Raw genomic sequence first — 55,621 nt, forward strand, 5'->3', positions numbered from 1 at the left:
CTCGTCCGATGAATACGAGCAATACCAGCCGCCCCTAGGCAGGACCTATGCGGGGTAATTGATAGGAGATACGGATAGAACCGAGGACAGAAGAAAATCCATGGGTAGGACCTTACCTGCGCTGGCGACGAGCAGTGAATCCCCCGCGCAAACATGGAAAATATTGAGAGAGAGAGGAGAGAGGCCGCTGGGAGCACCTACACGTCCTCCAATAGCCGAGTATAGGAGGAGGTGGTGGTGGTGCACGGCCGTCCGTGTGGACGTCGTCAATCGTGGAGGAGGCAGCCGGGTTCACGTGGTGATGGCGCGACACGGCGGCCCGATCTAGATGAGGCGGGTCTAGGACCTCATGCCCGGAGCTCGTGGGGGTGGCGAGTGATTGGGCCTCGTCTCTGCCGTGGTAGAGGGGGTGGAAGGACGAGCAGGGAGGGCCATGGCCTAGATCCATGGCTGCACGATGGCCTGGACCACACCATCGCCGGGGAGGAGCCGGGTAGGGGATCTCGGGGTCGAGCCAGAGGAGGAGGCCAGCATGTGGATGTGGTCATGCGGATCCGGTGAGGCCCGCGCACGGAGGAGGCGCTCGGAGGAGCTGACGGCGACGGCAACGGCGACGGCGACGACGCCTCGATCCAGAAGAATTGGGGGAACTGCGAGAGACAGCAGGGGGGATGGTGGGCTCAGCCGGCTCGGTGGATGGGGTGACGGGTGGGTGGGCTGCCGACCAGATGACACCTGAAGTGAGGACGCACGTGCGTGATTGAAATCGTGCGGTTCCCAGCCGGCCGCTCGGTTACGCAAAAAAGTGTGCGTGCACTTTTTAGATTTTAGGTATAAAATAAGGTAAAATAATGTTTTTGGAAGACCGTCATAACCAGTATTTTGCAGAGCGTTCAGGAGAGATTTTAACTCATGCATCAAACCACCTCTCCAAGTTTGCTCCTTGGAGTTTGAGTTAAACGTTTTAGCACCTGGTCCTTCACACAATCTCACTCCCCGACTCACAATTTTGCACGAGCGCTTTTCAAACACGCTTTGAAACAAAATCAAGTTCATTGGTTAGTCTCAGGACTGAGGATGAAAATCCTTGTCTTTGTAATCTTTGGATTGACACGATGACGGCGGCGTCAGGGCGTTGTATCCCTTTTCGAGCATGTTGTTGCGGAAGAAGTCAACATACTAGTGCGTGTTTAATTTGTAATTGCTCTGCTTTAGTTGTTCATTTTTTATACAGTGGCGGCGCCAGGATGGAAATCCTATGGGGTCATTAGTAAGCTGTGGCGTCATTAGCCTCTAAAATCCAAGGACCGTCAGTTGATTGCCTATTGAAGAAAGGAGGTTTTTGAAAAAGCTTTGGGGTCAGTTGACCCCACAGCTTACACGTAGGTTCGCTGCTGGTTTTTTACTCACTTTATTGATGTTTTTGGCCGCCTTCCATCAACTTTCATAAAGATGAATATGTGCATCACAATGATGCAGAGACCATATATATGTTCAACCTCTTTTTCCCAAAAAAAAATTAGTGTGCAATTGTGAGTAACATAGTTGAACTTAAATTAAAAATTCCTAGAGTAACCAAAATTAATACTAGATCAAATATATGTACCACTCTAATCCTAGTCGAAGGTGATCTCGATCGTCTCCTTTCCCTGGTCGGAACCCGACGCCTCGGCTTGTGGGTGTCCTCTGCCTTGGTGTGACCTCGGCGAGTGTGGACTCATAGCTGACTTTTTTGAGCTCAGGGAACAACTCTGTTTGTGTCCTATTCTTTTTAGCGTGCACAACTCGGGCATTGGTGTCCTCGCGGGAGGCATCGACGAACAACATGATTACCAGGTGCTACTCGACCGCGAGTTGGAGGGGGCATAAATCGCCGCGAACGCAATTTCATCGGCACGCTATGTCATGAATTGACCTTCATGGTACAGTGCTCCCCGATCTCATGCTCAACTAGCTCCCACTAATCAAATGAAATCTCCTCCCCCTACTCCTTAGAGCATGACAAGGACAGTAGTGGCAAAGTCCACTTTCCGCTGCCACAATATCATCGACAGTGGCGGCGGGCGGGCAGGCGATTTGAGGAGTGAGCATAGGGCTCAGAGGTCAATTTGGGCAGTAGAGATGGCTATGGTTTGGAGAGTTAATGGGGTGGAGGACAGCTTTATGCCCCCCCCCCCCCCCCCCCATGTTGCTTTGCTCGTTTATTTTTCTAGCTTCCCTTTCTTATTTTCCCTTCTTTTATGTTTTTTTGTTGATTTACTTCTTTTTCGGACTTGAATATCCACTAGTACGAGAACCCCTTGTTAGCAGTGTTCGATTCTGCCATCTACGTTTAACTTGTGCGCCGGCAGTGCGGCACTACTGGTACCATAATACTAGCAGCGTTTTCATCGAACGCTGCTAGTGATCGGCAAGCTAGCAGCCTGCCCACACTAGATGTTGATAGTTCTTTCTGACTTGGCGGCGCGTGGTTTCGCAAGATGTTGCAGATGGGGAGTGCCACTACCAGCGTCCGCAGATTGTACACGTGGGGAAGTCGGAGATCAGTTGGCCGCATCCTTGTCTTCCTCCAACTGCTGCTAACGTATGAAGTTGGTCGCGTGCCCTATTCCTAAACGCCCCTAGTTTTTACACAGTTTGATAGATATATCAATATGAAAAGAGTGAATTATATAACTATTATTGTGTATCAAATTTAACATGAATCATAAATGCAGCATACGCGTTTTTACAACATATTCATATGGTTCAGTTACAAGCGTGTATGTATGAGATGCCGAATCTGCAACACATTGTGTGGCCACTCCTGACTAGCTACATGATCCAAGAGCACTACTAGTCATCGAACCCCGTTTGTTCAAGCGCCAAGCTCGTTCAATTACCAAGCGGAGGATGGACCAGTCAAGGCAGTCATAGTCCTTTTGAACATCTAGCTTAAGAAAGAGGCCTTTATGGTGGTGACTCCTAACCTCCTGGACTAGCTCATGGAGGGCTAGGACCCTATCATGGATACGATGACCCTTAAGAATGCGGACTAGTAGGGGTGTGAGAGGCGCTCGGCCACTGGTGCAAAGCGTGTCACGCACATGTTCATAAGAATCCACTAGAGCACAGTTATCATTGTAATAGGCATAAAGTGTCGAATATTGGTCGCAGCAACTACTTTGGGGATCAGGGTAATGACACCAAAGCTGAGGCGTGCCATGTCAAGAGTCCCAGTATAGAATTCATGGAATATCGATATGATCACCAGGTGAAGCAGTGGCCAGAACTTGTGTAAAAAGGCCACCGACGGGCAATCAGGGCCACGCACCGAACTAGTCTTCATGGAAGTAATCGCCCTACCCACCTCCTCTGGCAATAATGGGAGAGTTAGGTCCCCATTCTCAATGGTGAAACTTTGGTCGCAACTGGCCAAAAGTCATCCGCCAAGGAAACCCCATAGTGGGGTTCCACATTGAGGAGCTCCTTATAGAAGGAGCGAAACCTAATCACTCTCGGCTGCTCAAGGAGGGCATCTTCGTCGCACAAACAAGGGATCAAGCATTTCCAACTACACCAATTAGTATTGGTTGGAAATATGAGGTATTAGTGTCCCCTTTCAGGAGCCAATTCATCCCTGCCCTTCTCTACCAGAAGAGCTCTTCACCCTTAAAAATCTTCATAAGGGACACTTTGTTTGGAAACGTAATAGAAAACAAAAAAGTTTGTCCTATGGATCGAACTCCCAGATCACTATGAAGATCCATACAAGGTTAGCTCGGATCGTTACCAATTTCGAGTTGCAACGGAAGAAGAGTTGGTGTAGATTGTTGATGAAGTCTCGCAAGCTTTTCACGAATGATCCCTCAAACGGAAGACCGAAAGCACGGCCTCTCTATGTATTACACGCGTGCAAGCTTCACGATCCGACGACGCTTCACCGTCCAGAGCTTTGCGTCGCAGGAGAACAAGAAGAGGGAGAATAGAACCTCAAGGGGCTTCTCTATTAAGAGGATTAGAAAAATAATTAGAACTACAACTAGTCTAGATCAAAACTAGAGTGAGGGGGGGGCACCTGGCATCAAGGGACTTGCATGTCTCAAAGATGAACGTCGCAATCGACCCAAGTGTCGCCCCCGTGACGACTAGAAAACCCTAACCTAAACTATCACCGGAACCAAGCCACCAGGATCCCCCTCCCTTCCACCACTAGTCGGAGCAGCCGGCAGGGGGTGAATTCACAGAGTGGCCAGTGGAGATTGGATGGGAGGAGATATTTGCCCTAGCCACCTAGGTGTGAGGAACTTTTCTTTGTTGAAGTTAAAATTAAGTAAAAGCTCTTGTCGACGAGCTGCAACCTAATAATACAACAAATGATGGAGGAACTCTAGTAGTATATTTCACAAAAAAAGGGTTATGTATTACTACTATATGTCATCATGCTATGAATTGGGAGGTGAGATGATCAACAGATATGTTTAGAAAATATTGGTGCTTTGACGTTAAGCTAGTAATTCATTTGTTTGGTTCAGCCATACTCCGTTTCACCACAAGGTTTTCTGCGATTTCTATACTTGCATTACAAATGTGTCACATCGGAATATTTTGTCCTTGTGTGAATCATAGGAAACCATTGAGGATTACACGGGTACAATAGCATAGGAGGCTCACACGCACTTGCGATCTTTCTCATGCTTCTTGGTTGATGACATTTAGAGCATCGATGCTTTCAAGATTGAGTCGCAATGGCTTGACAACAGGCACTCCCGGTGAATCTGCCCGAAAAGTCATGAGAGTCACATCCCGTTTGGTGCTTGCTAGATTCATCGTTTGTGTTCCGAATATGTCACTCTAGGTGCCCCCAACTTGAATTTCCAATACATCCCATTCCCTGTTGGATCATGCTATGTGACCGTCCATGCCATTCAACCCTCTTCACATTGTTTATCTCATTTCACACTTTTCCATTCTCCTCTAGTTCTCCTACCCACCATATGTTATCCCACTACATGGGGAATACACTACTTATTTGTAGGAGGCAAGCTAGTGACCAATGATGTGTGTGGCCAGTACATATATAATAATTGCTCCACCAAATGACACATGCCAACTTTTGTGCTCGTTTAATTCCAATTTGGGTGGTATAGTTGAAGACTTAACACTCATGGTATATTTACATGTTGCTACTAAAGTAAGTAAACCATCATAAAAGAGCCATTCCAAACTCCAGCTATTATATGTTTGTACTGCTACCACTACTTTAGATGCTACCATGCTACGAATACAGCAGGACACCTTGCTACTATCACCAAAGTCATTGGAATTCCCCCAAGAGGAAAGGTTACATATATATACTTGTGTTTGTTGTATAAACTTGGTGGATTTTTGGTTCATTCCAACGACATCGCACTAGTAGAAAAAGGGTCATCTGTCCTGGTTGGTAAGGGCCTTTTGTCCCGGTTTTTGAACCAGGACTAAAGGGTCGTTACTAATGCCCTAGCCCTTTAGTCCCGGTTCTTACACGAACCGGGACAGATGGGCCTTTGGTCCCGATTGGTGGCACCAACCGGGACCAATAGGCATCCACGTGTCAGCATTTTTGTGGCTGGGGTTTTTGTTTTTTTGAAAGGGGGGGGGGTTGGGGGTTTTGGGGGGTTAATTTAGGTGTTTCATATATTGTGTTAGCTAGCTAATTAATAGAGAGAAGTGTCCTCTCTTATGTCCGTGCTTCGTCGATGCTATATATACGTATAGAGAGCACTAGACACGCTAGCTAGTAAGCAAATGAAGGAAACAGAAGATCGTCATGAACATATGCATACAGAGAGAAGTGATATCGACCACCTCTCCTTCTCCGAGAGATTGGTCGAACAACAAGTTCTCGTATATCTATCCGACACTACCGGCTACATATATACAATAATTATCTCTTACAATATAATCTCCTAATTATATATGAACACAGAGTCCACATAGTATTCTCCGTCTTCAGCAATCACGTGGTCAAGGAAGAATGCCGCCAATTCCTCTTGAATTGCTTGCATACGATCTGGTGGTAGGAGTTCATCCCGCATCCGAAAGATCTAATTTGAACAAGGGGGTCAATGCATATATATATATATATGAATAAATGAAACTCAACACAAATTATGGTAATAAAATAAAATTGTGAATATTATTGCTTACGCACTTCATATTGTTCGTCAGAGTACCCCCGTTCACAGGTCGTGTGGCGGATGGACTCGCAAACTTAGTATCCACAGAAATCATTCCCTTGTTCCTGCCACAACCACTTTACAAGAAATAGAGGTCAATCAAACTGATAAGCAAGCATGCCAAATGGTATTGATGAAACTAGCGCTTGAATCACTAGGAGATGTGCGGAACATGTTACTATAGTACTTACTTTCGGGTGTCTAAATTGCAGCTTCTTCGGCAGTCCCGGAGCTTTTTTGGTGAATTTTCTCCAAACCCTGCCAGACAAATAAAACAATTACTTGATATCAGGAAATGAACAAAGTTGCTGATATGGTGGATAATGATCGATTTAACTTACTTCTCGAGCATTTGAGTCATGTCCGCATAGTCCTGTGGATCTTTTCATCTCGAGTCTAAGACGGTTACTAGTCCCTGCTCAAGCTTAATATCTAGGAGAATATAGTGGAAGCTGTGCACGCATGCATAACTCATCAATTACATTACTATAACCTGGACTAATAAGGGAAACCGAATATGCACAAGACAGTAACACTCACTTGAAGTTGCAAGGAAAGAGTATTATATCTTTGTTTTCATTTATTACCAACGATCATAGCAAGTTGGCCTCAGTATCTTCGGCACGATATTTAACCTCAGTTGCATCTATGAGATTTGTGTTAATGAACCCAATATCACCGATTTGTCTTTTCTTCAATTCGGCGATCTTCAATTTGCATAATATAGTGAGGATAATTATAAATACATGCAATGAAAGAGCTGAGCTATATAGAGAGACTTAATGACAGAAGTAGTGCTACTTACAGACAGTAGCAAGTGATCGTTGCTTTATCGAGGGCCTTTTGATTGAAAAACTGGAAGAACTCCTCAAATGGAACATTCAACAGTTCAATTCCAATGAGGTCATGCTCCTCTCTAACTCTCAGCGTCAAAGTATTCCTCCCCCCAGACTCTCTGTAGGTTTTCATGTACCAATCATGGAATCTTCGCATCATCATTGTTAGAGATCTTTCATCTTTGACGAGAGGCTTCCCATACTCGTATGTGTGTTCCTCCACCTCCAAGAAATCATAATGTACATCATCGGGCAGGTAATCTCCAAGATTGCTATAACCGGGCACCATCCTCGGATCATTAGTGACGATGTCGCTAGACACCTTGAGAGGGGGGCACGATTGGCTCGCTTGTTCGCCGAGCTGGGCAATTTTTTCCCAGCTCATCGTTCTTTTATCCTTTGATCACTGACAGTACTTCCCGACTGCTCCGCTTCGACAAATGTCTTTGCAATAATGCGCTCATAGTTGCCTTTCGGCAGAGACTTTGGTGGTTTTTTCAGGGCAGCCAGAGTGCGCTTCGCTTTCACCGGATCTACCTTCTCCTCCAGAGGTGGATGTTTCTTTGCTTTCACCCCTTGAAAGAAGTTCGTCACTTCGGCTCGCGCGATCTTCGCGTTCTTCTCTGGGGTCCTCTCGTATGGTAACTTCTCTGGAGTCTTCAGAGAAGGACCGAATCTGAATTGCCTCCCGCCTCTGGCTGTACTGCTAGGCGCCGGCAGAGCAGACGGAGCGGTTGCGGCTGTCTTCTTTCCTTGCTTACGAGGCGGAGGAGAAGGACTACGACGCGCCGGAGCAGCCGGAGCGGCGGCGGGTCTCTTCCGCCCTTGCTAACGAGGCGGAGAAGGAGGAGGCTGGCTGCTCGGGCGCCCCGGCGCAGGTGGAGAAGGAGGCGAGGTGCCGCCACGCGCCGGAGAAGGAGGCTGGGTGTCCTGATCACTCGTCGGAGGAGGAGGCGGAGGAGGAGGCAGAGTGCCCTTACTCGCCAGAGGAGGAGGAGGAGGAGGTGGAGGAGTCCAGTTCGGAAGGTTGATGAGCTCCTTCCGCCATAGGCATGGAGTCTTCAGAGCAGAACCCAGCCGAGTCTCCCCTTTACCGGTAGGGTGGTCAAGATGGAGGTCCTCAAATCCCTCCATTATTTCGTTCACCGTCACCCTGGCATATCCTTCTGGAATCGGACGACAGTGAAAAGTTGCGCCGGGTTCAGGAGGTCGAACAGAGCCGACAGCCGCCTTGACTTTGAAGTTCTGCCATTGCATCATAAGGTGGCAATGTTGAGACTCCGTGATAGCATCCACGGGGTAGCTAGTAGGAGCCGTCAAGACATGCTCCAGCTGAAGCAGGTCGGTGGAAGCCACGCTGCTTCTCCGCTGAGATGGCGGGGTAGCTTCGGGGGTAGTTTTGGCAGGTTGCTTGCTACAAGCTACTTCTCGTTCCTCTAGCGCTTGAACCCTTCCGTGCAGCGTCTGAATTTGGGCCTGCTCCACTTTTTTCCTCCTCTCCTGGCATTTTTAACCGCATGCGTCCGGAAAACCAGCCTTCCACGGAACGGAGCCTGGCGTGCCTCGTGTCCATCCAGGGTGCTCAGGATTCCCGAGGGCCATTGTGAGCTCGTCGTTCTCTCTGTCTGGAACGAACGTTCCTTGCTGCGCTGCATCGATATAGTGCTTAAGCCTCCTGACTGGTATTCTCATTTGCTCGTCCGTCCAAACGCACTTCCCAGATACAGAGTCCAAGGTTCCGCCAGCCCCGAAGAACCAAGTCCGGCAATGGTCTGGCCAGTTCATTGTATCTGGTTCGATCCCTTTATCAAGCAGATCATTCTCAGCCTTGGCCCACTTAGGCCGGGCTTTGAGTTAGCCACCTGACCCCGTGCGATGGTGAAGCTTCTTTTTTGCAGCATTTTTCTTGTTTGTCGCCGACATCTTCTTACTCTTTTCCGATGTCTTGTGGGCCACAAATGCGGGCCAGTGATCTCTGATCTTCTCATATTTGCCGATGAATTCTGGTGTCTCTTCTTTGTCGACAAACGTTTTCAGCTCATTCTTCCACCTCCTGAATAGGTCTGTCATCTTCTTAAGAGCATGAGACTTTATTAATTGCTCTTTAACTGGCTTCTCCGAATCCTCCTCTGGCGGTAGGGTGAAATTTGCCTTCAGCTCAATCCAAAGATCATCTTTCTGCATATCATTGACATAAGACACCTCAGGCTCGCCGTCAACATCACCAGGGTCATCTTGTCTGATCTTATACCGCAATGCACTGCATACCGGGCATGCGTTCAGATCCTTGTATGCACCGCGGTAGAGGATGCAGTCATTAGGGCATGCATGTATCTTCCGCACCTCCAATCCTAGAGGGCATACGACCTTCTTTGTTGCGTATGTACTGTCGGGCAATTTGTTATCCTTTGGAAGCTTCTTCTTCAATATTTTCAGTAGCTTCTCAAATCCTTTGTCAGGCACAACATTCTCTACCTTCCACTACAGCAATTCCAGTACGGTACCGAGCTTTGTGTTGCCATCTTCGCAATTGGGGTACAACCCTTTTTTGTGATCCTCTAACATGCGATCGAACTTCAGCTTCTCCTTTTGACTTACGCATTGCGTCCTTGCATCGACAATGACCCGGCAGAGATCATCATCATCGGGCACATCGTCTGGTTCCTCTTGATCTTCAGCAGCTTCCCCCGTTGCAGCATCATTGGGAACATCGTATGGTTCCTCTTGATCTTCGGCAGCTTCCCATGTTGCAGCATCACCGTATTCAGGGGGCACATAGTTGTCATCGTCCTCTTCTTCTTCACCGTCTTCCATCATAACCCTTATTTCTCCGTGCCCCGTCCAAACATTATAGTGTGGCATGAAACCCTTGTAAAGCCGGTGGGTGTGAAGGATTTTCCGGTCAGAGTAAGACTTTGTATTCCCACATTTAGGGCATGGACAACACATAAAACCATTCTGCTTGTTTGCCTCAGACACTTCGAGAAAATCATGCACGCCCTTAATGTACTCGGAGGTGTGTCTGTCACCGTACATCCATTGTCGGTTCATCTGCATGCATTATATATAATTAAGTGTGTCAAAAACCATTACAGAACATCATGAATAGATAATTAAGTGACCAAATTAATAGAAGTTCATCATCACATTAAAACCAAAGTACATACATAGTTCTCATCTAACAACATATAGCTCTCCAGAGCATCTAATTAATTAAACCATACATTGAAACTATGTAAAACATTTCAATGCGAAAACAAATGCGATCATAATCGCAACCAAGGTAACAATTGATCCAACGGCATAATGATACCAAGCCTCGGTATGAATGGCATATTTTCTAATCTTTCTAATCTTCAAGCGCATTGCATCCATCTTGATCTTGTGATCATCGACGACATCCGCAACATGCAACTCCAATATCATCTTCTCCTCCTCAATTTTTTTATTTTTTCCTTCAAGTAATTGTTTTCTTCTTCAACTAAATTTAACCTCTCGACAATAGGGTCGGTTGGAATTTCCGGTTCAACTACCTCCTACATAAATAAAATCTATGTCACGTTGGTCGGCATAATTGCCATAAACAATAAATGAACCAAATAGTTATAAAAAGATAATATATATACCACATCTGAATCATAGACAGGACGAGGGCCGACGGAGGCGGATACCAAAACCATCGCACTATATAATAACAAGCAATAAAATAGTAAGAAAATTAGACAAGTATCTATCTAAAGTAAGAATGTTTTTCTTTCAGAAAGAAGATAAGAACAAGAGGCTCACCATGGTGGTGCCGGCGACGAGATCGGCGTGGGCAATCGACGGCGGTGAAGACGGGAATGGGACGTGATGGGCCGCTAAACCTAGACAAATCTCAAGGAAAATGGAGCTTTGAGGTCGAGCTTCGACAGGAGAAAGCTTAACTAGTGTGGCTCGGGCATTTCATCGAACACCTCATGTGCATAGGAGGTGAGCTAGAGCACCACAAAGCCCTCCCCTCGCCGGCCAGAGAAAAACAGAGCACTGGAGTGCTCTGCTCGCGGGCGAGGGGTATATATAGGCACCTCATTGGTCCCGGTTCGTGGCATGAACCGGAACTAAAGGGCAGCCTGTGGTCCCGGTTCAAGCCACCAACTGGGACCAATAGTGGTGAGCCAGGAGCGAGGCCCATTGGTCCCGGTTCATCCCACCAACCGGGACCAAAGGGGCCAGACGAACCGGGACCAATGCCCCCACAAGGCCCGGCAGGCCCCTGGCCTCACGAACCGGGACCAATGCCCCCATGGGTCCCGGTTCTGGACTGAACCAGGACTAATGGGCTGACCCGGCCTGAACCAAAGCCCTCTTTTCTACTAGTGTCGTCATGGGGCTCATGTCTATGATTACTCATGATGGATTGTGCAAACGAAATATTGTAGCATGTAGTTGCAATTAGCACGAAAACTCCCAGAAGCATAATGGGTTATTGATATAGAAAAGAAAAAATGGAGGAGGATATTATTTGACTTCTCTAATAAGAAAATTATTCATATTTTATCCTTGTGAGATTTGTCATAATATGATCCAGACAACACAATTTTAATGGGGCATCTATTTCTTACGGTATTAATTTTCTGAACAAACCATTGCATTTTTCTTCTAGAGTACACAAAAAACATACCATATTTTTAAAGAAGAGAGAAAATAGTTACAAGAAGTCTATCAAGTTGCGAACAACCTCGTAGACAGGCACCCACTCCACACCAAAATGTAGAAGAAAACTAGACTACTCTCTAACGAAAACGTTGTAAGCCTCCTGCTCTGTTGATTGAGCGCCTTAGCTTTTAGTTCACACATGAGTATATGCTAACTTGCATAATTTGATTTGAGATGACCTTTGAAGGTTGATTGAGCACCCTAGCTTTTAGTTCACACATGAGTTGCTTTGATATTCTGATACAAACCGACCTAGTCTATTGTTGAGATGGACACCCTTGATTGTACATCTCAATAATGCGAGCCATCCACTGCGGATCACCCAATGGACTACCCATCAATATTAACGGAAAATATGAGTAGTATTGTTTGGTTTAAGGGGTACAATAGAAATACATACAAAACAAATACCAGGGCTGGACCCAGGGCTGGCCCTATATTTTGGAAGGCCCTAGGCGACCTCGGAGACATGGGATTTTCAGTTAAACATTTTAGCACATGGTCCTTCACACAATTCCAATGGTGGAAACTTTGGCAGCAATCCAGAAGAGCTCTTCACCCTTAAAAATCTCCATAAGGGACACTTTGTTGGGAACGTAATAGAAAACAAAAAAATTGTCCTATGGATCGAATTCCCAGATCACTATGAAGATCTATACAAGGTTAGATCGGATCGTTACCAACTTCGAGTTGCAGCGGAAGAAGAGTTGGTGTAGATCATTGATGATGTCTCTCAAACTTTTCACGAACAATCCCTCAAACAGAAGACCGAAACCACGACCTCTCTATGTATTGCACGCGTACGGGCTTCACGATCCGACGATGGTACCGTCCAGAGCTTTGCATCGCAGGAGAATTAGAAGAGGGGGAAGAGAACCTCAAGGGGCTTGTCTAGATCAAAACTAGAGAGAGGAGATGGGCACCTGGGATCAAGGGACTTGCATGTCTCAAAGATGAACGTCGCCATCCACCCAAGTGTCGCCCCCCGCGAAGACTAGAAAACCCCAACCTAAACTATTACCAGAACCAGGGCACCGGGATTCCCCTCCCTACCACCACTAGCCGGAGCAGCCGGCAGGGGCTGAATTCATGGAGTGGCTAGTGGAGATTGGATAGCAGGAGAACTTTGCCATAGCCACCTGAAGGATAGGGCCCTAGAGGCAATAATAAAGTTATTATTTATTTCCTTATATCATGATAAATGTTTATTATTCATGCTAGAATTGTATTAATCGGAAACATGATACATGTGTGAATACGTAGACACACAGAGTGTCACTAGTATGACTCTACTTGACTAGATCGTTGATCAAAGATGGTTATGTTTCCTAGCCATAGACAAAGAGTTGTCATTTGATTAACGGGATCACATCATTAGGAGAATGATGTGATTGACTTGACCCATTCTGTTAGCTTAGCACTTGATCGTTTAGTTTGTTGCTATTGCTTTCTTCATGACTTATACATGTTCCTATGACTATGAGATTATGCAACTCCCATTTACCAGAGGAACACTTTGTGTGCTACCAAACGTCACAACGTAATTGGGTGATTATAAAGATGCTCTACAGGTGTCTCCGAAGGTACTTGTTGGGTTGGCGTATTTCGAGATTAGGATTTGTCACTCCGATTATCGGAGAGGTATCTCTGGGCCCACTCGGTAATACACATCAGTTAATCCTTGCAAGCATTGCAACTAATGAGTTAGTTGTGGGATGGTGTGTTACGTAACGAGTAAAGAGACTTGTCAGTAACGAGATTGAACTAGGTATTGAGATACCGACGATCGAATCTCGGGCAAGTAACATACCGATGACAAAGGGAACAACGTATGTTGTTATACGGTTTGACTGATAAAGATCTTCGTAGAATATGTAGGAGCCAATATGAGCATCCAGGTTCCGCTATTGGTTATTGACTGGAGACGTGTCTCGGTCATGTCTACATAGTTCTCGAACCCATAGGGTCCGCATGCTTAAAGTTCGATGACGGTTATATTATGAGTTTATGGTTTTTGATGTACCGAGGGTAGTTCGGAGTCCCGGATGTGATCATGGACATGACGAGGAGTCTCGAAATGTTCGAGACGTAAAGATCAATATATTGGACGACTATATTTGGATACCGGAATGGTTTCGGGTGAGATCGGGATAATACCGAAGCACCGGAAGGTTATCAGAACCCCCCGGGAGGTATATGGGCCTTAATGGGATTTAGTGGAAAGGAGGGGAAAGGAGCAAGGGAGGGCCCCCCCCCCCCAAGCCTAATCCGAATTTGGCGGGGGGGGCGGCCCCCCTTTCCTTCCTCCCTCCTTCCTCTTCCTTCCATCTCCCTCTCCAAATAGGAAAGGGAAGAGTCCTACTCCTGGTAGGAGTAGGACTCCCCCCTTGGGCGCGCCTCCTCCCCTCCTTTATATATGGAGGAGAGGGGCACCCCATAGACACAACAATTGATCTCTTTGATCTTTTAGCCGTGTGCGGTGCCCCTCTCCACCATAGTGCACCTCGATAATTTCGTAGTGGTGCTTAGGCGAAGCCCTACAACGGTAGAATATCAACATCGTCACCATGCCGTTGTGCTGACGGAACACTCCCTCAAAGCTCGGCTAGATCGTAGTTCGAGGGACGTCATCGAGTTGAACGTGTGCAGAACTCGGAGGTGCCGTGCGTTCGGTACTTGATCGGTTGGATCATGAAGACGTATGACTACATCAACCGCGTTGTGCTAACGCTTCCGCTTTCGGTCTACGAGGGTACGTGGACACACTCTCCCCTCTCGTTGCTATGCATCACCATTATCTTGCGTGTGCATAGGAAATTTTTTTTGAGATTACTACGTTCCCCAACAATGGCATCCGAGCCTGGTTTTATGCGTAGATGTTATATGTACGAGTAGAACACAAGTGAGTTGTGGGAGATACAAGTCATACTGCTTACCAGCATGTCATACTTTGGTTCGGCGGTATTGTTGGATGAAGCGGCCCGGACCGACATTACGGTACGCTTACGGTAGACTGGTTCTACCGACGTGCTTTGCACACAGGTGGCTGGCGGGTGTCAGTTTCTCCAACTTTAGTTGAACCGAGTGTGGCTACGCTCGGTCCTTGAGAAGGTTAAAACAACACTAACTTGACGAACTATCGTTGTGGTTTTGATGCGTAGGTAAGAACGGTTTTTGCTCCGCCCGTAGCAGCCATGTAAAACTTGTAACAACAAAGTAGAGGACGTCTAACTTATTTTTGCAGGGCATGTTGTGATGTGATATGGTCAAGACATGATGCTATATTTATTGTATGAGATGATCATGTTTTGTAACGAAGTTATCGGAACTGGCAGGAGCCATATGGTTGTCGCTTTATTGTATGCAATGCAATCGCCCTGTAATTGCTTTACTTTATCACTAAGCAGTGGCGGTAGTCGTAGAAGCAATAGTTGGCGAGACTACAACGATGCTACGATGGAGATCAAGGTGTCGCGCCGGTGACAATGGTGATCATGACGGTGCTTCGAGATGGAGATCACAAGCACAAGATGATGATGGCCATATCATATCACTTATATTGATTGAATGTGATGTTTATCTTTTATGCATCTTATCTTGCTTTGATTGACAGTAGCATTATAAGATGATCTCTCACTAAATTTCAAGATAAAAGTGTTCTCCTAAGTATGCACCGTTGCCAAATTTCGTCGTGCCCAGACACCACGTGATGATCGGGTGTGATAAGCTCTACGTCCATCTACAACGAGTGCAAGCCAGTTTTGCACACGCAGAATACTCAGGTTAAACTTGACGAGCCTACCATATGCAGATATGGCCTCGGAACACTGGAGACCGAAAGGTCGAGCATTAATCATATAGTAGATATGATCAACATAATGATGTTCACCATTGAAAACTACTCCATCTCACATGATGATCGGACATGGCACTAGTGCAGAACCAGGAAATAGCACCGGTTCGTAAGGCCCTTTAGTGCCGGTTCGGTAACCGGCACTAAAGTGTGGGCACTAAAGCCCCCCCCCCCACTTTAGTACCGGTTCAGCACGAACCGGTGCTAAAGGGCAACCACGTGGCACGAGCCAGCTCCGTGGGCGCGTAGGACATTAGTACCGGTTGGTAACACCAACCGGTACTAAATGTTTGGGTGTGTTTTGGTTTTATTTTTTAATTTTACTTTAATTTTGTGTTTTCAATTTAATTTAGTGATTGTTTTACATTATAATGAGTTGTTAAATCATTAGGTGAATGTACCGCAGATTAGTTTGACTGGATGCATGTGGATCCTAGCTAAGTCATCAAGTATATGTCATATCCATATTATATATACTTGATCACCTAATTAAGTGATCGAGGTAATATGGATATGGCATATACTTGATCACTTAGCTAGAAATCATCATCATCATCATATTAATATAAAAACTCTTGCATCATATATATCATCACCAACAACAGTTTTCATAGCTAGCTAAAAATCATCATATAATAGTCGTCTCATTACCACTACTTAATCATCATATATTCATTACCGCTATCTAATCACCACCAACACTAGCTTAAAGAAGAAACATTCACTTGTACCAGAAGCAAAGATATCATCGAGTTCAACATGGTAATGATATTATAAGCGTTCATAACACCACAAAAGCAAATCACTCTTTGAGATTAAGTTCAGGACGAAGAACACGGACATGAGAGGACAAGTACTAAGAGCATGAACTAGCTAATTAATCACTCATGCTGCTCTCTCTCAGGTAAAATAGCATAGAACATGTATAGCTTTCCTGATTCATCATATTGGAGCATGCAGGTGAACATGTCTCCTAATCGTGGGTTGCGCTTATGATTGCTGCCCCCTAGTACTTCTCTGCGATCGTTCACAATTTTGCTCCAGTCTTTTACTATTAAGCATTCCTTGCTATTAGAAATCCTGAATGCACTAAAGTGCATTGTAGGATATCTTGGCCGTAAGCTAACAATATTCATGGTACCTTTAGTCTCGATCCAATCAGGCACAACATTCATCGGGAGTCCCTGTTGAAGAACATCGTATAGTAACATACTTAGCAATGAAGTTTAGCTTAAAAAATAATGTATGCAAAAGATGCACTGAGGAGAAATAGTAGAAATCTTACCATCTTTCCTAAATATATGTGACCGTAGTTCAGTATGAACACTATTGGTCGCACGTTTTGAGTACTAACATTTCTAAGTGCAGGAAAAAAATTTGTCTTGACAGCATCAAGATCCTCAAGCCATGAAACATAATGACTTGTCTCCTCGCAGTTTAGTTCAGCCCCGGGACAGTGGACGGTCCTGTCTACCAAGCACCGGACATGTTTGCTTGATTGGAAATAAGCTGTCAATATAAATTGAGATCTATTAATTCAACTGGTTCAAATAATCTCATATCGAAGACATAAATATGGTTGAGAAACTCACATAATGGTAGAACTGGAGGCGTCTGCACATCGATCCAGATGTCTTTATTACCTTCAATATCATCTTCCGGACGAATATCAAAGGTGATAACCATATCAGGCTCAAATGCATAAGCCTTGCATAGTGCTTGCCAAGTTTTGCATTCAAAATAGGTGTATGTGTCTGCATTGTATAATTTGACGTTGAAGGTACAACCATTCTCGGTCTTCAAGTAAACTCTTTTTACCTCCATAGTTTCGTTAGGACTGAAACCTATCTTATCCAAGACAAAAATTCTTGCATGGCAAGGGATACGCTAGTAGAATAGTGAAAAATTAAAATTAAAAGTTGAAGCAAATGAAGCATAAGTCATGCTTAATTACGAAAAAAGACTTGTCGTTGTGACTTACTGTATCCACTTCGAAATTCTCATCCAGCTTGATGCTGAAGCGTCTATCATCAACTAGAAAATTTCTGCCGCACAGGCCGTGCTGGTCTTCGCAGTATTCGCACATAATGAAATCGTGTTCGTCGTCAGACGAATGTTCATAGGTGAAATATTAAACAATTATTAGTTCTATTAATTCAACTAATTCTGTTAATTCAACTAGTTCAACTAATTAATTCAACTAATTCAACTAAGCACTTACGAAAAATATACCTAAATAAAGTAGCTCAACTAATTCAACTAACTAGTTCAACTAATTAATTCAACTAAACTAGTTATATTAATTTTTTTACTAAAAATAAGGTAGCTAGTTCTATATAATAAAATGTTAATTAGATAACCAAATCTCATATAACTAAATTAAATATATATCTAACATATAATTTATATCTAATTCATCTAACATTTGACATTAATATCTAACATATGTTCATATATAGGTGAAACATTAAACACTTGCTAGTTCTATTAATTCAACTAAGCATTTACTAAAAATAAACTAGTTCTATTAATTTCTTACTAAAATAAAGTAGGTAGTTCTATATAGTAATATTTTGATTAGATCATCAAATCTCATATGCCTAAATTTTCTTACTAAAAACAACTAGTTCTATTAATTCAACTAATTCAACTAAGAATTTACTAAAAATAAACTAGTTCTATTAATTTTCTTACTAAAATATATAAAGTAGCTATATATAGTAATATTTTAATTAGATCATCAAATCTCATATACCTAATTTTTTTTACTAAAAATAAACTAGTACTAATTCAACTAGCTAGTTCAACTAAGCATTTACTAAAAATAAAATAGTTATATTAATTCAACTAGTTCAAATAATCTCATATACCTAATTAATTAATATCTAGCTAATTTATCTAACAATTGACATTAATATTTAACTTCTCTATCTAATTCATCTAACAATTGACATTAATATTTAACTTCTCTATCTAATTCATCTAACATTAACATTCTAACATTCTTATCTAGGTAATTCATCTAACTAACAATTTGACATGCATTAATCTAAAACACAGAAAATAGAAAATAAGTACAAAAATTGTGGCGTATGTGTGCGTGCGTGTGTGTGTGTGTATGTGTGTGTGTACGTACGAGCGGGGGCGGCGGCGCGAGACGGCGACGACGGGGGCGGCGCGACGGGGGCGGCGGCGTACTGGCGGCGGCGCGAGACGGGGACAGCGCGACGGGGGCGGGGACGGCCGGGGCGCGCGCGACGACGGGGACGGGGACGGCCGGGGCGCGTGCGACGACGTGGACGGGGACGGCCGGGGCGCGACGACGGCGACGGGGATGGGGCACGATACGGGGCGGGGGCGGGGGCGGCGACGAAGACGAACAGGATCTAACTGAAAATTTTCGTAAGTGTTGTATATATAGGAGAGGCTTTTAGTACCGGTTGGAGCCACCAACTGGTACTAAAGGTGGTGCGCTGTCACCCGCGGTGCACAAAGTTTAGTCCCACCTCGCCGAGCGAAGGGCAGCCGCATTGGTTTATAAACTCAACCGCGGCTGCTCCTTCGAACTCCTCTATATAGCAGGCTTCTGGGCCTAACTATGGCGCGCTGCCCTGTGAGCCTGCCGGACCTTCTGGGCCTGAATTTGCACGCCCTAGGTCTGGCAGGCCCACTGGGCAGCGCCTCAACAATTTTTTTATAGTTTTTTCCTTTTCTGCATTATTTATTTTCTTCTATTTATTTTTGAGTAATTTTTTATATAGTTTTTTCTTTTCTGCATTATTTATTTTCTTCTATTTATTTTCTCGTCCGAAACCCTGATACTCCGACAGACATTGTCCAGTTTGTACACGAAGTGCGTCCAGTTTTTGCCGTGACCCTCTCTACTCTTACGCATATGCCATGCGGGTGAAATGATGAAACCATGCCAAAATTCAACATTTTCAGAATTCATTTTGTAGTGATTTTCAATTTCACGGTCATTTAGCTCTCTAAACAATTCGGTAAATGACTGAAAAACAGCAAATAATGTCATAACGTGTTGGAAATTGATTACGCCGCTTTGAATGATGCATATTGAATGCAAAAGAAGTCGGGAGTTCAAATAAGTATAAAAACATTGAAGTGCCGTGTAACGGATGAGTTCTCGTCCGAAACCCTGATACTCCGAAAGACATTGTACAGTTTGTACACAAAGTACGTCTAGTTTTTGCCGTGACCCTCTCTACTCTTTAGCACATGCTATGCGGGTGAAATGATGATACCATGCCAAATTTCAACATTTTCAGAGTTCATTTTCTAGTGATTTTCAATTTCACGGTCATTTAGCTCTTTAAACAATTCGGTAAATGACTGAAAAACAGCAAATGATGTCAGAACGTGTTGGAAATTGATGACGTCACTTTGAATGCTGCATACTGAACGCAAAAGAAGTCGGTAGTTCAAATAAGTATAAAAAACATTGAAGTGCCCATGTAAAAGATGAGTTCTCGTCCGAAACCCTGATACTCCGAAAGACATTGTACACGAAGTGCGTCCAGTTTTTGCCGTGACCCTCTCTACTCTTTCGCACATGCTATGCGGGTGAAATGATGATACCATGCCAAATTTTAACATTTTCACAGTTCATTTTGTAGTGATTTTCAATTTCACGGTCATTTAGCTCTCTAAACAATTCGGTAAATGACTGAAAAGAGCAAATGATGTCAGAACGTGTTGGAAATTGATGACGCCGCTTTGAAACACAAGAAGTCCGGAGTTCAAATAAGTTATTAAAAATAAAAAAGAGGTGCAATGCTAGTTAATTTGCTTCAAGCCTTTCGGAATAGTGTAGACTGCACTGCACATAGCTCAGTGCACTCTATGCTATTCCGAAAGGCTTGAAGCTAAGCAATGTGCAGGTGAGCATTGCGCCTCTTCGTCATTGTCTTTGCACTCACGGCTTATAAACCGCTCATACTGCCCCTCTCTTGGCGAGGTGGGACTAAAAATCATCTTACTAAGAAACTCTAGTACCGGTTCATGCCATGAACCGGTACTAAAGGTCTTCATGGGGCCCCGGCCTGACCACAGCCTGACACAGCCTCATTAGTACCGTTTCATGGCAGCCTAGCCATTGGAACCGACACTAATGGTCACATTAGTGCCGGCTCAAATTCAAACCGGCACTAATGTGCTTCACATTTGACCCTTTTTCTACTAGTGTGGTTTAGTTGATTTGGATCACGTGATCATTTAGATGACTAGAGGGATGTCTATCTAAGTGGGAGTTCTTAAGTAATATGATTAATTGAACTTTAATTTATCATGAACTTAGTCCTGGTAGTATTAGCATATCTATGTTGTAGATCAATTGCTCGCGTTTAGCTCCCCTGTTTTATTTTTGATATGTTCCTAGAGAAAAATAAATTGAAAGATGTTAGTAGCAAAGATGCGGACTAGCTCCGTGATCTGAGGATTATGCTCATTGCTGCACAGAAGTATTATGTCCTTGATGCACCTCTAGGTGACAGAACTATTGCAGGAGCAGATGCAGACGTTTTGAACGTTTTGACAAAAGCTCAGTATGATAACTACTTGATAGTTTAGTGCACCATGCTTTCCGGCTTAGAACCGGGACTTCAAAAATGTTTTGAACACCACAGAGCATATAAGATGTTCCAAGAGTTGAAATTGGTATTTCATGCTCATGCCCGTGTCGAGAGGTATGAGACCTCTGACATTACTTTGCCTACAAGATGGAGGAGAATAGCTCAACCAGTAAGTATGTGCTCAGATTGTCTGAGTACTACAATCACTTGAATCAAGTGGGAGTTAATCTTCCAGATAAGATAGTGATTAACAGAGTTATCTAGTCACTATCACCAAGTTGCTAGCACTTCGTGATGAACTATAATATGCAAGGGATAACGGAAGCGATTCCCAAGCTCTTCGTGATACTGAAATCGACGAAGGTAGAAATCAAGAAAAGCATCAAGTGTTGATGGTTAACAAGACCACTAGTTTCAAGAAAAGGGCAAAGGGAAGAAGGGGAACTTCAAGAAGAACGGCAAGCGAGTTGCTGCTCAAGTGAAGAAGCCCAAGTCTGGACCTAAACCTGAGACTAAGTGCTTTTACTGCAAAGGGACTAGTCACTGGAAGCGGAACTTCCCCAAGTATTTGGCGGATAAGAAGGATGGCAAAGTGAACAAAGGTATATTGGATATACATGTTATTGATGTGTACTTTACTAGTGTTTATAGCAACCCCTCAGTATTTGATACTAGTTCAGTTGCTAAGAGTAGTAACTTGAAACGGGAGTTGCAGAATGAACAGAGACTAGTTAAGGGTGAAGTAACGATGTGTGTTGGAAGTAGTTCCAAGAATGATATGATCATCATCGCACACTCCCTATACTTTCGGGATTAGTGTTGAACCTAAATAAGTGTTATTTGGTGTTTGCGTTGAGCATGAATATGATTTGATCATGTTTATTGCCATACGGTTATTCATTTAAGTTAGAGAATAATTGTTATTCTGTTTACATGAATAAAACCTTCTATGGTTATACACCCAATGAAAATGGTTTGTTGAATCTCGATCATAGTGATACACATATTCATAATATTGAAGCCAAAAGATGCAAAGTTAATAATGATAGTGCAACTTATTTGTGGCACTGCTGTTTAGGTCATATTTGTGTAAAGCGCATGAAGAAAATCCATGTTGATGGGCTTTTGGAATCACTTGATTATGAATCAGTTGATGCTTGCGAACCATGCCTCATGGGCAAACATGACTAAGACTCCATTCTCCATAACAATGGAGCGAGCAACTGACTTATTGGATATAATACATACTGATGTATGAGGTCCGATGAGTGTTGAGGCTCGCGGCGGGTATCGTTATTTTCTGACCTTCACAGATGATTTGAGCAGATATGGGTATATCTACTTGAAGAAACATAAGTCTGAAACATTTGAAAAGTTCAAAGAATTTAAGAGTCAAGTGGAAAATCATCGTAACAAGAAAATAAAGTTTCTACGATCTGATTGCAGAGGCGAATATTTGAGTTACAAGTTTGGTCTTCAATTAAAACAATGTGGAATAGTTTCGCAACTCACGCCACCTGGAACACCACAGCGTAATGGTGTGTCCGAACATCGTAATCGCACTTTACTAGATATGGTGCGATCTATGACGTCTCTTACTGATTTACCGCTATTGTTTTGGGGTTATGCATTAGAGACAGTTGCATTCGCGTTAAATAGGGCACCATCTAAATCCGTTGAGATGACACCGTATGAACTATGGTTTGGCAAGAAACAAAAGCTGTCATTTCTTAAAGTTTGGGGTTACGATGCTTATGTGAAAAAGTTTCAAACTGATAAGCTCGAACCCAAATCGGAGTAGTGCGTCTTCATAGGATACCCAAAAGAACCTGTTGGGTACACCTTCTATCACAGATCCGAAGGCAAGATATTTTGTTGGTAAAAGTGGATCGTTTCTAGAGAAGAAGTTTCTCTCGAAATAAGTGGGTGGGAGGAATGTAGAAATTGACAAGGTAATTGTACCTTCTCCCGAATTGGAAAGTAGTTCATCACAGAAATCAGTTCTAGTGATCTCTACACCAATTAGTGAGGAAGCTAATGATGGTGATCATGAAACTTCAGATCAAGTTACTACCGAACCTCGTAGGACAACCAGAGTATGGTCTGCACCAGAGTGGTACGGTAATCCTTTCTGGAAGTCATGTTACTTGACCATGACAAACCTACGAACTATGAGGAAGCGATGATGAGCCCAGATTCCGCAAAATGGCTTGAGGCCATGAAATCTGAGACGGGATCCATGTATGAGAACAAAGTGTGGACTTTGATTGACTTGCCTGATGATCAGTGAGTCATTAAGAATAAATGGATCTTCAAGAGGAAGACGGACACTGATAGTAGTGTTATTGTATACAAAGCTCGACTTGTTGCAAAAGGTTTTCGACAAGTTCAAGGGGTTGACTATGATGAGACTTTCTCATCCGTAGCGATGCTTAAGTCTGTCTGAATCATGTTAGCAGTTGCCGCATTTTATGAAATCTGGCAAATGGATGTCAAAACTACATTCCTTAATGGATTTCTTAAAGAAGAGTTGTATATGATGCAACCAGAAGGTTTTGTCGATCCTAAAGGTGCTAACAAAGTGAGCAAGCTCCAACGATCCATCTCTGGACTGGTGCAAGCATCTCAGAGTTGGAATATATATGCTTTGATAAAGTGATCAAAACATATGGTGTTATACAGACATGCGGTAAAGCCTGTATTTACAAGAAAGTGAGTGGGAGCACAACAGCATTTCTGATAAGTATATGTGAATGACATATTGTTGATTGGAAATAATGTAGAATTTTCTGGAAAGCATAAAGGAGTGTTTGAAAGGAATTTTTCAAAGAAAGACCTCGGTGTAGCTACTTACATAATGAGCATCAAGATCTATAGAGATAGATCAAGACGCTTGATATATTTTCAATGAGTACATACCTTGACAAGATTTTGAAGTAGTTAAAAATAGAACAGTCAAAGAAGGAGTTCTTGCCTGTGTTGCAAGGTGTGAAGTTGAGTAAAGACTCAAAACCTGACAACTTCAGAAAATAGAAAGAGCATGAAAAGCCATTCCCTATGCCTCAGTCATAGGTTCTACAAAGTATGCTATGCTGTGTATCAGACCTATTGTGTACCTCACCACAAGTTTGGCAAGAGGGTACAATAGTGATCCAGGAGTAGATCACTGGACAGCGGTCAAAAATATCCTTAGTGGAATAAGGAAATGTTTCTCGGTTATGGAGGTGACGAAGAGTTCGTCGTAAAGAGTTACGTCGATGCAAGCTTTGACACCGATCTGGATGACTCTAAGTCTCGATCTAGATACATATTGAAAGTGGGAGCAATTAGCTAGAGTGGCTCCGTGCAAACCATTGTAGACATAGAAAATTTCCAAAATACATACGGCTCTGAATGTGGCAGACTCATTGACTAAATTTCTCTCACAAGCAAAACATGATCACTCTTTGGGTGTTAATCACATAGCGACGTGAACTAGATTATCGACTCTAGTAAACCCTTTGGGTGTTAGTCACATGGAGATGTGAACTAATCACATAAAGATGTGAACTGTTGATGTTAAATCACATGACGATGTGAACTAGATTATTGACTCTAGTGCAAGTGGGAGACTGAAGGAAATATGCCCTAGAGGCAATAATAAAGTTATTATTTATTTCCTTATATCATGATAAATGTTTATTATTCATGCTAGAATTGTATTAACCGGAAACATGATACATGTGTGAATACATAGACAAATTGAGTGTCACTAGTATGTCTCTACTTGACTAGCTCGTTGCTCAAAGATGGTTATGTTTCCTAGCCATAGACAAAGAGTTGTCATTTGATTAACGGGATCACATCATTAGGAGAATGATGTGATTGACTTGACCCATTCTGTTAGCTTAGCACTTGATCGTTTAGTTTGTTGTTATTGCTTTCTTCATGACTTATACATGTTCCTATGACTATGAGATTATGCAACTCCCATTTACCGGAGGAACACTTTGTGTGCTACCAAACGTCACAACGTAATTGGGTGATTATAAAGGTGCTCTACAGGTGTCTCCGAAGGTACTTGTTGGGTTGGCGTATTTCGAGATTAGGATTTGTCACTCCGATTGTTGGAAAGGTATCTCTCGACCCACTCAGTAATACACATCACTTAAGCCTTGCAAGTATTGCAACTAATGAGTTAGTTGCGGGATGATGTGTTGCATAACGAGTAAAGAGACTTGCCAGTAACGAGATTGAACTAGGTATTGAGATACCGACGATCGAATCTCGGGCAAATAACATACCGATGACAAAGGGAACAACGTATGTTGTTATACGGTTTGACTGATAAAGATCTTCGTAGAATATGTAGGAGCCAATATGAGCATCCAGGTTCCGCTATTGGTTATTGACTGGAGACGTGTCTCGGTCATGTCTACATAGTTCTCGAACCCGTAAGGTCCGCACGCTTAAAGTTCGTTGACGGTTATATTATGAGTTTATGGTTTTTGATGTACCGAGGGTAGTTCGGAGTCCCGGATGTGATCATGGACATGACGAGGAGTCTCGAAATGTTCGAGACGTAAAGATTGATATATTGGACGACTATATTTGGATACCGGAATGGTTTCGGGTGAGATCGGGATAATACCGAAGCACCGGGAGGTTATCGGAACCCCCGGGAGGTATATGGGCCTTGATGGGCTTTAGTGGAAAGGTGGGGAAAGGAGCAAGGGAGGGGGCGTCCCCCCCCCAAGCCCAATCCGAAATGGGAGGGGGGTCGGGCCCCCCTTTCCTTCCTCCCTCGTTCCTCTTCCTACCATCTCCCTCTCCACATAGGAAAAGGAAGAGTCCTTGGCCGGCCCTCTCCTCCCCTCCTTTATATACGAAGGAGAGGGGCACCCCATAGACAAAACAATTGATCTCTTGGATCTTTTAGCCGTGTGCGGTACCCCTCTCCACCATAGTCCACCTCGATAATATCGTAGCGGTGCTTAGGCGAAGCCCTGCAACGGTAGAACATCAACATCGTCACCACGCCGTTGTGCTGACTCTCTCCCTCAAAACTCGGCTGGATCGGAGTTCGAGGGACGTCATCGAGTTGAACGTGTGCAGAACTCGGAGGTGCCGTGCGTTCGGTACTTGATCGGTCGGATCATGAAGGCGTACGACTACATCAACCGCGTTGTGCTAACGCTTCCGCTTTCGGTCTACGAGGGTACGTGGACACACTCTCCCCTCTCGTTGCTACGCATCACCATGATCTTGCGTGTGCGTAGGAGAATTTTTTGAAATTACTACGTTCCGCAACACCACCTAGGTGTGAGGAACTTTTTCTTTCTTGAAGTTAAAATTAAATAAAAGCTCTTGTCGACGAGCTGCAACCTAATAATACAACAAATGATGGAGGAACTCTAGTAGTATATCTTGCAAAAAAGGTTATATATTACAATATGTCATCATCCTATGAATTGGGAGGTGAGATGATCAATAGTTATGTTCAGAAAATATTGGTGCTTTCACGTTAAGCTAGTAATTTATTTGTTTGATTCAGCCATACTCCATTTCACCACGTGCTTCTCAGCGGTTTCTATACTTGAATTACAAATATGTCACACCGGGATATATTGTCCTCGTGTGAATCGTAGGAAACAATTGAGGATTACACGGGTATAATAGCATAGGAGACTCACATGTGCTTGGGACCTTTTTCGTGCTTCTTGGTTGATTAAATTTAGAGCATTAATGCTTCCAAGATTGAGTCGCAATGGCTTGACAACACGCAGTCCCGATGAATCTGCCCGGAAAGTCATGAGAGTCACATCTTATTTGGTGCTTGCTAGATTCATCGCTTGTGTTCCGAATATGTCACTCTACGTGCCCCCAACTTGAATTTCTGATACATCCCATTCCCTATTGGATCATGCTATGTGACCGTCCATGCCATTCAATCCTCTTCTCATTGTTTCTCTTATCTCACACTTTTCCATTCTCCTCTGGTTTTCCTACCCACCATATGTTATCCCACTACATGGGGAATACACTAGTTATTTGTAGGAGGCAAGCAAGTGACAAACGATGTGTGTGGCCAGTACATATATAATCATTGCTTCACCAAATGTCACATGCCAACTTTTGCGGTCGTTTAATTCCAATTTGGGTGGTGTAGTTGAAGACATTTTTAACAGTCATGGTATATCTAGATGTTTCTACTAAACCATCATAAAAGAACCATTCTGAATTCTAGTTATTACTCCCTCCGTTTATAAATATAAGATGTTTTAGCTTTTGGCCACATTCCACACGTATCAAATGTATCTAGACATGTTTTAGTGTGTACATTCATTCATTTTAGTATGAATTTAGACAACATGTGGAACACCTAAAACATCTTATATTAAAAAACGGAGGGAGTATATGTTTGTAGTGCTACCACTACTTTAGATGCTACCGTGCTACAAATACAGCACGACACCTTGCTACTATCACAAGAGTCGTTGGAATCCCCCCCAAGAGGAAAGGTGAAGCAGCAAGTAGCAAGTTTTCTCTCAGTTAAAAATAAAGGTTTATCAAAATAGTAGGAGCTTCTAAGCTACACAGGTCAACATCACCTGCACACAAAACATAAAAAAAAAAAATTGACGCCAACATAGCAAGAGAGTTGTTAAGCCCCTTGTCTTGCTCAATATAAAACATAAGTGATAGAGATAGATACACTGGTGCAAAGAAGCCTAGCTGTATGTGGCAGAAATTGTCTTCCTGGCGTGAACATCGGACGCCATCAATATGACGTCATTGTTAAAAAATAGTGATAGCGTTGGAGCCCTCGCCGGACGTGGACAACTGCCTCCAGTGGCTGCACGTGAAGCCGGCCAGCTCGGTGGTATACGTCTCCTTCGGCACGCTGACCAACTTCTTGCTGGCGGAGCTGCGCCAGCTCACCCGCGGCCTTGACCTCTCGGGCATGAATTTCCTGTGGGCGATCGGCGCCGAGGTGATCACCGGATCCATCGGGGGGTTGATGGAGAGCGGCGCCATACAAAAGAAGGCCAAAGACCTCGCTGTGAAGGCAAAGAGCGCCGTGGAGACGGGTGGGTCTTCATACGACGCCGTTGGCCGGCTGATGGATGAATTGACGGCTCGCCGGAGTTCCGTCAAGGTTAAAGTTAAAGAAGCTAGCTGATCGATCACATGGCTCGTTTCGCATGCACAAGAGTTCGCTTTTGGCTGATCAATCACAATGTCCCTTCTTGCATTGGCCGACACTAGGCGTCATGCGGATGATCCCGCGGCCGGGTCGCCGCCCACTCGATCGTCCAGGCAGCCCATCTTATAAGCCGTTCGATGCACCCAAGTCAGCTTGTTCAATTCATTTTGTTCGCGGCTGCTGGTCACGCGTGTTGCTTGCACACGTCCATCTCCACGCACTGGTTAATATCACGTGCAGCGACTTCACAATTCCACAGACCCTAGCTGGTCTATGCTCTTCAAGTATCAGCAAGTCATCCATTGCCTCAAAAGAAAAAAGTAATTCATCGACACGGGCGGCGGAGTGGCTGCTGCATACGAGGGTAGAGTGGTAGACGTGTTGCAAAGACATTACGATGATGTCGTGAGGGATGGTCCAACTGTTGCGGGTGTAGTTTGAGGGCAGCTCCAAAGCTACGGCCTGATGCGACAAAAGCCCGGCCGCTTCAAAGATGTTGCGACGACGTGCTTCGACGACCCGTGGTGGGTGCTTCGACAGCCACGGTGATGCTACAACGGCAACCTAGCTGCTTCGATGATGTTGCGATGGCATGCTTCGGCGGCCATGATGGTTTCTTCGCCAACCGCGGCCATGCTACGACGGCAACCTGGTTGCTTCGTTGATGTTGCGCGGCATGCTTTGACGGTCACGGCGAGTGCTTCGACAGCCATGACGATGCTACGACTACAACTCAGCTGCTTCGATGATGTTGTGATGGCATGCTTCGATAGTCGTGACGGCTTCTTTGACAGTTGCGGACTGTGGTGATGCTATGATGGCAACCCAGCTGCTTGGATGATGTTTAGCGGCATGCTTCGGCGGCAATGATGGGTGCTTCGACAACCACGACGATGCTACGACTGCAACTCGGCTACTTCGATGATGTTGCGATGGCATGCTTCAACGGCCGCGACGACTTCTTCGATAACCGCGGCCATGCTACGATGGCAACCCGGTTGCTTCGATGATGTTGCGTGGCATGCTTCGACGGTCATGGCAAGTGCTTCGACAGCCAAAACGATGCTACGACAGCAATCCCACTGCTTCAATGATGTTTGCGATGGCATGCTTCGACAACCGCACCGATGTTGTGATGAAACGCAATGGCGGCGTGCTTGGAACAGTTGCGGCAAGGCTACGACGGTGTGCTTCGATGACTGCGGTGATGCTCTGACGAAGGCACAATTGCTTCGGCAATGCTGCGACGACATGCTTCCCGGTCATGGTAGTGCTGCCACGGTGGCACGCCTGTTTCAACGATTCTGCGGCGATAGACGGGCTGCCCCGATGCTGCTGTGATGGTATATATGCTTTGATGACCACAACAGTGGTGGAGGCGTCAAGGACGCTACCGTAAGCATTGCTATATCCAAACAATCATGACTCCATGTACTTGCTAGAATGCTAGTATCAAATCCAACAAACACCCACACTCAACGTCAAGAATGTGGTGTTCTCGAATCCTCCTTATGGTTAAGTACTACGAATGAAGTGTAAGTAAAAAACAAGAAATTGTTAAACAGTCACAGCCCACTCAGTTTTAGGCGTCACGATAGGTTTGCTTTCTAGTGGGGAACAGAGAGATGCTTTGCGCCACAGGATGTGCGCGATTGCATGGCGCTGGACACAGATGATAAAGCCAATAATCATCCGATTGTTTTTAATCATTTTCCTTCTTGCATCTCTACTTCTTTTCTCATATTTCATGTTTTTAACTCATCAAACCACCTCTTGAGGTTTGCTCCTTGAATTTTGAGTTAAACACATTAGCACGTGGTCCTTCTCCCAAATTTAACTCCCAAATCACAAATTTGCACAAAATCTTTTCAAACAACTTCATTGGTTAGTCTCAAGAGTTGGATGAGAATCCTTGTCCTTGTCGTCTTTGGCTGGACATGACGACAGCGTCATAAGGGCGTTGTATCCCTTCTTAAATGCGTTTTTGCGGAAGAAGTTTATTTTGTCGTAGCTGTTCAATTTTTGTAATTGTTCTACCATAGTTGTTCATGTTTTATACACTTGTTGATGTTTTTGTCCACCTTGCATTAACTTAATAAAGATGAATGTGTGCATCACAATGACGCATACACCGAATGTTCAACCTCCTTATTGAGAAAAGATGAAGAAAAACTTAGTGCGCAATAGTGTGTAACACCGTTGAACTGAATTTAAAAATACCCAAACTAACCTGAATTAACACTTGATAAAAATATCTACCACTCTAAGGAGATCTTGATCATCTCTTTGCCCGTGCCGAACCCGGTGCCTAGGCTACGTTGTTGTCCTCTACCATGGTGCGACCTCAATGAGTGTGGACTCATAGCCGACTTTGTTGAGCCCGTGGAACAATTCCGTTTGTGCCCTCTTCATTTTCGTGTGCACAATGCAGGGCGATGGTGTCCTCGTGTGCGGCATCCACAAATGCATTGATTGTCAAGTGCTCCTCGACCACGAGATGGAGGTTACATGGATGGCGGTGAACGTGGTCTCATTGGTGCACTATGTCATGAGTTGACCTTCACGACATGGTGCTCCCCGAGCTCCTGCTCCTCCCCCACCTCAAGCTCATGCTCAACTAGCTCCCACCGATCGAGCTACATCTCTTCCTCCTACTCCTCATAGATGACAAGGACAACAGCGACAAGCTCCACTTTCGCTGCAAGCGACGGGCGGGTAGTCGATCTGAGGAGTGAATATAGTGCTCGGAGGTCAATTTAGCCAGCAACGATGGCTAGGGTTTGAAGAGCTAATGGGGGTGGAGGACGACTTTATGACCCCCTCCCCCCTCATTTTGCTCTTTTTTTTAACTTCCCTTTTTCCCCTTCTATGATGTTTTCATCGATTTACTTTTTTAAAGCTTGCATGTATCTTTTATAAATGTATGTACATTTATCAGCATGAACAGTTTTTAAAATGTATTAACTTAAACAAACATGAATTTGATTAATACATGGATCTGACTTTTGTACATTATTTAAATTGGATTTTCGTAATTCTTTTTCCTACAAATCTATTAAAAATGCATTTTCAAAAAATTAATAAATTCAAAATATAAAGAGTTAGATAATATTCAGGCATGCAATAGGAGGCTAAAATCCTATTCTAGGCTCATTGCATGGAATAGTTGAAGAATCATGTGCCCCCACCTCATCTCTTGGACGGCCCAAGTCCGGGTGTTTGTTAGTTGTTTGCTCGTTTTTTCTTCATGTGTGCCTACCTATTATTATTTTTCATTCATAACCTAAAAAACCTATTATTATTTTTCATTTCCTTTCTTTTGCTTATTCCTTTCTAACAATTTTTTTGTTCTTGTCTGATTTCCTCCCCCCCCCCCCCGGTTTATATGTTTTCTTCTTTCTGTATACATCAAAAAAATTATAACACATCCCTCAAAAAAATTATAACACAAGATGAACGTTCTACAAATACATGACAACCATTTTTCAGATACATGATTAATATGTTTTAAATATGGAACGAACGTCTATATTTTTCTTTCCAATTATATAATTTTCTATTTTTGAAACATAATTTTACATTTTTAATAAATATATAAAAAACACTCCAATGAAAAAGAAGCTCAAACCGTACATGGGCCCGGCCCAGATGCGTGATAAACTGAGAAAAGAAAAGGCCGACGTCAGGACTGCTGAACAAATGAGAGCCCTTAAAAAGTCTCTGCTCCAGCCGAGACAGAAAGCCCAAGTGCGGTGCGGAGTACCCACGCCGCCATGGCCGCCGGACAGCCGCAGCTGCTCGCCGGCGTCGGCGACCGGGGCTCCTCATCCTCCTCCTCCTCCCACCCGCCGCCACCGCCTCCGCCCAAGATCCTCCTCGCGAAGCCGCCTCTGCCGCCCCCCTCGTCCTCCGGCGCCGACGACGAGGGCGCTGGCAACGGCGGTTAATTCAAGAGCAGCCATGGATGAATTGGTGCTACGTTAACCGCATTTAATAGTGAACAGAATTGGTGTGGTCAGTGGAAGAGTATGAATTAACACTGTGAGCAGACGCTAGCATCGACATGAGACATGCATGCAAACTTTGTCGAATAATACGTACTGTAACAGGGAGGCTCTTCCCGGCTCCATTATTAGAACGAAACCACATCATGCATAAATCAGCTCAAGCGAGCAGTTCAATCATTCAAGAAAAGTAACATGGCAAACGTGGTACTCCCTCCGTAAAGAAATACAAGAGCGTTTACAGATGAAGTACAAAACAGGCAAACGTAAAAGGAAACACAAAACGTACATACTATACAACGAATGCAACACGCAGATACGTTGATCGCTCTGCCAGTTGACCCATTTCAATCAAGGACACATACTGTACCTTGTCGGCACCAGCATGAGTGGTGTCTTCTTTCGGAAAGTCAGCGCCCCTGCCTCCTCCATGTTGACATCCTCACAGCTCACCCCATCAGGGAGCTCCCAGTTGAAACAGTAGAGCATATTGGCCAAGATGAACTCGACGTTAGCCACGCCCATGGCCAATCCCGGGCAGATCCGTCGTCCCGACCCAAACGGCAAAAGCTCGAAATGCGCCCCATTGAAGTCAACATCCTTGTCCTGGAACCTTTCTGGGCGAAATTCCTCCGGATCATCATTCCACGCGCCTGGGTCCCTACCGATAGCCCATGCGTTCACGATGATCTTTGTCTTGGCTGGGATGTCGTATCCTGCGACCTGAATCCGCCCCGTGGTCTCCCTCGGGACGAGCAACGTCGCCGGGGGATGCAGCCGCAGCGTCTCCTTCACCACCATCTTCAGGTATTTGAGCTTGGGCATGTCGTCGTGCTGCAGGAGCTCTGTCTTGCCTCCGATGGCCCTGATTTCATTTTGTACCTTGCCGAGTAACCTTGGCTGCCGAATTAGCTCCGCCATTGCCCAGTTTATTGTCACTGAGCTAGTGTGATTGCCACCGACGAAAGTGTTCTGAAACATTGGCAATTGGCATGTGATGAACTAATTGCTCCATCCATTCCTTTATACAAGGCCACAAACTTATATTACAGATACAAAGATAAAATTTAATAATTGCTTTGCAAGCCAACTTTTCTTTTTGTTAACCCGAATCATTAATACGCCGCATGCATGCAAGAAAGGAACGAGAAGAAAGTAACTAGGTGCATTATAACTATATGCATGCAAGTACTAAACAAGTTGCTAATAGAAGAAAACATCATTAATTTTTGCCTCGATTACTGTTGATGGCCCTATATAGATGCAAAATGTCTTTCTCATAGTGAGGAAATGGAGGGAGTATTTATTTACCAAACACTTTGGTACATTCAATTCGAGTATATGTAATGATGAGGTTAAATAATTACCATGAGGATGGCCTTGGCATGTTCCCTTGTGAAGCTGTTGGTGGCTCCTGCAGGATTTTTCCAAAGGTCCACGAGCTCTTGCACGAGTACAGATGTGCACTCGTCATCGGGCTGCCTTCTGCGACTGGGATCGTCGTCGATGCACTGGTCGATGACTTGTTCAAAGAAGGCATCAATCTTCTTGAAGATCCTCTCTCGGCGGGACTTAATGCCCGTAACTTTGTCGACGAGGCGACCAACGCTGTTGGGGAAGAAGTCCTCGGCAGAGAAGCCGCTCAGCATGTCCATGGTCTCGTTCAGCACGGGAACAAACTGCCCCTTGAACTGCTCCGCCGCGTAGTTTTCGCCAAAGGCGAAAGAGCCGATGATCCCGTCCAGCGTGGCAAAGATGTGGTCGGCGACTGCCACCGGCTTTCGACCGGCATTGGTGAGGTTCTTCACAAGATTTCCCATCTAGTCACGGACAAGTACAATCCAGCAACTCAGTGTCATCTATCAAGTTAGCCTTATGGAAAAGAACATACGAAACATTTTTCACTGGTTCACTTCTATATATAGAAAATCTCATAGTCTATGTTGCACAAGATAATATATCGCGAATACATCCGTGGGTTGCTGGGGACTTCTCATTCACTGAGTTGCGCAAATATATAGACAAAACTCTTTATATGTTGTGACTCTATGGACACAACAATCACAGTTCACAGCCACTCGCTGTGTGTGGGGATACCAGCTACGGGTAGACAAAAAGTTTCCCTCTATTATTTTCTTCATTTTTCAATTGGTTTTCCTTTATTCCCTTTTTGGTTGTGTAAGATTGCAGGATTCTTGTTAGAGTCAAATATATACCAGTGGTAAATGAAGTTGCGGGTGATGGCCAATTTGGTTTCTGAAGTGTACTGTGAACCGGGCCAAAACTTGTATGACTGCAAATACAATTCTAGTTTCATGCTCTCTCGGTTCCAAAAGTTATAGTTCAGAAGTAAAATGATCGTATTTCACACAAAAAAGAGAGTAAAACTATAGTATGTTTGACGAAGTTTTTTGAAAAAAATATATCAACAATTACATTACAAAATAGGACTATTAGATCTACATTGAAATATGTTTTCATATTTCATCTCTTTAGTATTGTATACACTAACTGCTTTTTCTATAAATTTGGGAAAATTTTACAAAGTTTGACTTCTGAAAAGTTTTATACACCTTGTTTTATGGAACAGGGGGAGTAGGATAAGTTTTATTAGGCCTCTTCCAATGCAAAGGTGATAAGGTGCTAAGGACATTAAATGGTTTTAGCAACTCAATTCCCCAATGTATAGGTGTTTAGCTTTTTGTTGCTAAGCTTCCTTCATTTAATTTAGTTGCAGACTCGGAATAACGTTTTCACGTAGCTACATGTGTTTAGCATCATTTTTTTTCCAAACTCACCAAACTACTCTATGTATTTATAATTGACTTGCCACATCAGATGTTATGTCTACTTGGCAGACTTGGCAACCTTGACTTTTCATAAGCACGGTATTAAATGCAGTGCATATCAGTGAGCAAATTAGTGACTATTAAGATTGATGTATGATATGCAATCAATGATATCAATGAACAGGACTTTTAGATTAATAGGGAGTATGCTTCATGTTGGACCTAGCAGTGGCTTCATGACAGTTTTTATTATTCGGAATTGCTATTTCACATCTAGATGTGATATACTTATCTCACATCTAACACCTTCACCACACGATCAAAAATTTAATTTTCGTGAAAATATATTGATCGCCGCCTGATTTTTCCTTCCGCGTTTACTTCTTATGTTGTTTGATCTGCTGCAGTTTTTGCTGGGCTGTTTTCACGTGCCTGCGGGGCTTACGTGTTGGACCTTGGCTTTGTCCACGAGAGAGTGGGAATTAAGAGAGAGAAAGAGTAAAGGGGAGTGTCTTTGACTCATTAGTTCTTGTCCGTTCACCTAAAAAGAATAGTTCTTGTCCCCTTGTTCTTTTTTTATTATTCTTTTATTTTTTCAAGTCAACTGTTTTTGCGTATATAATGGTGTTGTGAACGAAAGCTACATGTTGACTCTAGATTTTTTGCTTTTTCATATATATATATATATATATACTTTCTCCGTGTCCATTTCCTTTTTTATTTTGCTTTTTTCCTTCTTCATTAAATTTTTGTTTTAAATTCATGAGTTTTTCTAATAAATTTAGCGATGTCTCATCTAAGTTCTTGATCATTCGACATGTTCTCTTAAATGGTGTGCTAGTTGTAACTACACCCTCAACATACAAACGGTCCGCTTGTTTTTCTAGTTGGAAGCCCACCTTCGATATGCAACTCGAGGGGCGACCCATTTTTGTCTCAAGTTGCAGCTCCACACCTGACCTGCAATTTGGGGGTTCCAGTTACAAAACTCCACCCCGACATGCAATTTGAGATTTCGAGTTGCAAGTCCATCCTCGATACGCAACTGTGGTCCGACCATTTTTATTCTAGTTGCAAGTCCATCCTTGACACGCAACTTGGGTTCGAACTCTTTTTTATCTCAGTTGCAAATTGACCTTCCACATGCAATTAGGGTGTCATGTCATTTTTCTTGTCCCGGTTGCAAATCCACCCTGAGCTCATGGTTTGTTGTTATCCCAGTTACAAGTCCATCCTCAACTCGCAACTAGCCCAGTAGTTTGTTTTATCCCAGTTGCAAGCCCACCCTCTACTCGCAACTGGGCATGTGTTTTTGTCTTTCATCCTAGTTATAAGTCCACCCTTGACTCGCAACTGTGACCGGAGTTTGTTTCATCCCAGTTTCAAGTCTAGCCTTGGCTCGTAACTAGCTCCTAGGTCGTAGTTGTCCTAATTACAAGTTCACCCTCAACTCGCAACTAGGCACTTAGTTGTCCCAATTGCAATTCAACCACCGACTCGCAACTGGGCCAGGCCCTTTTTTATCCTAGTTGTAGGTCAACCATCGATACACAACTGGGCCTGACTTTTGTCTGTAGTTGCAGGTCCACCATCGACTCGCAACTAGGGTTGACCTTTTTTATTCTCAGTTGCAAGTCAACCATCGACTCGCAACTGAGTCTGGTCCTTTTTATACCAGTTCCAAGTTAACCATCAACACACAACTGAGACCTTTGATCTTGTTTTTGTCGTAGTTGTAAGTCAACCATCGACTAACAACTAGGCCTGACCATTTTTAACAAGTTGCAAGTTCACCATTGACATGCAACGAGACCCTTTATTATTTTCTTTGCCTGAGTTACAAGTTCATCATCGACTCGCAATTGGCCCAGTTTTTTTGGCACAATTGCAATTCAACCATCGACTCGGTACTGGGCTCGACCTTTTTTTTATCCCAGTTGCAAATCCTCCACCGACTCACAACTGGGCCAACATTTTTTTTCCTAGTTGCAAGTCCACCATTAACATGCCACTGGGCTATTTGATTATTTTTCTTTTTTCTTTTTTAAAAAGTGACAGATTTTGAAAAATGTTCAACGTCTTGCAAAAAAAGTTGTTCTTTCTGAAAAAGAATTTCAATAGACGTACACATTTTCTAAATAATGTTCAGAATTAAAACTTCCAAAAATACTAAAAGCAATTTTTAATTATTTTTAGTTTTAAAAAATTGGAATCAATTTTTTCAGATTCAAAATATGTTCAAAAATTTAAAATTCATTATTTCTTCAAAAAATGATCACAATTTCCAGAAAATATTTGAAATAAAATGTATTTCCTTTTGAAAAAAATTGACGTTTCATAAAATCAGTTTTTTTAATGTCTGCACACAAGCTCGTCTCGTACCAGTGCCCTACAATCGCGCTCGCATGTGCATAGCTAACCTCAACCCAAGCACACAAGCAAACACCTTGTTGATCTACAATAGTGCGCATGTGTAGCCTTTTTTGTTTGAGCGGCCACAACAAACTTTTCTGGGCGTGTAGTTGTACGTGAATCGTGGTAGCTTTCTTATGCATAAACTGTTAAAAAAACAAAGAAAGTAAATGAAGGGAGCCACAAAAAGACGATAAAGTCAACTTAGATGTGAGGTATTATCTCACATCTAGATGTGACATGATCAGACCATTTATTATTAATCTAAAAATTACGTACCCATCCAATCATATGCGTATGCAATTTAATAGTTGGAGGCCCATCCTTATCACCGAGATAAAATAACAAGAAAGTTATGTTTTAGCCTAACGAAAAGTTTGTGTATAATCCTAGACAAACTTGCAAGTTTGTGTACGTATGTCGGTACTCTTCATCGGCGGCGGTTGATGTTCTGTTGCGCTGGTCTTATAGGGCCTTAGCATGATGGCTTCCCCACTGTCAACTACAACAAGTTTTGTCCGGCTCCGGCGAGGGAGGGGCGATGAGAGCGGCGCGTCTCCGGCTCGCTTCAGTGCTTGTAATCGACGCTAGATGGTGTATGTATCTGGATATAATTTTTATTATTTCTTGTGTTTGTTGTACTGTCATGATTGAAGATCAATAGATCAAAAGTTTTCTCAAAGAAAAAGGATTAATCGAGAAAAATATGCTTCATGTTGGACATAGCCGTTGCTTCGTGACTGTTTTATTATTTAATCTAAAAGTTACGTGCCCATCCAAGCATGTGCGTATGCAATTTAAGAGTTGGAGGCCCATCCTTATCACCGAGATAAAATAACAAGAAAGTCCTGTTTTAGCCTAAGGGAAAGTTTGTATATAATCCAAGAACAACCTAAAAATAAATAACTCATAATTGCGTTCATTGTAGGCCGTTCTGACACTAATTAAGTTCTGGCCGCCCCATCATCTTTCCGTATACATAATTCAGTTCAGGTATGCCGAAATTTTCTGGAAATTTGGTTGCTGATTCAGAAATACTATAACCAAGCACGTACGCACCTGGGTATCGCGAGCGTAGCAAGCGGCCTGCACGCGGCGGCGGCTGAGCAGCTCGATGATGAAAAGCTTGCGCATGTCGCGGACGTAGTCGCTGTAGGGGGAGAAGGCGACGTCCTTGTAGCCATACGACAGCAGGCGCGGCCCGGCCGCGGGAGGCCGGCTGCAGCAGTCCGCATCATGCATCTTTAGAGCCTCCCGCGCGGCCTCCGGCGAGGACAGCACCACCGTCGGAACCGTGCCCAGGTGCAGCAACATGACCGGCCCGTGCCGCCTTGCGAGCGCCGACAGGCTCCGGTGGGGCAACGGGCCGATCTGGTGGAGGTTGCCGACGACGGGCAGCTTCCAGGGCCCTGGTGGCAGCCTAAGGCCACCGGGCCTGCTCCGTCTCCGGTGTAGGAAGAGGAGGGAGATAAGTGGGAGAATGAATAGGAGGAGCTGCCATTGTTGGGGTAGGAGCTCTGTAAGCTGAGAAGCGCTCCCCATTGTATTGTGTGTGGTGCTGCTTTGGATGAGGCCTAGGGGAGTTTAAGTAGGGCTACCTGGTACAACGACAGGGCTCTTTTTTAAAAAAAAAATATGCAAGGACGGGACTTTTTTTCTGGAGGGAAACGACAGGACTTGATAAGAAGTGAAACTGTTTTTCACAAGAGGAAATACTCGAAGGAACAACCTTTGTTTTTTACATTCATGCCCTCGGTTCGGTGCCTGTACTCGATTTTACGAAAATGGGCCTACTCAATTTTGCTCCTCTTTCGTTAAATCACTGCTCAGTTTTATCCATTCCATCAGGTCAGAGTGCTTTGACCGTGATCTTTATCCAAAATACCCCTTGGCCCGCATGTAAGTGTTCATCTTCCTTTCCTTTTCGCACCCCTTCAAACACTCCATGATAATTGTTAAAAAAAATAAAGAGTTGTGCATGCTCCAGCCTCTATCCTCACATCATGGGCTCCATTTTTCAGTGAGACGGCGTAGGGTATTGGGCTGGTTTCTTTGACACGCTCGGAGAGAATGGGACGTGTGAAACGTGGCATGAACAATTCAAATGTTTTTTGTACGTGCATATACATGTGTGTGTGTGTGTGTGTGTGTGTGTGTGTGTGTGTGTGTGAAATTTTATCAATATACAGGTTGGTATGTTAAATGTCAGAAAAGAAAATTATATTACATATTGGATATGCATACATACCGTATGATATATCGTATTATTGAACACAAATCAAAAATCAATACCATTTTTATCCTTTTAAAATAAAGTGCTCCAATGCATTTTCAATTTGCCTGTGCCGACCTTCGTGTTTCCATCAAACATACCTCAACCTAATCTTATATAATAAAGCATTAGACTAGCCACAATGGAGAGTAACATACACGTATCCCTAGACTATATTACTACCTTCATAGTGGGTAGTAACTTAAGTGTGGTAATATGCAAGGATTCATTTATTAGGTTATAGACTCATATTGTATTGGGCATATGATGTTACAGTAACTAGCTAAGTTACTACAACTATCTCTTTCCTCATTAACTCATTGCCACATAAGCAAATTTGTTGAGTTGGACTCGATGTTACTGCTGAAGTTACTCCCACTGTGGCTAGTCTTAAGCTCCCTTAAAATGGAGTGTCCCGGAGAATCCGGGTTGTCCGTTGCGTAGAGGCCCACCGTATATGCATGGATTGCCTGGATCATTGGTTTTACCTCTTGGATTCATCTGCAAGTATTCATGATGGCTAGGTGGGTGTTTGTATATATATGTCAGTGCCCATGGGTCTTTTGTTGTTGGGATAAATCAATAAAGTTACTAAGAGCATCTCCAATGGCTCCCTTTTCGCCAATAATTTTTGTGATGATCATTAAAGAAAAATCCCAACTCCCCCTGTATGGAGGGAAGTTCGTTCTCTCACGATACCCTTCCCAATACGTGCCACGTCATTGCATCACCGAAAATGCATGTCGGCCCATCAAAAAATTGTCATCTACTGGTGCCCGTGCCACTACCGTAGTCTCCGGGTTGTGGGTTGCGTAAGGGCCCACTATATATGCCTGGATCATTCGTTTTACCTCTTGGGTTCATCTACAGGTATTCACGATGGCCAGGTGGGTGTATATATATATATATATATGTATATATATATATATATATGTGAGTGCCCATGGGTCTTTTGTTGTTGGGATAAATCAATAAAGTTACTAGAGCATCTCCAACAGCTCCCTTTTCGGCAATAATTTTTGTGATGATCATTAAAAAAAATCCCAACTCCCCTTGTATGAAGGGAAGTTGGTTCTCTCACAATACCTTTCCCGATACATGCCACGTCGTTGCATCGCCGACAATGCATGTCGGCCCATCAAAAAATTGTCATCGTAGTCTCTGGGTTGTGGGTTGCGTAGGGGCCCACCGTATATGCCTGGATCGTTGGTTTTACCTCTTGGGTTCATCTACAGGTATCATGATGGCTAGGTGGGTGTTTGTATATATATGCCAGTGCCCATGGGTCTTTTGTTGTTGGGATAAATCAATAAAGTTACTAAGAGCATCTCTAACGGCTCCCTTTTCGTCAATAATTTTTGTGATGGTCATTAAAAAAAATCCCAACTCCCCTTGTATGGAGGGAAGTTAGTTCTCTCACAATATCCCGATCCGTGCCACGTCGTTGCATCGCCGACAATGCATGCCGGCCCATCAAAAAATTGTCATCTACTAGTGCCTGTGCCACCACCGTAGTCTCCCACCGAACCGCCGCTGCCTCCGCCCATGCCACCCGTTGGAGCCTTGCATGACCACCATTGTTTCCTGTCGGACCACCCTGCCGCTACCTCCCGTCGTTCCGCTGTCGTCTACTGCCAGCACCATCGTTGAGCCGCCATCTGTCGCGGCCAACTGCCACCATCACTTTAAAATGCTCATGTCCTTAAAAAATGTACAAATATTATTAAAAAGTCATGAAATTTTGAAAAGTTTGAAATTAAAAAATGTTCGAGGATGTAAAAATATTCATATTTTTTATAAATTAGACGAGTACCAAATAATCTTCAACATGTATTTGAATATTTCAATGTGTTATACAAGTTCAATGTGTATTTGAACAATGTTCAATGTGTATTTAGAAAAATGTTCAATGTATATTAAAAATATTCAAAGACTATTTTTCTAAAAATGTTCATGTACAAAAATTATATTTGTAAAGAAATATATTGTGAAAGGCTGAAAGATAAGTAACATATGACCCCGGTTTCCTTGGGAAAAACTACAAAAAAAATATGGTTGGGAAACTACCTCACCATAAAAACCGGGATGCCGGTAAAAAGACTCATGTAGTAGTCGCTAATTAGCTGGCTCACGCGGAAGACACTATAGAAAAAGCTATAAGATTTTATTACTTTATCAATACATGGCTCACCACCTTCTCTCACAATGTTTCGTAGAGCCCATGTTGCAGCCGGCTATGAATTTAGAGCATGATTAATAGTATAGCCAGTTGCTGGCTATATGATGTTGCGACGTCAACTATAGCCAAACTTATAGCCTGCAAGTATAATAGTTAGATATAAATATGTACTACACTTTATTGATACATGGCCCACTACACTCTCTCACAAAGTCTTAGGAACACGTGCTGCAGTTGGCTGTTAATCGATAGCCCGCTTCTATTCTCTCTTCTTGAACACAATTAAAAATATTATTTAAAGTCTTACGACACATCTACATCAGCTTATTATATTTTCTCTTACAACCCGCTTTCCTTCTTTCTTCTCCCTCCCTCCTCCAACTCAGTAAGAATATACTATTCAAACCGTAATGATGTGCTTACATCACCATATTATGCTTGCTCTTAGCAAGCTAGATCTAGGTCAATTAATACAACTTTAGAAACCAATAATTCACCTTTGCATATTCAATTATCTCAACCAATCTGTAGTTTGTCTATCAATAAAATCGATAATTTGTTTTGTCTAATTGAGTCCATCTTAGTTGTTCTGTGTGTGGATGTTTTTTTTTCCTTCTAAAACAAAAAACCGCACATCTGATTTCATTGAAGCACTCATATTTTTAAACGATGACCCTCACGTTGGCTTTGGCTGTTAGGAACTTAGGATTGTTATAAATAGATGTAGAGAACACACCCTGCTCAGGCTATTCGCTGTGAGAAGCCACCCCTGCTATATTTCACCGATGGTTTCTGTAGCAGTGTAGCTTGCTAAGTACTCGTAAAGAAATATCAGAGCATTTAGATCACTAAAGTAGTGACCTAAACGCACTTCCTCTGTAAAGAAATATAAGAGCATTTATGTCACTACTCTTTATGGATGGAGTACTAAATTCGCTGGCAGGTCTAGCTCAACTCCGTAGAACTGATGTCGATAGAATACGCACGTGAAAAACTTGTAGGGATAAGGATGACATGCATGAACGGAAGCTCCTGCAAGAGAACCATGACCAAGTTGTTAGTTCTTGTCTTCTCTTGTTTCTTTGAATATGTAATCCCTAGCAGCTGAAAGACAAGCATGTGATGTGTGCTGTTATTTGGCAGCTAGTAATGCATGATGTGAGCAGAAAGAATAGATATGCCTTGTCGGCAAGCCTTGAGGGGCTTCCTCAACAGAAAGCTTGAAACCGAGGAGACTCAGGAGAGCTTGGGGAAACTGTAGATATTCAACTTGAACACAGTTGCATATAGAATAAGAGCAGCACGAATCATTTCAATGATCGATATAGCCAGTGCCATATACTTGAACGCCAGTTGCAATAGAATAAGAGAGTTTTTACGGTACATCATACTACCGTAAATAGCGTGTAGTATATAACTGATCCAATGGTCAATATCAATTCCTCAAATTTTTGCTCCAAGACATTTCGGTAATTAACTATTAGAGTTTGGGATTAGTAATTAATGACAATACGATACCACCTCGACGACGCAGCCATCTCAGTTCATTTGCCATTCCTCACTACCGCCAGGCAGCAGTCTCGTCGGTCACACAGGGCCGGTCGCTCTGCGTCGAACAGCCTTCGTCCGCCGCCACTCAGGATCTTCCTCCCATGCGTGATGCGTCCCAGCGACGACGCAGCCGCCCCGCCCGGCCCGGTTGCCCTCTTCCTATTTGCACGTGCTTCGGCGGGCGGCCTGAGATCGCTTCCTCGCTTGCCCTCTCTCCGTCGCACGTACGTACATCGGCGCCCACTAATCTAAGATTTTACACAAAGGCACATAGCACACGGCATAGCACTAGCAGCAGTATAGCAGACACAAGGGCTGGACGTGGGCGATGGCACACGGCGAGCTAACGATGGCTGGCTGCAGGTCGCAAAATCTACACTACGCACGGTGGCCGCTCACGATGGCGACGGAGCAGGACGGGCCAAATGAACACTGATGACAATGTCAAATTCCAGCTCCGCCGTCCGCTTAATTCTGAAGGGAATCTGCCTACGGGATTGGTTAACAGTGAAGTACCCAAAACGCCCCTAATTACTCAATATACTACTGAAAATTTGGAGTAGTATTGCCTCATCTGAACCATCAAATCATAAAAATAAACGGCCCTAATTTAATTGATGTACCGTAAAAGGTCTCTAGAATAAGAGCAACACGTGTACTCCAATGATATACCTTGGGTACATTGTTCGCAAGAAAAAAGAAGATATACCTTCAGTACATGGCGTGATCCATCAAGCAAAATGAGTCGCTACCTAGCATGAGCACACAGTTGAAACAACAAATACGTCTGTGGTTTGTGTTCTTTTATTAGATGGCCCTAAGGACTTTACAATCTTCTTTTTTTTCTTTGTTTTGCATAAGTGCGGCTGATTCCGCTAGTGCGTGCCTTTTGAGCATCCAGTGACACCCATCCATTTGTTTTTACTAAGACTAGGATTAATAGAAGACAGGTCCAGCTCTAATCACTATTTTGCCGGAAAAAAATCAAACACTAAAATGGTTTTGAGTGCCAAACGACTTAATTTACCGAGAGTACTGTTACCGTGGTTACAGGAATATACCATATAGTTACCGCATGTTTAAAAAACTAGGATAAACTTTACATCGTGGAACTTAGCTCACTGGAAGGCGATTTGGCAGTTTGGCATATCCAAAGCATCACCACTAACTATCTAGATTGATCAAATGTTTTGTGTATTCACAGCAAGCACGCTCTTCTGCTTAAATTGGATATTGCAGGAGCATTTGATTTATTATCGTGGGATTACATGTTTCAGATACTTGAGCGACTGGGATTTGGGTAGTGTTGGTAGGATATGATCCTGGGCTCTTGGAGGGTAATGGCAAATGCCCAGCTTAGGGATCCTTTTACTCATCACTGTGGCTTGCGGTAGGTAGACACGCGGACGTTTGGTCTATGGGGACATCTACATCCTATATAGAATCTTTTTAGTAATTCAACAAAAAGTCAAAAAATCTGAAAATATTTTTGAAATAAACGCGACCTTCCATTGTACTTGTGAGAAAAAATTTATAAAAAGAAAGTCCTTCTTTGACTTCTTTTCAAAAAGGACAAATTTTTGGCCAAAATAGTGTGAATAGTGACCTATAATAGCAAATAAATTTTGTCTTCTTTGCTATGAAGTCAATGTTGGGCTTTTTTCGTAAAAAATCAAGTACTAGTGCATTAAGTCAAGTTTATCCAAAAAATAATTCTGAACTATTTTGACTTTTTGTTTAATTATTAAAAAAAATCCCAAACCAGGAAACAAAGTGTATTTCCGCAGGGAGATGCTTTTCACGATTGCAATTGCTCCCCTGCACCAGATCTTTGCCAGTGCCAGCACGGCTATGGCCCTTAGCCCCTTACCTCCATCTCAGCTGAGAGTTAGCCTGCATGCCGATGATGCGGCGCTGATAATCAGGCGTGCTCCATAAGATCTTTCTCTAGTACTACTACTACTAGTATGTATGCCCGCGCTATGCGCGTCTTTTACGTTGCAGAGTGATTTTAGAGAAAATAAGTCATGAAAATGACCGAGAAGTGAAACAAATATTCATTGTCCATGTACTTGGAATTAGCATAAGAAAGCTTCCTGTGTTCTTACGCAATCACTATCACATGAATAAGTAATTTGCACAAAAATTGGGCTACCTATTGCGGCTTCGAAAAATACATTTCTAAATGACAAAAAATTTCTGAAATTTACATATGAGCTCATTTTGGAAAACACATTCTTAAAAAAATACATATGAACCCACTTCGAAGAACACATTTGTAGATGACAAAAATTTCTGAAAATAGTTGCACGCATTAATCTCCCACCATGTTCCACATGCGAATAGAAAGTTTTGCGGGAGAATTAAACAGCTTTTTTTGCATGTGCAAAAAAGACAAAAAAGACGTGTTGTGATATGCTATTTAGAAGCACTAGAATTTATCTTTTATACAGAGAAAAAAATAAAAAGGCAATTATCCGTAGAATTTTATTTCCCGCACATTTTTGTGAAAATATACGTGTGAAATTTTGTTTTGTACTTTTTGAGTTTTCCAAACATGTTTAAAATACATTTTGAAAAAGCGGATACATATATGCCTAGGTTTAGGTAATGCCTACCCTACCTATTGGTATGTCTCACAGTACTAGCATTTACTACAACCTTCCACCCAGAATGCGGCCATGTATAGGCTCCTTTGATTCAAAGGAATTCTATAGGATTTCTGGAGGATTGAAATCCTTAAGAATTTTTTCTATGTTGGTCCTTTGATTCATAGGATTGGATCCCATAGGAATTTTTCCTATGGAATCTTTTGTACTACATTTCATAGAAAATCTAACATCCACTCCAACCTCTTTTTACAATTCCTTTACTTTTCCTATGCCATCAAACACTCCATGCTAATCCTGTAGGGTTCATGTGTGCATGCCATTTCAACCCTATACTTTTCCTATTCCTACGTTTTGAAAATCCTGCGAATCAAAGAGGGCCTATATGTGCACGCTAAAAAAGAAGTACGAATGTGGGCGCTGCACCTGGTTTGATTTGTTTATATTATATTTTATTCTTTATTCTTCTACTTTGTCACCTCCTGTCAGATTTGTTTATCTGACCACACAGGCCATGTAGCCCTGCGGGTGTCAGCATAGGTAGTACTCCCTCCATTCCAAAATATAGTGCGTCTGCGCTTTTCGAGGTTCAACTTTGACCATAAATTTAACCAACGAGACCAACTGCGGCGGGAGAAAAAATTATATAATTGAAAACTTCTTTTGAATACGAATTCACTGATATAATTTTTGCTCCCGCCACAATCAGTCTTGGTAGTTAAATTTACGGTCAAAGTTGAAGCACGGGGATAAAGGAAGCACTACATTATGAAATGAAGGGAGTATAAAACAGTTTGGACAGCTCCACGCGATGCGAATATGGCACGGTGACTGTTTGCTTCAACGAACTGATATGCAGTGGGGTCCCTGCTTGGCGCCAATCGATCGATATTTCTAGAACAACCTAGATAACACTGAATGACACTATAGCAGCGAATCCCTGTGTTATAAACCGTCGGATGGAGCCCAGTGAACGGCCAGAAACACATTTCAATGCCTGAATTCAAACATTCAAAACTCATACACTATATAGAAAGTATATAAATATAAATATAGATATAGATATATTTTCTCTATTTTTTCACTATATCTTTTCTCTGCTTTTTCAGCCTGCCAAAACTGCACCGGACACACTCGCCGGGGACATAAAAGTGGTGATGCATCGACATGCCAATGGCACACGATCATTGAGCTGCAACATCTTTAATTCTCTTTGCACTCAACCATCCATATGTTTTCTATGCTAAGAGCATCTACAGCCGGACCCCCTACTCTCTCCCTAAAAACCCGAAACGTTCGTCCGATCAGTGTCCAGTCAAAAAAGAGTGAACCAACCGGACCCCTTATTTTAGCCCTAAACGTCCGAACTAACCGGCATCCCTCAAACCCATCCCAAAGCTGGGGCGAGTATGAGGGGGTCCGGTCACGCCCAGTCACACCTGGCACTCTCCTACACGTCATAGGCATCACCCCTGGTCCCATATGCAGCAACCCAATCCTCCTCTCTCATCTCTCTCTCTCTCGCTGTCAGCATGGATGTGCGGCATGCACACGCCGAGGAGGTGGCACCTCGCGACGACGACGGCGTGAGCAGACGAGACGGGTGTAGCACGGGCGGAGGAAACGATGATGCTTGCCGCCGCCACCGCATCCGGCAAGGAATCATCTGCCTTCTCTCTTCCCAGGCCACGTGCTCTACGGTGTTGCACACAACCTGTTCACTGAAATGCCATAAAATGAGGAGTGTGGTTATTTTGGAGAGAGAAAAGTGAAGATGAAAACGGATTGACCGGGCATGTCTGCGGGCATTTGAGGGATCAAATTATATTGATGCGGCTGTAGATGCTCTAAGGCAAGCGACGGATCAGTGGTGCCTGATGGCATCCACACACCGTCAAAGACGCGATGAAGGCCCTGTACAATGCAAGGCGCTTAGGAAAGGTTCTTAGAGGAATAAACTCGTGTTTCCTTAAGCATCGATACTTATTTATAAAGGGTAGATGCTTAGTTAGACGTCCATAGAAATAGGCACTGGAGCTTCAGAAAATCCCAGTTTATTTTTCTAAACACCTTTTTAAGCACCTATCATTGTACAAGCCCTAAGTACATAACATAGCTACCACTGGCATGGCATAGGATGGTGGCGAGCTCATCATGGTCGACTTCTTACTTCAGATCGACGCGGAGGGGCTTGCGATTTTTGAAGTGTCTACCAAGGCCTGTGTCGCTAGATAGAAGCCAACCTCGGCAAATACGCTGAACCCCGTCATGGTGTGTTCAGTACGGTGCATGAGGGCAAAAGTTCTCAATCCAACACACTTTTGCTTGTTTGTAGGGTGCATGGGCTCACCTGGACTGATGCAAAAAGGGCCCTCAGCCATGCCCATCTCATACACCCCAGAGAGGGTGCATGGAGACAGCCATGCTCGCCCCAACCCTCATCCCCACCCATCAGACCACCTCCAGATATGTTTCAATTTTAAAAAAAATGTTCAGAGTTTCAAAAAAATCAAAAAATATTCAGAATTTAAAACTTAGTTTAGATTTTTGAAAATTTTCAGAACTTCGAATTTTGTTTAAATTTTTGAAATTGTTTCGAATTTCAATTTTTGGTTAATTTTTTTAAAAATGTTCATAATTTCAAATTTTGTTTAATTTTCGGAAAATGTTCAAAAATTTTAATTTTCAACAATTTTCAGTATTTCAAAATTTGTTTAAATTTTCAAAAAATGTTTTGAATTTAAAAAAAAACAGAATTTAAATTTTGTTTAAATTTGTAAAAAAAATTATTTAGAATTTGAAATTTTGTTATATTTCCAAATATTCAAAATTTATTTAAATTTTCTGAAAATGTTTAGAATTTCAAATTTTATTTCAATTCTCGATAAAAGTTCAGAATTTCAAAATATGTTTAAATTTTTGGTCACCGGTCAAAAATATTATTCGGAATTCGAAATTGTTCAGCATGTCTAAACAGATGCAGGCTGTCAAACAAAGTCTCAGCTCAGCATGTCTCAGCGCATACACAACAAATGCATGGACTTGGCATTTCTACATTCAGCATGTATCAGAGGAGAACAACTCGGCTAGGTCCATACATGCTACCAAACACACCCTAACGCATGAGAAAGTTGAAGAGGAGTTTGGCGCTTTCTTCATATTGAAGCATGGGCATTTTGCTTGCCCATACAATTCTCATTAAATTTGAGTGCATGCTAATTTTTTTTCTCCCGTTGCAACGCACGTGCGTACGTGCTTTTTTTTTTCTGAAGTGCATACATTTTTTTATGTGCATATAATAAGAAAAAGGCCGACATTGGAGCATTAGAGAGTGACTCATAAAACCGGTGATGGGCCGGCCCGGACTGCTGAGCTGATAGTAACAGGGCCCTTAAAACTCCTCGCTCCAGCCGAGACGGAAGCCCAAGTGCGGTGCGGAGTACCCACGCCGCCATGGCCGCCGGACAGCCGCAGCTGCTCGCCGGCGTCGGCGACCGGGGCTCCTCATCCTTCTCCTCCTCCTCCTCCCACCCGCCGCCACCGCCTCCGCCCAAGATCCTCCTCGCAAAGCCGCCGCTTCCGCCCCCCGGCGCCGACGACGAGGGCGCTGGCGGCGGCGGCGGCGCCCGCGCGCGGCAGGGGCCGCAGCCTGGCTCGCTCAGCCTCGTCTCCGACGCCTGGGAGGTCCACACCGACAAGATCCTGCCGGTGCGTACAAAACCCCTCATCCCCCCCTTTTGGGTTTATATACTTGTTATCCACAATTTATAGTGCTCAGAATTGGTTGATTCCTTGTGTGGTTAGTGCAACAGTATGAATTAGCTTCATATGTCTTCTGATGTGTTATGACGAGGAAGCTGAGATATTGTATTCCAATGTTTCATGCTCTACACTGATCCTTAAAACAGCTTGTTATTGTGAAGAAACAGGCTAAGATCTATTGTACTTCTGAAATTGAGAATTATTGGTTGCTGAATGGCACACAGGAAATGTGAATTCGTGTTTCTGTTTCCCCCGTTTTGCAGTATTTGACAGAGAACAACGATTTCATGGTGATCGGGATAATCGGCCCACCTGGTGTGGGCAAGTCAACCATCATGAACGAGCTTTATGGATATGATGGAAGCTCACCTGGTACACTTAATTATATGCTTCATTAGTTCATTCTGTACCAAACTTGAGCAAACCAAAATTCAATCAGGTGGCCGTTCTCTGTAGGAATGCATCCTCCTTTTGCTACACAAACGGAGGAAATCAAAGCGATGGCAAAGCACTGTACTGCAGGTGTTGATTTCAGGATATCTCATGAACGAGTTATACTTCTCGACACCCAGGTAAGATGAACTTAGTTTACTCTCAGCACTGGCGTGTTCCAAATACTAGAACAGTTAAGCTAAAAATCTCGCTGATAATATTCTCGACTGCAATCAATTATCCTGCAGCCAGTATACAGTCCATCCATCCTAATGGATATGATGAGGCCAGATGGTTCATCTTCACTTCCTGTTCTTAACGGCGATCCATTACCAGCAGACCTGGCCCATGAGCTAATGGGAATCCAGGTAAATGGTTTACTTTAATTCTTACACCTGACTGTGTTACTGCTGGTTTTACCTTTGTGGTTCACAGTAATTGATCGGTATTCTCTGTTGTTCTGCAAGGAATTTCTGTAGCTTGGTGTTTTCTTGGCATCTGTCTGTAATATTGTGTTGGTTGTGTCAGAAGGGATCAATGATTTTTCCATGTGGGAGCTCATGCTTACGGTGAGTTGTCTGGCTATTATTTCTCTGTACATACACTTCCTTCTTTCAAGAATTAAAACAGTCTGTTCATCTGGTAGTGTGAACTGTCAAGTTTGTTCAGAAAACCCCTGTTTTGTTGAGCCTATTCTGGTAATATATGCAGAACAACGGAACAAATTACATTCAGTGGTTCATAACTGAGTGTATGAGCTCTTATCTAGTTTTAGGGAAACTACAAGCAGAACTGATCTTACTCCTTGATTCCTGCAACCTTCTGACTTTAGTGGAGCAGATTGATAATTTACAAGGGTAGTAATATTCTCTTCTGCATCTAGTATATCTGTGTTTTCCTCCATTTTCTTGTTCTTTTTCAATAAAGAAAAAGCTAGCTCACGTTGGCTACATACTGCCACAGATTGTCTGATTCTTCCAGCTTCATTCAAAATTTGACATCTCCTTAGCGTATATCTCATTGTACTTGTTTCACCTGTCACACTCTTCAGCATATTATGCATATGCATAGTTGATAATAGCACACTTTTCTTATCCAACATTTGGAGAGTGGAATCATTGTGGTATTATCTTCTACTGACGAAAACTTCTGCAGTTACTCTGTGCTCATGTAGTTAAAACATGTTGACTGATGACCCTAAGCTAGAAGGGATATTTGGCAATATTGTGCAATGCTGAAAGGGGTGTTGTAATGTATTCTTACAGGTTGATTTGTTGAAGAATAACATACCTGACCCATCATTGTTAACATCATCTACACCAGACAAGGAAAATAAGAATGATAACCAATCAGGCAGTGAAGATTACATGGCCGATCTCTGTTTTGTGCATGCTAGGTGAGCATTATGAACTGTTGTACTTGCCTTGAGAGTGTATTTTTCTCTGTTATCAGATACTTATTTATATGTTCCTGAATAAATAGATCTTCCGAATTTCCTGTTGGTAAAAAAAATATTGCTGCAAAAAGATCATATGAGCACATACCACTTCCATACTTAATTCATCCCTCTGCTCGTTTAATCTTAGTAATTTGATTGGTGTTGTTTTCTAATTGAACAGATTGAGGGACCATGACTTTTCTCCTTCAAAGCTCAGGCTTCTACGGGAGACTCTTGAAAAACACTTCGAGTCCTCTTCATTTAACATTGGCAGCTCTAGTGCGACACCTGAAGTTACCGATTCCTCGGTTGCTCCAAGCACGAAAGTTGAAGAGTTGAGCTCCAGCCAGCAGGACGTGTTCCTTCTTCCATTAAGATCACATGATAACTCAGCAAAGTTTGAGTATGGGACATACTCATCCATGCTAGGAAAGCTTCGTGATCAGGTATCTTTTCTAGTCCAAGTTGAAATCACATATAGATTTATATACTCCAGTCTTGAAACCATTTAAAATGAAAAAAAAAGTTCACTGTCAGACACGCAGCCTGTTCTTAGCTTATCTTGTTTATTTACTCAAGCATTTATTACCGGCCCAGTTAAGTTGATCTGCTGTGTATGTTACTGTTGCTGCAGGTCCTGGCGAGGCCGTTGAGGCCGTTCGCGAAGAACCTCACAGAGCGTGACTGGCTGAGGAGCTCGGCCAAGATATGGGACATGGTGAAGAGATCTCCCGTCGCCTCGGACTACTGCAAGGCGCTCCAGAGCTCGGGATTGTTCAGGAAGTAGCCACATATGTGTTGTGTGTTCTCGATTCGACCGACCTGAGACACAATTTGAATCGCTGTTAGATGAGAAGGTGATGGATTTGTTCGCAATATAATGTATGGATTCTATGGGGATTTTTGGCATTGTAAATCTGGGAGAAGAATTTCCGACCTTGGTGCTGTCCCTGTTGTTTGCCTACTACTACTACAAGGTTATGGGATATGGATGGGTCCGGATATGTTGTGACGTAGCAATGCAGAATGATTTCTTAATCGGGTGGTGGTTACATCTCTCTTTCACTCATCCTAACTGATATCTGAACATTTATGATTTAGCATTTGACCTCACAGCAAAAGAAACTAGGGGTCGAGTCTTTCTGCGAGTCGAATTTTCCCTGCATTTTTCACATGGCTAAAGATGTGTAAGCTCTTACCTTTTCAGAAGAGGCTTGTAAGCTTATGTTTCATTCCTGACCCCACAAGTGTAAATAGGTTCATGCATCCCTTGGTGTATCGTCCAAGGCAAATGCTCAGTTAAACAGCCATTTGTAATGTAGTTGCACGAGAGCTGTTCCAAGGGATGATAAAACACTGACATGACAGTTTGTGCTACCTATATTCTCTCTTGATAGTAGAGTAGGAGTTTAGACTGGAGACCTAAAAGCACTCTTGCTGCCTTGCTGGCCTTAACCCTGGTCAACTAGCAAATCCATATGACAAATGGTTGGACTCTTATTTAATCCCCACCTTCTCTCTCTGATCGTGTTACCGGCTTGCAAATTCATTTATCGACTGAGTCCTCCGTAAACTAATTAGATTCTTTAGATCACTAATTAAAAAAAATTACTCCCTCCATCCGAAATTACTTATCGCGAAAATGAATGTATCTAGAACTAATATATGTCTAGATACATCCATTTCCCCGACAAGTATTTTTGAACGGAGGGAGTATTAGTTTACAGAGAAGTACTTAATTAGCGCACCTGTCGGGTGCACGCCCAAAGGTTAACCTGCTCCTTTCTTTTCATTACAGTGCCTGCAGCGCACAAATGGGTCGGCAGGAGAGACACCGGCCGAACCAACAAGATAGGTAGGCGATCTGAGTACCACGTATTTACCCCCTTCGTCCGGAATTACTTGTCGCGAAAATGAATGTATTTAGAACTAAAATATATCTAGATACATTCATTTTCCCAATAAATATTTCTGAACGGAGAGAGTACGTACGTGGCTCTTCGGTCTTGCTGACCAACGATACGCCGACTTAATTATGCCAACCTTGATGATCTCTTGCATTACATTAGCACCATCTTGCTGCACTACTACTATAACTAGTTAAGTGCCCGTGCGTTGCTACGAGGCAAATCAACAATTGTAGATGCACTTAAAAAAACAATTATCGACGCGTTGATAACAAATTATATTGTCATTTTTAGTTGAGTGGAACACCATTATGATTTTGCTCGACAACAAATTGTCTTGTACTCCCTTCGTCCGGAAATACTTGTCACCAAAATGAATAAAAGGGGATGTATCTAGATGTATATTAGTTCTAGATACATCCCTTTTTATCTATTTTGATGACAAGTATTTTCGGACAGAGGGAGTATATTTTTTAGGTCGAGTGGAACACCATTATGGTGGTTTTTGAATTAAGCATCTCGCCCAAATTTCATATGGTGCTCAATTAATTAAGCTTTTGTTTGCCCAATTGCACTATAGTACTTCATGTTCTATGAACAGAAGGACAAATTATATTATGTGCGCATAGACATAATCTTAATGTCCCTTCTAGTGAAATTTAGGCATGCAAGACCAATTTTACCAACTTCTCATATCTTTCAAGGATAAAATTTCAGCAAACAAGCAACTCATGTATGAAGATGTGTGCTATTCTTTAGTATACTTGCATCGTGAAAATATCATGTTTTAGAAGTGAGAACCTTAGTATATTAATGCAACATATAACACTGACATAATATACGGTGCTACAGTTAGAAATTGTGATAAAAGGGAATCACCTAGTAACTTCTAAAGTGATCTCTCTGACAACGGATATGAAGTTAGCTAGCGTATTCTAAATCTAGACCAGTGTGAAGCTACTAAAATTACCATCATAGTACACTTGTTTGAAATTTAGCCAAAACTAATATACATTATGCGTCTTCAGAATCTGAAGTGAAATGTTATCGGCAAAGGGACAACCATTCCTCACCAAAATAAAGAGAGCAACGACAGGACCTACACATTAGCAAACATCCCAAAAATTAATCAACACTTTGAAGTAGATTTGTAAGAGCATTAATCCACAAGAAAAAAAACATATCCCTTAATTTTGCCTAGGCTATGCAAGAAAGTAGTACCAAGGAGCACCAACCATTTGTTTCCTGCCTTTTGCACTACCAATAAAACGACAGCATCCATGCCACTGCATGTTCAGCCTTTCTGTTGCATGATGATAATATAAAATACATGATGATAATATAAAAGAAATGACCAGTCAAGGCAGGTTGTCGATCACTTGCTGGACATTACCTTATCTATTGGCAAGCACTGGTGATTTGTCTCATAACCTATCCCTCCCTATCATTTTCACAAGCCTAAAATCTTAAAAGTAATACAAAAGTTTTGTAGATCTGTATGAAATAGTGCAAAAAGAATCATACATAGCAATTGTATAAAATGACTCTTTTATCTTGTCACTCTAGTATGAATCCAAGCATAGTACAACAGAAACAACTCATTAATCAGTAAACATTTCCAAATGGAAAAGACAAATAAAACATACACCTACTTAGTAAATTTTGGAATATCAAATACATCATCTCCGCTCCTCTCTACAAAATTCAGAAAATATTCAAACATATGCTTATATTATTAAGTGTCACGGGTGTAGCCTAACAATATAGAGTTCAATGACATTCAAAGAAACAAAGGTCATTATAGTAGAGAAAGCCACCAAACGTAATCCTTCTGGTTACATGTACTTTTCTTGCCGCAGATTGTGTGCCCTTTTCTATTGAACTGTAGTCATAAATTGTCCTTTCTGT

The 55,621-nt window shown here is 42.9% G+C and overlaps 3 protein-coding genes across 4 annotated transcripts in view; 1 reads left to right on the forward strand and 2 right to left on the reverse strand.

Moving 5' to 3' along the window:
* LOC125524548 overlaps positions 1–704 on the reverse strand; it is a 2,598-nt gene extending 1,894 nt beyond the window's left edge. Inside the window, exon 1 of the mRNA XM_048689584.1 lies at positions 117–704. Within this exon, the coding sequence (XP_048545541.1) occupies positions 117–448 (332 nt within the window). The 5' untranslated portion in view covers positions 449–704. The remainder of the gene's footprint in view (positions 1–116) is intronic.
* A 31,368-nt stretch (positions 705–32,072) lies between these two features.
* On the forward strand, positions 32,073–52,810 carry LOC125525405 (nonsense-mediated mRNA decay factor SMG9-like). Of its 2 annotated transcripts, XM_048690406.1 has the most exons (9): positions 32,073–32,284; positions 49,778–49,882; positions 50,200–50,308; positions 50,393–50,508; positions 50,617–50,736; positions 50,848–50,937; positions 51,634–51,764; positions 51,988–52,252; positions 52,441–52,810. In XM_048690406.1, exons 1-9 carry the CDS (start codon positions 32,132–32,134, stop codon positions 52,591–52,593), a joined length of 1,242 nt encoding a protein of 413 aa, XP_048546363.1. In that variant the 5' UTR covers positions 32,073–32,131; the 3' UTR covers positions 52,594–52,810. The 2 variants fall into 2 exon arrangements, with proteins under 2 accessions (XP_048546363.1, XP_048546364.1); XM_048690407.1 differs by lacking the exon at positions 32,073–32,284 and having other exon boundaries at positions 49,582–49,882.
* Positions 32,457–39,140, reverse strand: LOC125525404 (4-hydroxyphenylacetaldehyde oxime monooxygenase-like). The gene is made up of 3 exons (XM_048690405.1): positions 38,623–39,140; positions 33,730–34,182; positions 32,457–33,334 (listed from the first exon to the last, which is right to left on the reverse strand). Exons 1-3 carry the CDS (start codon positions 39,103–39,105, stop codon positions 32,714–32,716), a joined length of 1,557 nt encoding a protein of 518 aa, XP_048546362.1. The 5' UTR covers positions 39,106–39,140; the 3' UTR covers positions 32,457–32,713.
* Positions 52,811–55,621: the final 2,811 nt, after the last annotated feature.

Source organism: Triticum urartu, chromosome 7, assembly GCF_003073215.2.
Source record: "Triticum urartu cultivar G1812 chromosome 7, Tu2.1, whole genome shotgun sequence".
Lineage (NCBI taxonomy): Eukaryota > Viridiplantae > Streptophyta > Magnoliopsida > Poales > Poaceae > Triticum > Triticum urartu.

Excerpts from the sequence above, each read along its gene's own strand:
- LOC125525405 (XM_048690406.1), top strand. The coding sequence starts at position 32,132 with ATGGCCGCCGGACAGCCGCAGCTGCTCGCCGGCGTCGGCGACCGGGGC. Across the intron at positions 32,285-49,777 it reads CCTCCGGCGCCGACGACGAG|GGCGCTGGCGGCGGCGGCGG; the intron begins GGCGCTGGCAAC and ends GCCGACGACGAG. Across the intron at positions 52,253-52,440 it reads TAGGAAAGCTTCGTGATCAG|GTCCTGGCGAGGCCGTTGAG; the intron begins GTATCTTTTCTA and ends CTGTTGCTGCAG.
- LOC125525404 (XM_048690405.1), bottom strand. The coding sequence starts at position 39,105 with ATGGGGAGCGCTTCTCAGCTTACAGAGCTCCTACCCCAACAATGGCAG. Across the intron at positions 34,183-38,622 it reads GCTACGCTCGCGATACCCAG|ATGGGAAATCTTGTGAAGAA; the intron begins GTGCGTACGTGC and ends GTCCGTGACTAG. Across the intron at positions 33,335-33,729 it reads ATGCCAAGGCCATCCTCATG|AACACTTTCGTCGGTGGCAA; the intron begins GTAATTATTTAA and ends CCAATGTTTCAG.